Raw genomic sequence first — 72,089 nt, 5'->3', positions numbered from 1 at the left:
CTATAGCTCCATTTTCTGGCTCTAGTAATCTTGAATTAATTTCTTGAATTAAGTTCTTGGGCTTTATCTTTGTTGTGGAATTCCTATTTAATTTTGGTTTAAAACTTTGCATTTTCGATTATATCTTTGTAATGTATGTATCTGCCATTATAGTATTAATGTAGTAGTAGCAATGTATTGTTATTGGTGTCATCTCCTAAAGCAGTAAGGAAGGTTTTCCTATGGGAAATTTTATCAAACACATTATGCATTGTGTTTGTATATATTTTATCAAAAACTATATATTTAATTCTATCAGTATACATTGTGCACTGAAAAGTAATGACAAGCAAGAAGGCTACTTCAAAAAAGTTAAAAATATTTGCGGGGCGGAGCGGGTTCACGCGGGTGGAGTGTGGCATCATTGATACATTTGTGATACTTTAATTATGCAATTAGGCTTATGATTGACGTAGTTAGAGTTGAAATTAATGAGGCTTTACGCGATGTTTTCTAAGAAAGTCACAATATGTTACGACCCAAAATCCCGTCACATGCGTCGTGATGGCACCTAGTCTCTAATACTAGGTAAGACGATTTCAATTACATTTTTGAAGCGATCTTTTTTTATATAATTAAATAAATAATCAAAACTAACAACGGGACAAATAAGAATATACAACCTCCCAAGACTGGTAGTACTGAGTCACGAACTCTAGCTGAATATATGGAATGATCACGAGGACCAAATATACAATACTGTTTGATTAAAAATTAATAGTACAATGAAATGAATAGACTCCAAGGGACTGCGATAACCAAGCAGCTCTACCTTGAATCCTTGCGATCACACTCTAACTCTGTCCGAGTCTGATACCTCCAATACCTAACTCTTCACAAAAATGTGCAGAAGTGTAGTATGAGAACACCACGGTCAGTATCCAGTAAGTATCAAGACTAACCTCAGTGGAGTAGAGACGAGGTAAAGTCAAGACACTCACTAGTCTAATAACCAGTGCAATATAGTATACAAAATAATACTAGAAAATAATTAGCAATGGTAACAATAAAATCAACCAGTGATATAACAACAATGCAACAAGAACATCATAATTATTGCTCAGACGAATAAGGAACACAGGTATAACCAATTAATCAAGTCCTTCAAGTATAAATTCTTTCGCCTATATATTTTTTAAATAATAATTTTTAGGATATAATATTTTCCAATAAATATATTTTCAAGTAAAAGTCACCATGTGACACCTCATTTCACAATTATAAAAATTACGGGTCTCAACCCACTTTTATTTTTTTTTTTCACGGCACCTCGTACCCATAATTCTATCACCATCACACGGACCACTCACGTGTCAAAATATCAATGTATATAAGATCCGCATGATCAATTTATTTTCACTAAAGTAAGATTAAAATCTTTAAATCAAGTAAGAAATCAACAAAGGAATGAATTTATTTTAGAAACTATTTGGGTGAAGAAAATGACATTCCAATTAAAATGAAGCATCCGGTAACTACTAATTTGGATGTAAAATTTATTAAATTAAAATATAATAGCAATTCCTTTTATTCAAAATAACTCAATTCTCGAAAACCAGTAAAAACCATAAACACAAATCTGTAGAGTCTTGTACAAGGAGCCAAAGCCAATACAATACAACAAGGAATGCAAAACACATAATAAAATCAAATAATACATCACGGAAGAACACAAGAATTTACATATCACGGAAAAATAAAATAACCAAAGACAAGTGCATCCATAGAAAAATATCAACAAAGGGCACTCCCGAGATACCGCCTCGTAGTCCCAAAAGTAAGTATGCAAGACAGGGGGGATCTCTCGAGGTACCATCTCGTAGTCCTAAAAGTAAATATGCAAGATAGAAGGATCTCCCGAAATACCGTTCCGTAGTCCCAAAGTAAATATGCAGGGCAGGGGGATCTCCCGGAATACCGTTCCGTAGTTCCAAAGTAAATATGATTTCAACAACTGCACATCAAGTGCTCACACATCATAAATGGCTCATCAAGTGTTCAAATATTTCAACTTGCTACGGAAACCAACCATACATTATTTTCTACAATAAGGAGCCCATGGCTCGACCATAATGTGCACAATCTTAACAAAAATATCCGGGAGTGAACAACTCAACAAAATAATATTTCACATAAATTCAAGGTGGCAATCACACCAAATCATCATATAAAAATAATTTCAACAAACAGGGATCTAGGCATGACAAATAGAGGATTGAATAAGTACCAATAATTTCTAACTTAATACATAAGGGCGTCTAAAGATTTTAATCAATAAAATTTGCACATATAAACCAAGTACGTACTCGTCACCTCGCATACATGATTTTCAATTATACAATTTGCACATAATACTCAATGCCTAAGGGGTATTTTCCCCACTCGAGGTTAAGCAAGACACTTACCTTATTGAAGTTGTGTCGATATTCTAAAATTGCCTTCTTGTTTGAATTGACCTCCGGACAGCTCAAATCTATCCAAATTAATTGTATCACTTCATTAAAATTCACCGAAAATAATTTCGGATAATAAAACATCAACTTAAAATTTTATTCTAAAAAGTCAGCGCGGGGCCCGCCCCTCGAAACCCGGCAAAAGTTTTACGAAATTCGAACACCCATTCCGATACGAGTTCAACCATACCAAAATAATCAAATTCCAATAACGGATCGCCCTTCAAATCTTAAATTAAAGTCTAAAGGATTTCTACCATTTTTAACTCAACTCACTAATTTAATAATAAAAACAATAATAGATTCATGTAATTTAACCAAAATCAAGTTAGGAATTCTTACCCCCAATGTTTCCCCCCCCCCAACATTTCCCTTGAAAAACTCTCGAAAAATTGCCTTACCCAAGCTTCCTTGGTCCAAAAATGGAAGAATGAGACGAATTTGAACTTTATTCTGCTGCTCAGGGATTTGTTCTTCGCGTTCACGACCCTTCCCTCGCGTTCGCGATGAACAAATTCTCCAACAACCATTTTTAAACTCTTCTCAGATAGCCTCTAGTATAATGGTCATAACTGTTTGTACAAATATTCAAATGATAAATGGTTTAACTTTTTGGAAACTAGACTCAAAGGGCTATAACTTTCATTTGTTGCTCATCTCCCCATTCCTTATAGATTGCGAAATATAAGCTTTCAAAGTCAACTATATGTAACAGAGATTTCCAAATTCTTCACAGACAGCTTGTAGTGAATGCACCATAACTTTTGGTATACAACTCCATATGCCAAATTGTTTACCTTTCTGAAACTACTAATTTGGATGTAAAATTTATTGAATTAAAACATAATAGCAATTTCTTTTATTCGAAACAACTCAATTCTCGAAAACCAGTAAACACCATAAACATAAATCTGTAGAGTCTAGTACAAGGAGCCAAAGATAATACAATACAATAAGGAATACAAAACACACAATAAAATCAAATAATACATCACGAAAGAACACAAGAATTAATATATCACGAAAAAATAAAATAACCAAAGACAAGTGCATCCATAGAAAAATATCAACAAAGGGCACTCCCGAGATACCACCTCGTAGTCCCAAAAGTAAGTATGCAAGACAGGGGGGATCTCCCGAGGTACCGCCTCGTAATCCCAAAAGTAAATATGCAAGATAGGAGGATCTCCCGGAATACCATTCCGTAGTCCCAAAGCAAATATGCAGGGCAGGGGGATCTCCCGGAATACCGTTCCGTAGTCCCAAAGTAAATATGCAGGGCAAGGGGATCTCCCGGAATACCATTCTGTAGTCCCAAAGTAAATATGCAGGATAGGAGAATCTCCCAGAATGTCGTTCCGTAGTCCCAAAGTAAATATACAAGGCAGGGGGATCTCCCGAAATACCGTTCCGTAGTCCCAAAGTAAATATGCAGGGCAGGGGGATCTCCTGGAATACCGTTTCGTAGTCCCAAAGTAAATATGATTTCAACAACTGCACATCAAGTGCTCACATATCATAAATGGCCCATCAAGTGTTCAAATATTTCAACTTGCTACGGAAACCAACCATACATCATTTTCCACAATAAGGAGCCCATGGCTCGACCATAATGTGCACAATCTTAACAAAAATATCCGGGAGTGAACAACTCAACAAAATAATATTCCACATAAATTCAAGATGGCAATCATACCAAATCATCATATAAAAATAATTTCAACAAACAGGGATCTAGGCATGACAAATAGAGGATTGAATAAGTGCCAATAATTTCCAACTTAATACATAAGGGCGTCTAAAGATTTTAATCAACGAAATTTGCACATATAAACCAAGTACGTACTCGTTACCTCGCATACATGATTTTCAATTATACAATTTGCACATAATACTCAATGCCTAAGGGGTATTTCCCCCACTCGAGGTTAAGCAAGACACTTACCTTATTGAAGTTGTGTCGATATTCTAAAATTGCCTTCTTGTTTGAATTGACCTCCGGACAGCTCAAATCTATCCAAATTAATTGTATCACTTCATTAAAATTCACCGAAAATAATTTCGGATAATAAAATATCAACTTAAAATTTTATTCTAAAAAGTCAGCGCGGGGCCCGCCCCTCGGAACCCGGCAAAAATTTTACGAAATCCGAACACCCATTCCGATACGAGTTCAACCATACCAAAATTATCAAATATCAATAACGGATCGCCTTTCAAATCTTAAATTAAAGTCTAGAGGATTTATACCATTTTCAACCCAATTCACTAATTTAGTGATAAAAACAACAATAGATTCATGTAATTTAACCAAAAATCAAGTTAGAAATTCTTACCCCCAACGTTTCCCTTGAAAAACTCTCGAAAAATCCTCACCTGAGCTTCCTTGGTCCAAAAATGGAAGAATGAGACGAATTTGGACTTTATTCTGCTGCCCAGGGATTTGTTCTTCGCGTTTGCGACCCTTCCCTCACGTTCGCGATGAACAAATTCTCCAACAACCATTTTCAAACTCTTCTCAGATAGCCTCTAGTATAATGGTCATAACCCTTTGTACAAATCTCCAAATGATAAATGGTTTAACTTTCTGAAAACTAGACTCAAAGGGCTATAACTCTCATTTGTTGCTCATCTCCTTATTCCTTATAGATTGCATAATACAAGCTTCCAAAGTTAGCCCCGTGCAACAGAGATTTCCAAACTCTTTCCAGCTAGCTTGTAGTATATCCACCATAACTTTGGGTACACAACTTCAAATGCCAAATGGTTTACCTTTTTGAAAACTAGACACAAAGGGCTAAAACTTTCAATTTTGGATCATCTCCAAATTCCTTATAGATTGCGAGATATGAGCCTCTAAAATCTGACGATGAACAACAAAATTTCCTTCTTCGCAAACGCGAGAACCTCTTCGCGAACGCGAAGAACAAAGTCCCAACAGCAAAATCTTTCTTCGCGAACGCGAAGAACAACACCAGAACCAGCAACCAGCAGCATCAAAACACCCAAACTTGGTCCGAAACCACCCCGAATCAAACCCGAGGCCCTCGGGACCCCGTCAAATCGTACCAACTAGTCCCAATACATAACACGAACCTGCTCGAGGCCTCAAATCACATCAAACAACATCAAAGTCACGAATCATACCCCCAATTCAAGCCTAATGAACTTTAAAATTTTAAATTACATATCTTGTGCCGAAACACATCAAATCAATCTGGAATGACTTCAAATTTTGCACACAACTCATAATTGACATAACGAAGCTATTCCAATTTTCAGAATCGGATTCCGGCCCCGATATCAAAAAGTCAACCCCCAGTCAAACTTTTCAAAAACTCATCTTTCGTCATTTCAAGCCAAATTCCTATACAGACCTCCGAATAATTTTTCGGACACGCTTCTAAGCCCATAATCACCATACGGAGCTATTGACATCATCAAAATTCTATTCCGGAGTCGTCTTCATACAGTTCCGACTACGGTGAAAATTCTAAGACTTAAGCTTACGTTTTGGGGACCAAGTGTCCCAAATCACTTCGAATCATCCGGTAACTGAATTCAACAACGCACACAAGTCAATACACATAATAAGAAGCTGCTCAGGGCCTTATGCCGCCAGACGGGGCTTAAATTCTTAAAACGATAAGTCGGGTCGTTACACAATATATGTGAGAATCAAACATATAGATAAATAAAAATGGATCCTCAATAATAGTCATATTAAATAATAAATTTCAAGGAAGGATCACGAATATGTCGAGACTATTCTTTAAAGAAAAAATTACATAAAATTTGAAGTTATTTGTAAAAGAATAAATATGTTTATATATCGTTTTGTTTTTATTTTTCTTGTTCAATACAAAATCAAACCAAAATAAAATGCATGTCGATTTTTTAAGTTGGTTTGATTTGAAATTTTAGTTTTTTTAACACTCCAACCTCTCTTCTTTTATTTTTTTGTATAAACATTTTAACATATTTATTGTTAATTTTTAAAAAATATGGTAGGACTAATTTTCCTTGCTAATATGATTTTTGATTTTATTAATTTTGCGAACATCTTTTTGGAATAAAATCATTTAGAATGAAAATAACAACGGGTGAATAAAACAAAAAAGATAAATTGTTTGAAAATCCATTAATGTGCTGAGGTTTTTCAGCAACATTCAAATCAAAATTTCAGTCACGACTGTTGAAAATTTATTTATTGCGACAGAAAACATAGCTATGTCAAATTCACTCAATGCTTCAGTATAAATCAAAAGTCGAGAAAGAATCTTATAAACTTTTCTTGTTTTCCAAATGTTGAGACACAAATCTTCTACGACTATTGATCACGCCCAACTCTAGTCCTAAAAAGGATAAGTGGTCGTTGCAAATATAATCCGGTCTAAAAGTCTAGAGTCGAATCCTACAGAGAACTAAGTTTTCACTATAACTGTTCAATATCACTAAAAAGACAAGCTCGAACAATTTCAAAGCTATAAATATTAAGATTCTTATGTCTAATTAACTAACAAATTAAAGTAGTAAATTAACAACTAGAGATACTAAGGGTTGGAGACAAGATTAGAAAAGCCTAGAGTAATGATTTCCCTAATTGTCGGAATCCTTCCCGCTACGTCTCCTACAATTTCACCTAAGTTTTCTCTACTGATCATGAGCACTCGACTTATCGTAATTCTCTCTTGAGCAACTATAATAATGTACTAGTCATATTCTCTCGAATTACGCTAGCTCGCACTTTTTTATCGCTCATTATGATCACGTCAAAGTTTCGTTATCTCTAATCTCGCTTTTAAACCTGCCGTATTGATCTCTCATATACCTTGGGAGTGACGTTATTCAACAACAATCTAAATATGCACTCTTCCTCAAGCATTACATAATAAATAGGCACAGTCAATTGATGGTCATTCAATCAATAGCAATAAATACGTAGTTAAACAAATAGGGATATTCAGAGGCAAAATTATATTAAAACGTAACAAGAATTCATCCTCCAAAAGGTTCCATCAAACCCTAGATTAGAGAGTTTATCTACTCATAATTGTATAAACAATCATAGTAATATTCAAAAGCATTAAACTACAGATTAAAGAAGAACAGAGAGAAAAACTCTTGTGATTCGTGCTCCAAAGTATTCCGTAGTCTTTTGCTTCTCCAATAATGCCCCTCCTCTCTAAAAACTAAGTTTATGAGGTATTTATAAGGTAGGGTTGAGGTCTACACGTCCAAACATAATGAGAAAATAAAAGTGGCTCGGATAAGCATCGTCGGCACGGAGAATTGTCAGAGGCACCAACATTACTCCGCGAGGCACCATCAGAGGCTCCAGCATTTCTCCACGAGGCGCTATCAGAGGTGTCAATGACAAAGCCCAGGACAAAATCTTGCACTGTCTACGGCCGTGATTTTTCATTGCCTTGCACGTCTTCTTTTATTGCTTCATTTTGTAACTTTGAGGTACCATTTCGTGCAACTTTTTTTCGCTTCATGTTCCTACACATAAAATAAACTCTATTAAACTCAATTGTCACACAAATTAGCATCCAAACAACAAGAAAGTATGGTAAATAGCGTCAAAATATATGAAATTATAGCACGACATCAATACCCCACACTTAAATGTTGCTCGCCCTCGAGTCAACCAACTAAACACTTCATCTTCAAGGACCCAACAAGCCACACATTCACAACACACTACACCTATGACCATGCTTGATAGCAACAATTAAGCTTTAGCATATACAGTTAAAATACACTTTCCGTACTTAAGCCCAATTTCAAAATGTCCAACACATGAACAACATGATTATAACAACCCTAGTCTCGAAAACTAACTCAATGTCACAATGCACCCGAGGCATGAATACTTAATCTAATAGAGAAGTCTAATAATGTTACCTATCCTTTGTTAAATCATGTGCCCTCACAACAAAATAAAAGAGTAAGCAGTCCACACATCCAAATCACATGATCGAATATAATTCAAGGACTCACACATATGAGAAAAAAGCACTCACTCTCTAAAAGAAGTCACATGCACGCACATAGGCGGATCTAGGATTTGAAGATGGCGGGTGCCATAATTTTCTTTAATATACACCTTCTAATGATAAATATGGAGTTTGTTAGAAACGTGTATTCGGTTCGGTTCCACCTTTTAGAATTCATTCGGGTCAACTTAATAGGTATTTTTTAATTGCATATATGAAAATTACATCTCAAATATCAAGACAAGCATAATTAGCAGTTTATACCGAAATCATACATTTATTATTAACAACACGTGTAAAATCAACACTTTTGCTAGGAAAATTACTTCTTTTTTTTATTTGTATATTTAAAATATATTTTTGCAAGTAGAATAACATCTTCAATTAGAGTAAGAAAAATCAATAAAAAAAATTAATTGGTAAATTACACCCACATATGTAAATCTTGAATTAGATGAAATTTAAATTTCCAAAAATCACAATCATAAATCTCATGTTTTTTCTAAGCAATATTTACAAAATTTTATCACAATTTAATAGTAAAGAGATTTAAATTGAACTTAACAACCATAGAATAGTTACAAATTTTATATAATAAATAAAAAATTATGAAAAATTAAAACTAATCATAATCTAAAATTTTCATTGAGACCGAAGTCTTTTGATTTTGAAAGAAGGAAACTCGCAAATTTGAGATAAAGAGAAATGCTTATATTTATAAGATTTTAAAATTTTGGAGTCTTTTTTTTTTAGTGTTTTTGGTAGAAGCCACAGAAAAACTACTAAAATAAAGGAAAGAGAAATATAAAAAATAAGAAAAAGACAATTAGGAAATTGGAAGATAACCGAAAAGGAAAATGACCGAGACAAAGAAAATAAAAAGTACCAAAAAGGGAGCCAAATAAAATTTAACATAAATTTCAACTTGGGTCTTACATAGAAAAGTTTTCGGAAAGGTCTTGCAACTATGGCACCTTTGTTTAGTTTGCTATTGCGGGTGGCAAGATCATATATTAAAACTAGTTTAAGAAAATTTTAATATAGGTATATAATAATTTTATCAACCTAGCGGGTGCTATACCACCCCCACCCTAAAGGGTGAATCCGCCACTGTGCACGCAAAATGTACCATATACTTGCCCATTATGTAAGCATCTACTAATATATGCCCGCTCGGTCCGAAATCAATTAGGACTTTATTATGATTGTAATGTGGGTTAAGGGACGGGTAGGATATATTTAGGATATAGTGGCTAGCCCTCCTAAGTACTTTAACACATCATATATTCAACTTTAAGCACAAAATTCCTTCAATCCACTTCAATTATCACAAGATAGCTCACCCCAGAATATTTTTCCTTCATCTTTACGCACTGCTTCAGATCACATCTACTGGCAAAAATAAGAAAACCTTATTTATTCATTTATTCTTTTTCTTTTATTTGTATTTTTGCCTTGCAGCTAGTGAATTTTTATTTAAAGCACAAGTGTACCTTTGTCCCTTCTATTGGTTCCACCCAAAAGCTACCTCAAGTTTCCTTATTACTTCTTTCTAGTGCTCTCTTCATAATTCAAGTGCTTTAAGAGGTATAAGAATTAAATAATTCAATTAAGAATAAAAGGAGATAGGCTTGTAATGCGGGTGCCAAAAGAAAGGCTTATAAGCTCAAAGGGGTAACTAGGGATGATTTTATTTGTGATAAGCAACAAAACTCAAAAAGATCAAAGAAAGCCTAATATCACTTTTCAAACCGAGCAACACCTAGAATTTCGATTCAATTCACATTTCGGGCAAGTTCTAGACTCGAATGCAATAACATGGACTATGAAAATAACTCACTTCACACATAGCACATGACTCCCTAAGGACGGTCCCATTCGGACTCTCAATCAAACAAAGCCAAGAGATATATTAAGTACAACGTGAACACAAGTCAAGCAACCGAGACATAGGAGTCATACCACATGTTATTTATTTTTTATCAAGGTATCATCATATATTTAAGGCTACGGGAAGGTGAAATACATGCCAGAACCTAAGTATGCAACCATCAAACAAGTCAAAAGGTACGAATCACATCATTTCTTCTCCTTTATTTCCTAAGTACTACTCTAAAAGTAAAAATAAAAAGAAATTAAACTAGTACCTGGTTCAAGTTATATCCCATGAAAAAGAACCGAGGCACGAATAAAAACTACGGAGGATTATTACTACCTAAGAAAAATAAAAGACATGTATTTTTGTATTTTATATTTTCTATTTTTTTTGTATTTTTATTTAGACTTAAACCCCTCAAGAAAACTGTTTAGGAGATCCATCGTTGGGAAAAGTCCAAATTCTTTTTCCTAAAAAATCAGCAATAAAATTAATACAACTAAAATAGTATAAAAAATCATCCAGACAACCTCATCACCCCACACTTAAATTTGTGCATTGTCCCCAATGTACAACATAAATAATAAGAGGGTAAAAGAAACTCCCTCGTAGGCCAAAGGCCGAAGCACTAACAACTCACGGGGTATTTTTCTTTGTACGGACACCCCACACTTAGTTCTAACCATCTGTCTTGCTGTTGCATCTGTCCAATGGCTTTTCATTCCATGCTCCTACAAAATAAAAATGACACTACAGAAATAATATAGTAAAAAATAATTAAAAAATTAAAAATAAAAGAAAGAAGTAAAGTTGGCTTGCCTCCCAAAAAGCACCCGATTTAACGTTGCGGAACGACGTTACTACTTTCTGCCTCCACCTCGAGCTTATGAATTGAACCCCAAGTTTTGATTCAAGCTTATGATTATTCTCCTGTGGCGGTACAAATTCTTGTTAGCCAAAAAATAAGTAAACTCTCATGCACCTTTTGGCTCTCGACCGAGGGGTGTCACCTTGCCTAGACGACCTTGAAAATTTCAAAATATAAGGCTCATATACCTCTTCCCTTGACTCTTTTTTATGCTCATAAGGATCAATTCTCATTTCACCATCTGAACATAACGTAGAAAAGTGTTTAGAATGAGGTCTGACGCGCTCAAATACTTGAACCTCAAGATTTTTGGCCTCCTCAACACAAATTATGTTGTAGTGAACTAAATTTGTATTCTCAATGTCCTTACCTTACTCTAGTATCATTTCTTCAACATTGACATCATCAAATTCTAGCTGGTTAGAGTGTTGGTGTTCTACTCTGGACCCCTCTATTGGCACCTCTATTTCTGTCTCTAATGCGCACTGCTCATGGATATTATCCATAATATTAACTTGTTGAACATTAAAAGTTTCAACTAGTTGACTCACTTGAGCCTCCAAGTTGCGAATAGTTGCCTCTTATCTTTGTATCTGCAGTTGTATCTCATTATTATTTCCCACAAGGTACCTTAGCATATCCTTGATCTCTTTCAGATCATCATCCATGGGTTCTTTGTTCCTATTAACTTCACAAGAAAAATTAGAACTGTCACGACCCGCAATTTCTACCATCGGGACTGTGATGGCGCCTAACATTTCACCTGCTAGGCAAGCCAACGCTAGAATAATTTTTAGTCATTTTTAACAATTAAAATTAAATAATAACCAAGAGTCTGAATAAAACAAAATAGAGTGAGAAAAAACATAACAACAGTGATATCTAAATACAATCCCAGAACTAGTGTCACAAGTACACGAGCGACTAGAGTACTACAAATAAAAGTTTGAATAAAAGCATAACTGTTTGAAATACAACAAACATCTAGAGAGATATGAAAGGGGACTTCAGGGCTGCGGACATCATGCAACTGTACCTCAAGTCTCCATAAAGCAATCAATCCGAGCAATCTACTGACCGTTGCTAGGATCGACTCCAAAATCTACATAAAAAGTGCAAAGTGTAGTATGAGTACAACCGACCTCATGTACTCTATAAGTGTCGAGCCTAACCTCGACGAAGTAGTGACGAGGCTAAGGCGGCTCACTTATAATGACATGTACGCAATATAATTATACTAATAATAACAGGAAAGGAAACACAGGAAAGTAAGGCAGTTGACTTATGAAACAAACTCAATCCTCGAAATTAGTAAATCTAAAAACATCAGTCCTTAGTATCTCATATGAAAATACTGGAAGCTAACACAATATAGCAATGAATACAACACACACACAATCCGTTGTGGCATGCAACCTGATCCCGCCGTACAACACAATCCTCCTTTATTTCATCATCTCAATATTAAGAATAACATGTAAAATCCGTTGCGGCGCAACCCGATCCTACCATAACAATCAGAATCAGTATCATAATCCTCCCTTATTTCACCATATCAAAATCACATATAAAATTCGTTGCAGCGTGCAACCCGATCCCACCATATCAATATCAATCCTCCCTTATTTCACCTATTGCGGCGTGCAACCCGATCCATAAACAAAATCAATAAATGTAATCAATTCAACAACTCAATTCACAAGAATCTCTATGATTAAAGAATATGAAAGCAAAGCCATAAAGGAACCCAGTACCAAATCAAGGAATGTTACAATTAATACAAAATAATAAGACAAGCCAAATATATGACAGTTAAAGTGTACAAGTAAGACAAGTAAGGCAAGTAGCAATTAATCATGGAATCATAGAAGAAACAAGCATTTCAATACAAGAGTAAATAGATGACAAGTAACAAGTTACAACATAGAAAATAATTAAAGCATGTAACAATTAAGACATGGAATAAGATAATTAATGAAATACAGGAAAGCATGAAAACAACTATTTTGATGGCGATATACACTCGTCACCTCGCATATACGCCGTTACACATGTAAATCACATAGCATATAGTTCAAGGGTTCCTAATTCCCTCAAATCAAGGTTAGACTCAACACTTACCTCACTCCGCAAGTAAATCAAAGCTCAACCGGGGCCTTTCCTCTAAAATTCGCCTACAAACCAATCGAATCTAACCAAAATCAACTTAATATCAACAAATAATGCTAGGAAAATCAATTACAATACATAAAGTTAAGATCTTTACGCTTTTTTTAAAAAGTCAACAAAAGTCAACCCCGGCACCGCTTGGTCAAAACCCGAGATTCGGACCAAAACCCAATTACTTATTCATCCCGAGCCCGATTATGTGATTAATTTCGAAATCCGACCTCAATTTGAGGTCTAAATCTTAATTTTACAACAACAAAAAAAAAACCCAATTCTACCCAAATCCCTAATTTCCACCATGAAAATCCTAGATTTAATGTTGAAAACACTTGAAAAGTAATGGGTAATTAAAAATAAATAGATTAAAGTTGCTTACCAATATTTTTGGGAAGAAAATCCTCTTAGAAAATCGCCTCTAGGGTGTTTAGGGTTGAGAGTTTGTAAAAAATGCGCTAAATCCCGTCTTTTCAGCATTTTTGTCCAGGCCCTGCAAATGCGAGAAATCCATCGCAAATGCGAAGAAAGCCACATATCTGATGTCATCGCAATTGCGATGATTTATTCGCAAATGCAAACACTGGAACTTCGCAAAAGCGATCAATTAATCGCAATTACGATCTATGTTGTTCCCAAGCCCTATTCGCAAATGTGATCACGACAGACTTTTCCAGATGTCACAAATATGATCCCACACCTCGCAATTGCGAGGTCTGCAACCCACACCAGCAACAGAGGGCCATCGTCTATTCTTCTAAGTCCCAAATCATTCCGTAACCTAACCGAAACTCACTCGAGCCCCTCGGGCTCCAAACCAAACATGCACACAAGTGTAATAATATCATATGAACTTGCTCGCGTGATCAAAACATCAAAATAATACCTAGAACTATGAATTAGACATCAAAACGAATGATATTTTCAAAGTAACTCAAGAACATGAAATTTTTTAACCGGACGTCCAAATCACATCAAATCAACTCTGTTTTGTATTAAATTTTACAGACAAGTCATAAATACTGAAATGAACCTATACCAAGTTTCGGAACCGAAATCCAAACCCGGTACCAACAAGTCAACCTACAGTCAAACTTAGGAATTATTTAAACCTTTAAATTGCTAGTTTTCAAAAAATTACGTTAAATCTAGTTAGGGACTTCCGAATTCAATTCCGGACCTACGCCCAAGTCCAAAAATACGATACGGACCCACTGGGGCCATCAAAATACTGATCCAGGTCTGTTTACACAAAATATTGACTGTAGTCAACTCAAATGAGTTTGAAGGTAAAATTTCACATTTTCTTTAGTTTTTCACATAAAAAAATTCTGAAAAAAGACACGGACTGTGCACGCAAATCAAGAAAGACTAAACGGAGTTATTCAAGATCTCGAAACACATGAATGAAGGCTAAAACTAAAAATGACCTATCGGATCATCACAAGAACCATCATAGTAAGGAGTTGGGGGAGGATAAGAAATATAAGCACAACTCGCTTGACCACCGCACATATCACACACATTCCACACATAAGAATGAGTTGATGCACATAACTCGCTCTCAAAAATATTTTGATAATTTTTTCATGGGAGATTTCCTCCACAATATGCATAAGGAGGATCAAAAGTAGAATTACCAACACCAAAACTATAATAATTCCAAGATTCAATGTGTCTCAAAAATAAAATAAAAATAAAATAAAAGTTCAAATTTAACACCAAACAATATTTACAACTACAGCTACACCATTAGTTCCCCGGCAACGACGCCAAAATTTGATCACACCCAACTCTAGTACTAAAAAGGATAAACGGTCGTTGCAAATATAATCCAGTCTAAAAGTCCGGAGTCGAATCCCACATAGAACTAAGGGTTCACTATAACTGTTCAATATTACTAAAAAGACAAGCTCAAACAATTCCAAAGTTATAAATATTAATATTCTTATGTCTAACTAATTAACTAAAAAATTAAAGTAGTAAATTAACAACTAGGGATACTAAGGGTTGGAGACAAGATAAGAAAAGCCTAGAGTTATGATTTTCCCAATTTTCGGAATCCTTCCCGCTACATCTTTTACAATTTCGCCTAAGTTTTATCTACTGATCATGAGCACTCGATTTATCCTAATTCTCTATCGAGCAACTACAATAATGCACTAGTCATATTCTCTCGAATTACGCTAGCTTGCACTTTTTCATCGTTCACTATGATCACGTCAAAGCTTCGTTAATTTTAATCCTGCTTTTAAACTCGACATATTGATCTCTATATACCTTGGGAGTGACATTGTTCGACAACAACCTAAATATGCACTCTTCCTCAAGCATTACATAATAAATAGGCACAGTCAATTGATGGTCATTCAATCAATAGCAATAAATACGTAGTTAAACAAGTAGGGATATTCAGAGGCAAAATTATATTAAAACGTAACAAGAATTCATCCTCCAAAAGGTTTCATCAAACCCTATATTAGAGAGTTTAGCTACTCATAATTATATAAATAATCATAGTAATATTCAAAAGCATTAAACTACAGATTAAAGAAGAACGGAGAAAAAAACTCTTGTGAGTTGTGCTCCAGAGTGTTCCGTAGTCTTTTGCCTCTCCAATAATGCCCTTCCTCTCTAAAAACTAAGTTTATGAGGTATTTATAAGGTAGGGTTAAGGTCTACACGTCCAAACATAATGAGGAAATAAAAGTGGCTCAGATAAGCATCGTCGGCGCAAGGAATTGTCAGAGGCACCAACATTACTCCGTGATGTACCATCAGAGGCACCAACATTTCCCCGCGAGGCGCTATTAAAGGTGCTAATGACAATGCCCTTGGCAAAGCTTTGCACTGTCTACAACCGTGACTTTTCATTGCCTTGCACGCCTTCTTTTATTGCTCCATTTTGTGGCTTTGAGGTACCATTTCGTGTAACTTTTCTCCACTTTATGTCCAAGCATTCCTACACGTAAAATAAACTCTATTAGGCTTAATTGTCGCACAAATTAACATCCAAACAATAAGTAAGTAGTGTAAATAATGTCAAAATATATAGAATTATAGCACGACATCATCTATATTCCCTCGCAACTTAAAGGATTTGAAGTTTCTCTGTCACGACCCGGATTCCTAACCTCGGGTCGTAATGACGCTTAACGTCTACTTGTTAAGCAAGCTAACATTAGAGAACCAATTTAACCGTTTAAAGCAGCGATATAACAATTATTAACGATAAATAAAGATGTAATACATGAGATAAACCCATAACATAATACAGTCAATTCTAATACCAGAAATCTGGAGTCACCAGTACATGAGCAACTAGAACACTACAAGTATGGTCTGAACGAAATACAACTGTTCAAAATGAAATAAACAGTAAAGATAGAAATAGATGAGGACTTCAAGGACTGTGAATGCCAGCAGCTCTACCTTAATTCTACAATGTAGATATGATACAAGCAAAAGCACCACTAGACACCGTCGGGGATCAACATCGGTATCGGCACAGAAAGTGCAGAAGTGTAGCATGGGTAAAACCGACCCAATATATTATATAAGTGTCGAGCCTAACCCCGACGAGGTAGTGATGAGGCTATGATAAGACACCTACGTAAATCATGTACAGGTATATACATAAAGCAACAAAATAATAAGTAGGACAATTAAAATATTAACTGGGAAGGGACATGTAGAAAGGGGAGTACGATAAGAACGACAAGTACAAGTCACCAAATAGCTTTTTTCCAAAATCAACAACAATGCAACCAATTAAATCATCAATCCAGAAATCAAGTAAAATAATGAAATCAGCAATGGCACGGCATCACCCTTTCGTGCTTTTACTCTCGTCCTTACTATGTAATATCATAAATGAAATGGCAACGGCATCACCCTTCATGATTTTACTCCCAACCTCGCATGATGTGATAATGATAATAAGCAATCAAATGCACGGCATTACCCTTCGTGCTTTAATCCTAACAATCTCTCAAAGAAATGATATTGTATGCAAATAAGGCACCGCAACACCATTCGTGCTTTTAACTCTTCCTCACCAAGCAATAACATTAATTCAAAATAGCAAAATAAGGTGGGAGGAAATTTTACTTCAATCATAGTGTAATGACTATGGCATGGAAAGCAAAGCCATTGAAACAACATAATACAATAAAATTATTTCCACCCGCATGCTTTAACCCAATGACAATGCATATATACATGTCACCTTACATATACGTCGTCCCCACACATAGTTCATGTAGCAAATAGACCAATAAGTCCTAATTTTCTCAAGTCAAGATTAACCACGACACTTACCTCACTCTGCAACCAAGTCAATCAACCAACCACGACCTTGCCTTTTGAACAAGCCTCTAAACCAACCAAATCTAACTAATTATCGCAAATGCGACTCTAAGATCGCAAATCTGATCTCAGCTAGTTCGCAAATGTAAACTCTTTCCTCGCAACTGCAAGATTACCCAGCCCAGGACCTTGCTCGCAAATGCGATGACTTGATTTCAAAAGCGAGGCTAGCATTTGCGAGCCAGATATACGAGATCTACATACCAGCACCAGAAACAGCAGTGCACCAGCTAGTTTAAGTCATCCAAAACTCATATGATACACACACTCGAGCCCTTCGGGCTCCAAACTAAATATGCACACAAGTCTAAAAATATAATACGAACTCGCTCATGCGATCAAATACCAAAATAACATCTAAAACTACAAATCGACCATCAAAATGAATGAAATTTAAAAGAAAACTCAAGAACCTCTAAAATTGCAATCAAGCGTCAAAATCTTATCAAACCAACTCCGAATTGCACTGAATTTTACAAACAAGTTTCAAATAACAAAACAGACATATTTCAAGTTCCAAAACTAAAATTCGGACCCGATAACCACAAAGTCTACCTACGGTCAAACTTAGGAAATTTCTAAATTTTCAAGTTGCTAACCTTCGACAAAATAAGTCAAATCAATCTAGGGACCTCCGATTTCAGTTTCGGACATATTCCTAAGTCCAAAATCACAATACAAAACTACTAGAATCGTTAAAATACTTATCCATAGTCGTTTACCTAAAATATTGACCGTGGTAAACTTTAGCCTCATTTTTAGTCAAAATTTTCCTATAAAAGCTTTTCGAAAAGTGACACAGACCACACACACAAATCAAGAAATATCAAATAAAGATAGTACTCAAAACGACCTATCGGGTCGTAACATTTTCCCTTCATGATAGAATGGTCAAACTAATTGCATCATGCATATTTCACTTTTGTTCCAAAGAATTTGATGCAATGCACAAAGGTGGAGAACCCTAACCTTGATATTTGATCTTCTTGATGTATTCACACCTTACTAACTCTATCGACTCATATATGAAGCCCTATGATAGATTAAAAATTAAAATTACTAATAAAGAGAAATAAATATAAAAGAACCAATAAGACAAAAATCATCAAAAAGTAAAACAATATTTAACTATATGGAGCTTAGAATTATTGACAAAATCCTAAAAGAATTTTTCATAAAAGATATTTGTTGAATTAATAAATAAATAAGTATATCAAAAAGGGACAAATTAGTCATACCATATTTTTTTTCAAATTATCAATAAATACAACAACAATAATTATGCTTCAATCCTAAATAAGTTCATGTCAACGATATGAATCCTCATTTCTTTTTGTAAGCTCAATCCATGTCACGACCCAAATCGATGGGCCGCGACGGGCACCCGTTACCTTACTCAACCGAGTACCAACATAACGTATCTTTCTTATTACACCATCATATACACGTGACATACGGGCCTAATAGGCCAACATGATCATTTCTAAACTCAAAACATAGCCGACAAGGCCGTACAATCTTTCACGTACACAACATATGTCTACAAGCCTCTAAGCGTACATAAATGTCATAAAGGTCAGAACAGAGTCCCGCCATACTAAGCAATACACGTCTAAATCATACTAATCAAACAAGCAACTCTGAAGCAAATGGAGCGCACCAACATCTTCCGCTGAGCTGATAGCTTACTTGGAGGGTTCTCGACCTGTCTATCGGGACCTGCGGGCATGAAACGCAGCGTCCCCAGGCAAAAAGTACGTCAGTACAAATAATATACCGAGTATGTAAGGAATAAAAATCAGTAAATAATAGACATGATAGAAACATGGAGTAAAAGACTCGATATCTACGTTTGCATAGCTCTGTGAATCATTTCAATTTTATAATGTCATGCATATGCATATAAATATCATACCATGCATAGGTATATGCGTTCATAACATCATCAAGCCTCTGAGGGCATCCCATCATATCATTTTGGCCACTAAGGGCAAATCATCAACGTATACCGGCTGATCAGGTGGTGATGCGTATATAACGCCATAACCTTTTTTCGTATCCCATATACAGACACTTATATACGCGTATATAATGCCATATGGTCATGGGTCAATGTAAATGAATGCAATGCAAGAGAAGTACGTCAATAAAATCTTTCAAAGTGTCATAAGACCATTATGCCTTTGATTGATATCACGAAATAAACTTTATCAATTTACGTATTTTCTGAGACCCATGAACAGATGATATAATAATATGACATATGGGGAATCAAGAACATAAGCATCTCTAATATTTCTATGAATAGAGTCATGTATGAAAATTATAAATTTGCTCGTTTCGTTTATGTCGTATGGATCATGCCAAAAGAAATAAGGGATAGCCTTAATATACCTGAGTCGATTCTCTTGAAAATCCCTCTAACACACGTTAATTGCGATGAAACACGTAACATCGAGATCAAAATGGGGAACAATCCGTATGAAATGCTCAAAGCAATAACGTTGCTATTGCAAAATCATCTTTATCGGAACCCTTTCTCAAGAGATTTAGAATCAATGTTGTGTAACGGAAAGCTTGCTGAAACTCTTCTTAAGAGTTTAGGAATAATGTTACATGAAAATGAAAAGTTTGGTTGAGCTCCCTTGTAAAGAACGTTACTGTGTTCTTTTCTTAAGAGATTTGAAGATAAATGTTGAATTTGAAAAGTTATCCTTAATTATTAGGTGGATCCCACATGTCTAGCTTAGTGTCACTTAAGTTCTTTAAGTGTGACACCTTTCATTCCTAATATAGGAGTCACAACTCTTGGAACGGGGCTGCCACGTTTTTGGCTTGGTCTTTATCCAAAGACTTTAGTTAACCAACCACTAATTAATAATTAACTAGTTAATTCCCTCATTAACCAATTATTTATATAATTAAAAATTATCTCAAATTATTTAAAATACTACTCACTTTTAACACACCTTACTATTATGGTCATGTGGTATCTTTTATGGTACTAGTCCATAAATACTGGGTATTATAGCTCGGATCGTATTTTATCCCAAAATGTCAAACTTCAACGAAACTCATTTGCTTCGATTCGCTTACCCTCTCGCCTTCACGAATTTACTTATCCCTTGTTTGAAATAACATAATACTTATAATCTCAAAATAATCTCATTCCCGAGCTTACGTCGATTAACTTACGACGAAACTTTAACGTACAAAAAAATGCGGGATGTAACATCTGCTTTCTGAGCTTATATCAATTTACGTATGGCGTACTTCCACATACAAAAATATGGGGTGTAACATCATTCCCCACTTTGGAACATTCGTCCTCGAATGTTGACTGACACTCTTATCATTCTCATAACCCATAGCGCTTGCGAATAACTTAGTACTCTCCTTGCCATTTAGGCAACTGTTCTTTGAATATACTCAAAGGCTAGGGAATTCCCCCCTTTAGGCCTCTTTCTCACACCACGACTTGTGGTCGAAATCCTTTCAATCTTGTAACTGTTGCTACCTTCTATCATGCAGCCTGTACGATTCTAACCTTGTGAATGTGCCTTTGCGACTCTTCTCTCCTTTTTCCTCTAGCTTTTAGCCAATCTCTAGGCCTCACTTTGTAAACATATATAGAGCTTGATAAGATGTCTCTCCGGACATCTATAGGTATACTGAAGTTCTTTGCTCGATACTTTGTTGAACTTACGAATATTGCTATATCTTATTTCATAGACCCGGTTATCCATTCGTATGACTTTACTGCATCTAGGTAGGTCATACTATACCATAACTCTTACTTCGATTTATCGTTGCTGAGGCCTGCTACCAAATTCCAGCTTACTCTTGTTGCTTATCCCATATGTATAAATCTAAGTCCTTTAATGCTTCCTCATTACTGTTCATCGTAATAATGGCGACCTAATCTCATCTTATACTTTGTGACCTTTGTCCATCCATTATTGATTCGTCTCAATATTGATCTACAATATACCACTGATAACTTGAAACTTCTTACGTAATACCTTGCCACTAGGGCTTACATTGCATCGAGGAATATTTGAAGTGACTTTCCTGATCCACCTGGGGGCGATACGATACTATATTTCCATAATCGTATTTCATAGCATCCCAATGTGATTCTCCTTACGTGGGTATTTTAATCCTATACAATTTATCAAATCATTACTCAATCGAAGGTCCAAACGTCATCCTTTATTTATCGCGATTATACCCTCATTCTACTACCAGGGCAGCATTCTATCTCTCCTAAATTCTATTAGTCTTAGACTTCTTTGAGTTCGTTCAGGCTATACTGCACTTTCTTAACTTAGAGAAACCACTAGCTCTCTTGTTTTCATGGGCTTAATCCTCAGGACTCATCCATTTCTCGTCACCTTCTCACTCATCTTTTCTTATCCTTATTCCTGTCATAAAACCTTGTCGCTTTACTATACTTTAGCTTGCGACCTATACATATCCATTTATATTGCTCGCAACCTTCCTTCAACTTGCTTGCACGGTAGATTTCCTTATGTTATTCTGGAACATCAAGCGAGACATCACATCATCTCTAAATCTTCTTTGCTCTCTTAATTAGGCTTCTCGATACCTAGAAACTATAGGCTGGAACACATGCCATTGACGACACTGCTATCATTCCTGGATATTGAATCCCCGCACTTCTAGCCTTTTATCCGAAGTATGAACTGTTCACAACCTTCTGCATTTGAGTATCTCGTACGTTGTTTACCTTTGCCTTAAAATCTCGCATCATATCTTCTATATCTTTCATGACCTCCCTTCCACATAGGTACAATTCACATCCACAACTTGAAGCTCTATTATAATACTTGCACCTCTGGTGCATACACAATCCAGTGGAAGCTTCATACTGACTTCTTATGAGGTTAGTACTCTTCTAACTGGCTTTATCATAGAGTCGTTATAGAATATGGATCTTGTACTATCTCTCTTGTACCTCTTATATTAAGAGTGATTCTGCAATGTTCTCAATCATGATGTCTATAAATCAGACTCTTGATTTACTTGGTTGATATAACTCTTTAGTTTCCTCTTCCTTCTTATCAGCCTTTATGTAGGCTTAAGCTATCTTCCGATCTGCAGCTCAAGGAAATTTAGTTATTACTTTAGCCTTTCATGGATGCTATGGAAAACCATGATACAATCTTGTAATGATTCAATCCTTTGTCTATGACCTGGACCCAATTCCATCTTTTAACTCATACCGGAGTCTTTTACGGCTGATCATTAATCGAATAATCCCTTTCGTTCCATTTCAATTTTCTTCAAATGTAAGCAATTGCTTTTCCTGGTCTTTTTCCCCCTTGTTGCGTGCATACTTAGCTTATCTGAGTTCTCACGTGTGCCAAAATGTTTTTTTGTGCAACTCATCTGGTCTCGAATATTACTTTTGATTTTACTCCCCGCTCATTAGCCATGGTAGGTGCCACTTTCTTTTGGAGTGCATACAATTTTGTAGTGAGACTATTATTACACAATCATTTCCTCCTTAGGTTACTGAGCTTAGGTTGAAGCCTTTTTCCTTACTTCCTCAACTAGTCTTTCATTATAGTATTTAGGGACGATCCTCTGACTCTTGTAAAGCTGTGAGCTTATTACATTGTATACTTGACAGACCTTTTTGATGTCCTTCCTTACCTATAATTATCCGTAGTTACTTACTTCCACCCATAGGGTTGCTTCTGAACTTGATATTTCGACTGACTTCCCAGTGGCACTCTCTTTTATCTCCGTAACACTCATATGGTACCTTTAACTGCCCCAACTCCTATCTAAATATTTCCCAATGATCACGATATTATAACTGCGGGGCTGAATTCACTCACTATATTGGCTTTTACTATGTTTATCTTACATGATCTGCTGACTCATCTGTAACCTCTTGTTTAGCCATAACTAGGCTCTTCTTGATCAATTACTAACTACTCATTGGCCCATTCTCATCTCAATATTCAGCGTAATCTTTCTTGGGTTATTTCCTTTGCCTTAACTTACGTCTCGCATTGGCTCCTTATTTATTAATAACAGCTCGGGCAGGAACCCTTACTTCCTCTCCTTGACGTCGTGCTTGCACAATATTCTGGAATTGTATTATATCTATAGGATTTGGATATGTGCCATCTCATTCCTTTTTTTATCGCATTCTTCCTTTACCATTCCATAGTCACTAGAACCACTTAATTCTGACTTAATGCCACATAACTCCATATTCCCCCTTTAAATGAGTACTAAGAGCTGAAGCCACGAGGATCTACCTATAGATGTTTTACCTCTTCATCTTTGGCATCTTTCCACATCATCGATGATCCTTACTCGCCTCGCGATAATCTTTCTGTACCAAGGATAACAAATTTTCCTACTCGCGAGGGTGACACCTAGTATAACTGGTACATACAGTCCCTTAAGTTTAACTTTGCTCACCTTGCTTGCTTTAGGGAAACGTCTTCCTGAATGGCCTTTAAAGGGTATTCTTCTGTCGCCCATTCTATTATCGCCAGGATGCAATCTCTGAAATTCTCATGATGCCGACTATTACTCAGTCCCCAGTTCATGTTTAGTTTACCTTGTTCATCAGTCCATACTGATTTCTATTACTCTAGGGTCTAACTTTTCCTTCTGGTAGTCGCGTTGGAGTCACAAACTTATTTCTCAAAATGAGGATATGACTTTCTGGCCTATACTCTTTTGTTGTCTTAAGGCATGTCACCTCTCGTCTTTTCCTTCACTTTACTATAGACTCTGTAATACTGTCATATTTTGATCTACCGTTTTCATCCATGTATCATATCTTACTCATAATGCTTCATTAACTCTCTTCTTATTTTTCGCTAACATTTATGTCTATCACTTTATTCTGAAAACTCAAACAAGACATTCTTTTGTTCTTAGCTCCTCTTTGCTCCATCTACTGGCTCTTCGGGTTACCTAACATTCTTTCTCCACTAGGGACGGGAGCTACACTAAGGTAATATTTATCCCCAAGGCTTCCAGTGCCTATCTTTGTAGTATTCATATCTAGTTGTGCTATTTTAGAGTACACCCTCTGGGTGTCTCACAAGGAGATCTATTAGCACATTTGCAGTATCCTTTGAAAATGTCAGCTAACGCTAACAATCCATCCACTATTTTGGACTACCCTAACCCCAGCTAGATCATGATATCCTGCCTTCTGCTTATACTACTTATGTTAGCCCCCATAGGGCAAAAATGAGATAGGTGTGGCCAATTGTACATAACTTTGTTATTGTGGAAGGTAACTCAAAAGACTTATATTCCTCTGCGATAATCTTCATTAGCTGGGTAGCTCGTACCCTTTTTCATCTTGCTTCCTTTACTTGCTGAAACTTGTGTCTACCTTCCAATTCTCTTATTCCTTTTTACCGTAAAAGTGGATAGACATTCTTGCCTTAGGGAACCTTATCAAGAAGTTTACATATCTTAGTACACACATGATCTGCTGAATACCTCATATTTATCCATCATAAGCATGATGCAAAAATTGAGTTCCTCTGACTCAATTCTTCCACAACTATATCTCTTAAGAACCGTCTTTCTAGATGTAGGCATCGTCGTATTATGAATAAGATAGAGTTTAGGAAATTGAGTTCTTACAACTGAGCTCTAACATACGATCTAGAGTAAGAAGAAAGAGTGACAGTCCTAAATGCCATGTAGCCTCCTGCTTATAAGTGTGGTGCACAACACACCCATAAACAAGACTCTACTAGACACGGCTTGTAGACCCCTTAGGATAGAACTGCTCTGATACCACTTTTGTCACGACCTAAACCGATGGGCCGCGATGGTCACCCGTTATCTTACTCAACCGAGTACCAACATAACGCATATTTCTTATTACACCATCATATACACGTGACATACGGGCCTAATAGGCCAACATGATCATTTATAAACTCAAAACATAGCCGACAAGGCCGTACAATCTTTCATGTACATGACATGTGTCTACAAGCCTCTAAGAGTACATAAATATCATAAAGGTCGGAATAGAGTCCCGCCATACCAAACAATACACGTCTAAATAATACTAGCCAAACAAGCAACTCCGAAGCAAATGGAGCGCACCAACATCTACCGCTGAGCTGATAGCCTACTTGGAGGGCTCTCGACCTGTCTATCGGGACCTGCGGGCATGAAACGCAGCGTCCCCAAGCAAAAGGGACATCGGTACAAATAATGTACCGAGTATGTAAGGAATAAAAATTAATAAATAATAGACATGAGAGAAACATAGAGTAAAAGACTCGACATGTACATTTGCATAGCTCTATGAATCATTTCATTTTTATAATGTCATGCATATGCGTACAAATGTCATACCATGCATAGGTATATGTATTCATAACTTCATCAAGACTCTGAGGGGATCCCATCATATCATTTTGGCCACTGTGGGCAAATCATCAACGTATACCAGCTGATCAGGTGGTGATGCATATATAACGCCATAACCTTTTTTCATATCCCATATACATACACTTATATACGCGTATATAATGCCATATGGTCATGGGTCAATGTAAATGAATGCAATGCAAGAGAAGTACGTCAATAAAATCTTTCAAAGTGTCATAAGACCATTATGCCTTTGATTGATATCACGAAATAAACTTTATCAACTTACGTATTTTCTGAGATCCATGAACAGATGATAGAATAATATGACACATGGGGAATCAATAACATAAGCATCTCTAATATTTCTATGAATAAAGTTATGTATGGAAATTGTAAATTTGCTCGTTTCGTTTGTGTCGTATGGATCATGCCAAAAGAAATAAGGAATAGCCTTAATATACCTGAGTCGATTCTCTTGACAATCCCTCTAACACACGTTAATTGCGATGAAACACATAACATCGAGATCAAAATAGGGAACAATCCGTATGAAATGCTCAAAGCAATAACGTTGCTATTGCAAAATCATCTTTGTCGGAACCCTTTCTCAAGAGATTTAGAATCAATGTTGTGTAACAGAAAGCTTGCTGAAACTCTTCTTAAGAGTTTAGGAATAATGTTACATGAAAATGGAAAGCTTGGTTGAGCTCTCTTGTAAAGAACGTTAATGTGTTCTTTTCTTAAGAGATTTGAAGATAAATGTTGAATTTGAAAAGTTATCCTTAATTATTAGGTGGACCCCACATGTCTAGCTTAGTGTCACTTAAGTTCTTCAAGTATGACACCTTTCATTCCTAATATAGGAGTCACAACTCTTGGGACGGGGCTGCCACGTTTTTGGCTTGGTCTTTATTCAAAGACTTTAGTTAACCAACCACTAATTAATAATTAACTAGTTAATTCCCTCATTAACAAATAATTAACCAATTATTTACATAATTAAAAATTATCTCAAATTATTTAAAATACTACTCACTTTTAACACACCTTATACACCTTACTATTATGGTCATGTGGTATCTTTTATGGCACTAGTCCATAAATATCGGGTATTATAGCTCGGACCGTATTTTATCCCAAAATGTCAAACTTCGATGAAACTCATTTGATTCGATTCGCTTACCCTCTCGCCTTCAAAAATTTAGTTATCCCTTGTTTGAAATAACATAATACTTATAATCTCAAAATAATCTCATTCCCGAACTTACGTCGATTAACTTACGATGAAACTTTAACCTACAAAAAAAATGCGGGATGTAACATCTCATTTCTGAGCTTATATCAATTTACTTATGGCGTACTTCCACGTACGAAAACATGGGGTATAACAATTCATATTATCATTATTATTAAAATAATGTAAAAGTAAAAGTAAAATAAATAAATAAATAAATAATAATAGTAATAATGTTGAAAGTTCTCTACGTTTAAAATCTATTCCTAACTAGTAGGTATCAACTATACATATCCTTCTGTTCCATTGTGCCCTCTTTATCTAAGTCTGCATTGATTCCAAGGATTTGTTTGGTCTTTCAAGATAACTTCCTTCCCAATGTGAATTTAGGTCCATCACGTCCATTTCTATGACATTCCTTCATCATCATATCACCTTTATGGATCTGTGCATATGTAGGTCCTGACCAAATTATCTCAGGCGATCTTTTCTTATTTTGTCCTTAATGCGTGTTACTTGCACTTTATGGTGAATATAATTATTTAATCTTATCTAATCTTGTATGACAGTACAATCATCTTAGCATCCACATCTCTGCAATACGCATATTATGAGTATTGGACGTCAGCAACCCAATATTTATTACTATATAAATTACAGATCTCATAACTATTTTATAAAGCTTACCTTTTACTTTGGTAGACATCCTTTTATGACATATCCCAGTAGTACTTTTCCATTTCAACCAAATAATTCTAATCATATGAGTAACATCTTCATCTATTGTTATATCCTCTTGAAACAATGAGCCTATATATCTAAATTGTTTGTATTTTGGCACCACAAGCTCATTTAGTCTCACATCAACTTTGCTTTTCTCGACTAAACTTGTAATGCATGTACTCAATTTTACTTCTACTTATCCTAAAACTCTTGGGGTCGTTTGGTTGGTAGGATAAGGGATAATAATCCCGGGATTAGATGCGAAATTATTATATACGTGTTTGGTTGAATTTTAATCCAGAATTAACAATATCAGAATTAATTTATTTTATAATTATGAATTATTCAATTCCACATTGATGGTGGGATAATAGTTAGAGATTACTTAATTCGGGATAAAATACTACAATGACAAAGATGCCCTTTTCAAACGCTCTTCCCCCAAATTCCTTTAAAAAATCCAAGTTTAAAATTAGAAATAAAATTTTATCCCAACTTATCTAATATACACCAACCATATATTTTATCGAATCTTTAGTCCAATGAACCAAACATCTTCCAATAAAAAATATATCCACTAAATAATCTCGTTTCTATTTAATTTATATATTATAATCCCGTTATTATAATCCAGGATAACTTGTTCCTCAATCAAACGACCCTTATTCTCTAAAGTGCTTTTCCATAGCTCAAACTTTTGGATAACACTCTCGCTAGTTTCGTCAACTAGCATAATATTATCGGCGAATAACATACAAATTATCAATAGATAGATTAAAAAAATTATTATAATTTTTTTTTTAAGCGTAGTATCGTTTAATAAACAACAAAGATAATAGTGTTACGAAGCCAAATTTGAAGGAGGGTGTTTGAAATTATCATTTTTGGTATTTATCATTAATCAAGTTAGGCCCACACCGATTGAATTTTGGCGGTTCCCTCCATTTGTTTTCCACAAGTCTTCATTACAAATTTGAAAGCACCACTCACACACCACCTACTGCCTCTCTCTCCTGAAGCTTCTCCTTCCTCCCATCAATGGCCGGTACTTCCAACCCCAAAACCCTAAACAAAACCCTTCTTCTTTCACAATCCCAATCCTTACCCTCAGCTCTCGCGGACGATGACGATTTTCAAGATCCATCTCCTTCTCAGCTCCGATTGTCAAAACCCACCTCAACAATTCCCTCCCGTAAGCCTCTTGCACCTTATAATAATAACACTGCCAGTGCTTCTCGCTCTTCCAAGAAGCCAAAACAGCATCCACTACACGGCGGCAAGGAGAACTTAAGTGTTGTTGGAAAGTGTGCTAAGGGTTCGGATTCGGGTCATAAATTGGATAGTTATCGTCCTACAAAGAAGCCAAAACAACAGCCACTAATTTCCGAGAAATCGAAGTCCGGTTTTGAGGATTTGGATCTGTGTCATGGATTGGATAGCATAGAATCGACTATAGATTGTTGTTCTAGGACCCAAAGAACGGAGAATGAGGAAGAATTAAAGAAGGGTTACTTGTTTAAATCGATAGAGGCGAGGTTGCTCAATTCCAACGACGGACTCGAAGAGAGAAAGGAGGAATTGGAGGAGTGCTCTGAGCTTGATTTGCTGCTCAAATTATGCGGCGAGGAGGAGGATGAAGGAGATGGTGTAGAGTGTTTTGGCTTAGGTGACGAATATGGTCTCATTTGTTGTCCCCTTTGTGGAGCTGATATTTCAGATTTGAGTGGTGACATGCGAGAGGTTCACACTAATGAGTGCCTTGACAATGAGGAGACTCCAGCTCATGTAAGATGCCCTTTGTCCAATCCTCATTTCCTACTGTATGATCTTTGTTGCTTAAAGGTATACAATTTTCATAAAATTTGGGCCTAATTCAACACGTAAAAAAATAGATGTATTTCCATGTCATTGTTTCAGTTGCATTTCCCATTTTTTGTCTCTAGTTCAAGTGTCACTGCTGCCGTTATAGTTCATCAGTGACTTACCAGTGTTTCCTGATTTAGTTAAATTTCGTTTACCTAAAGTTGGATTTTGTTGATAATCTTGCAGGTGGTTACTGCCAATAATGATGTATCTGTTCAGTGTCCTGGGCAAGTGCTTAATGATTCCCCACGTCAATCTCCTAAAGAGGTTGTCCGCGTATTACCTGTTGTGGAATGGTTACAAAATCTTGGACTTGCTAAATATGAAGAAATCTTTGTTCGGGAGGAGATTGATTGGGACGCTTTAAAATCCCTGACAGAAGAGGTTTGCTTATTGTTCTTCATTACTAATATCCTTGTGCTCACTATAAAACTAATGATATCTCTAAAGTCACGGGAACACAGAAGGAAGTATAGGTTTTATGTTTTTGTTGGCTGTTACTGGTGGAGTTCTTTGCTTTGGAAAGTGTGCTTGTGCTCGTGAGGGTGATTACGTCCAGCTTTTTGTACCAAAAAAGAAAAAAAGATTACGTCCAGCTTTTATGCACAAATAAACCTGTTATCTTTAAGTGGCTATTATTCATGGTTGTCTTTAAAGACTGATGTATGCATAAAGTTTTAAACACGGAATTGGGCTGGTTAAAATGCTTTAGAGCATATTAAAACTTGAAACAATCTAATGTGATTATGTCCCTAGGTAATATGTGAAGGGCAATTATTTCTCTAATTGGCTATATGGAACCACAGGTGGGATATTCAGGGGCTGGCTGAGGTCATGGTCTCAAGGAGTCTCCTACGTATGTTTTCCCTTCTAGAATATGGTGCAGCCTTTGCCTCCTTTGAATGCACCCCCCTCAGACACATAGAAAAATGTATATCGTAACCATTAATCTCATTGTTTGTTTCTCATTACAAGTTTTGAACTACAACTTCTTATTTGGAGTTGGCCGTTGGAGGTTCAGAACAAGGTGGGAACAGTGAGAACTGAAAAGAAGAGTAGTCTTGAAGAATCATTTAAAAGATAACTGAAGTGATAATTCTTTGTTTATTATTGTTTGAGTACTGCCGGAGCTTCTCTGTAAATTCTTGTGCCCAAATAGAATTTGCTTTAGGTTCAAGCCAAAAAAGATCCTGGTAAAAGTAAGACTTGAATTTTCTTCCCTAGAGGGAAAAATACCTGGCAAATTCACATACTATGTAAATCAAGACTTGTTTCTCTGCCATGTATTCATGGAACATACTTCTCATGGTGATATCTGTGCAAAAGCAATTAGTCCATTTTACTTTCCTTCAAACTAAGTCCATTCCAAGTTGGACTTGTAAAGAGAGGCTTTGCTGAGGTGTGCTTGTTATTTCCACTGTTAACTTATTTATGTGATTTGGTGATCAAACTATTAAAGCTGTTTATTTCACTTGGTGCTCAAACTACTAAGCTTAAGTCGATACTCCTGTTGTTTGTATTTTTGCGCATCTAATTCCACTATTTCAAGTTACGTTGCAGGATTTATTTAGCATTGGTGTCACTGCTCTTGGTCCGAGGAAAAAGATTATTAACTCTATTTTGAAGCTAAGAAAGGAAACTGCCGAGGAAAAAGTAGCTTGGCGAGATGTGACAAAAGTTGTACCTGATGATGCCGGTACTAAACCAAGCAAGTTGATAACAGATTATTTTATTAGTTCTGTTTCGGAAAGAAAGAGAGTTTGTGGTACTGGTAGGGCTTGTTCAGATGCTTCCCGTAAGAGAATTCAGAAGAAAAATCCAGCCAAGAGTGCAAAATCTAAAGATATTCCCGTGTGGTGTTCTGTACCAGGAACACCATTCCGAGTGGTAAATACCCTAAATAAATAACCTACTTACATGGACTTTTGTATCATCTCAGTTCTTGGAAAAATTGCATAATTTACTATTCAACAGCATCCGTTTTACCAAATTTAAGTTGGATGCTGAAAATGCACATATGTTACTGGAAGCTCTCCAGGGTATGCACACATTTGTTTGGATTTCATATGATGGATAGTACAGTGCTGATTCAAAGCAATGCCAAATTGCCAATGCGTATTTTATACTGTATTAGTGGCTTAACTAGTTGTATGATTTCCTGCATCTTAATGCTTGTGCATTTGGTTATTGCTAATGAAAATTGTTGCAGTATGTCAATAAAGGACCAGGCTTTTTTTCAACTGCTAGGATGTAAACTTGTCTTTACCTCAATTGTGAAAATTGCTAAAAGTGTCTTGTTTACATATTTGCAGGATGCTTTCAAGTACTTGAGAAGAGATTGTTCTCATTGGTTCCTCAGCCACTTCCATTTAGATCGTAAGACCTATTCTGTTAACCATATTTTCAAATGTTCATAGCTGAACCAGCACAACTAGAAACAACGAAAATAGCATCAGCTCGCAGGCCAGTCTCTTTTAACTCTGCTTGTAGGGGCATTTCCAAAAGTGTGTTCACTTTCCTTTAAAGAATAAAAGAAGTTGTGGAACCTTCTTTTAATTCTCTATGATACAATTTCTCTGCAGTCCAAATACACAAAAGTCCATTGTTTTCTTCCTGCAACAAATGCTAAATAATTAACATTTTCGGCTCTTCTTTTTACCGTGTTAAGTCAAACTACAACGAAAATGAGATGGAGGCAATAATTGGTTTGACTTTGACCCTCTAATTAGATTTTAGAGCTTTCGCGTATTTGCTTGCAGAAGTTTTGAAGTACACTATCAGTCGATTACTCGATTGAGTAATTACATGTTTAACAATTACAAAAAAGCACATTTACTTTCACGTGCTTGTCAATAAAATGAAGTTGTCAAGGTTGCGTTATGTGTTTCCCAATGGTTACCACATATAAATTTATATTTCTTTAGAAAATTGGATTACCTTTTTTATTCTCCTTTTTGAATAGAATTTCCTCTTCTATCATGAAAGTCAATTGATAACTTTTTGTATCTTTTAGTTAGAAGAGTTATTTCAGGATGTTACATTTGTAATGAGGATATCACCATGTAGATATTAATCAGCGTTAAGTCCTTACTTGATTGATTGCTGGCATGGCATTCATTGAGAACTGTTAGAATGTATCCTTATGTGTATATGATATCTTGTTTGATGCTTATGTGATCAGCAATTAGCTTATCAGTCCAGCTTTGAATTTTGTTGTCCTATATCTCTGTAGATTATCAAGGCCTTACTAAGTCCTTCTGTCATGGAAAAATTTATTGTTCCTCAATTACGGCAAAGCTTGTTAATCTGAAGATTGGAATCCCATGGGACAAGATACAAGTTTTACCCATCAACCAGAAGATCAACATTGCAGGGGTTGATGTCATATGCTTTGATGCAAACCATTGCCCGGGTTCCCTGATAATCCTTTTTGAGCCACCCAATGGTAAGGTGTGGTACAAATTGGTTTGCCCTATGCTTTTTCTGAGTTCTAGTTTGATTGTTCTTGTGAGGATATCTTGTTTGTTTCATGCAATAGGCTGTCCTGCACACGGGGGATTTCCGATTTTGTGAAGAAATGACAAGGAATTCAATCTTGCAGACTTGTGGTGTCCACACTGTCATCCTAGATACAACATACTGTGACCCTCAGGTATTTTAGATTGATAATTCATTCATTGTCATGAAGTCAAACAACCTACCAATAATTATGTGCTTGCTTATGTGGTGACACTTCCTGTTTTGTAATGGTCCATAATGTTCCTCTCTTCTACAAATAGTAATATCGCATAAAACTTTCACATATTTCTAAAATTTATATTCATTATAAATTCAATTCTAGCAGGAATGTGATATTTTAACTATTTCATATGTTATTATGAATATAATACACAGGTCAAACCAAATTTGAACTTAAAGCCTAGTCGATCTTGGTTGTTTAAAATGGGACAAAATGGAGTAGCAATTATTAGTATTATGATGCTAAATATGACATAGTTAAAATGAATATATATTAGTTATAGAGAGTTACTACTAACTTGTAGAATATCAAGTATTTGAATGCCAAATATATCGATATCATGGTATTTTAATAGTTAATAGGTCTAAGTCTAACACATGTTGCTTTTTTGGGTGTGTTCTGGCTATCAGTTAAGGTACAAGTATTTAAGTGTACATGGTACAAGCTCTATTTTATCTGGACCAATGAACAGAAAACAGTCATATTAACAAATATCCCCTTGAATATTGGGTACTCTTTCTGTATGGCTTGAGGGGCAGATACTGCGAAACTCTTGTTTATACAGTTGTATACATTTCACTGTTTTATCAGCATGTTTCCTTAAATACTTCAAATGCTCTAAGAGTTTGCTTGCCTTGCAGTATGACTTTCCAAAACAGGAGGCTGTTATTCAATTTGTTATTGAATCAATACAAGCCGAAACTTTCAACTCGAAGACCTTGTTTCTCATTGGTAGCTATACTATAGGTAGACTTCATATCTGAGTCTTTACATTGCTTGGTAATATTATGACCAAAAGCTCAAAAGCCACCTAGTATCTTATGTCTAATGCTTTCATCTGAAGGCTTTTTCTCATGGTTTCTGCACTAATTGGTTCAGGAAAAGAGAGGTTGTTTGTTGAGGTTGCTCGTGCTCTACAGAAGAAAGTCTATATCACTGCATCAAAGTTACGCATTTTGGAGTGTCTGGGGTTTCCTCGAGAAGATATGCAGTTTTTCACACTAAATGAGCAGGAAAGCCAAATTCATGTTGTGCCTATGTGGACACTGGCTAGCATCAAAAGATTGAAGTATGTTTCTAATCAGTATGCGGTAAGTCTTTTGATGTTCAAGTGTTTTGTGATGATTCCAAATTCTGATGCAGCCGCAATCTGATGCTTTAAGTATCTCGGCGACGGGAAAAAGTTCGTTTTGATCTTTTCAAATAGTAATAGTGCTTATATTTAGGTGGAGTGAATATATGATATTAATAAAAATAGATAAATGACTTTGTATGATTATTATGCCAGCAAGCTGTGCGATTCCATCTTTGATCAGTTCAATAAATTGGCTAAATTTATTTGGATAATACTGAACTTTTGCAATCCCAATAGTGCCAGTCGAGCTACAATTGTTGGAGGGATAAAAGATAGTAGTACATAAACTCTCAATAAAAAAGAATTTGTATTCAATTGAATAATTCTCTGCTAACAATCAAACATACAATTTAAATTTAAATGATATAACACCTGCAAATCCACCCCCCCCCCCCCCCCCAAAAAAAAAAAGGGGGGGGGGAAAGAAAAACAATAAAGGAAGAATTATAAATTTTGCTATGGTGCCTTTAACTCACAAAATGAGATTCCTTAGAAATATGTTTTGTGGTGAAGGACCTTCTGGAAACATGAAAGATGAAAACTTAATAGTATGGAGGAGGTGGTGATGAGGAAGGAATTGAGGATGATTGATAATAATAAGGAGGTGGTGATGATGGTGAAGGAGGAGGGGGTGAATTATAGTAGTAAGGTGGTGGTGGAGAAGATGATGGTTTTTTGTAGTAGTCATTCTTTGGCAAAGATGGCACCTTGTATTCCTGTTTAGGCATTGAGGGTACCTTGTAGTAGTTATCTTTTGAAAGAGACGGCACCTTCTTGTAGTTATCTTTTGAAATTGATGGTTTCTTGTAGTAGTCATTCTTTGGCAAAGATGGCGCCTTGTATTCTTGTTTAGGCATTGAGGGTACCTTGTAGTAGTTATCTTTTGGAAGAGACGGCACCTTCTTGTAGTTATCTTTTGGAATTGATGATTTCTTGTAGTAGTCATTCTTTGGCAAAGATAGCGCCTTGTATTCCTGTTTAGGCATTGAGGGTACCTTGTAGTAGTTATCTTTTGGAAGAGACGGCACCTTCTTGTAGTTATCTTTTGGAATTGATGGTTTCTTGTAGTAATCATTCTTTGGCAAAGATGGCACCTCATATTCCTGTTTAGGCATTGAGGGTGCTTTATAGTAGTTATCTTTTGGAAGAGATGGCACCTTCTTGTAGTTATATTTTGGAACTGATGGTTTGTTGTAGTAATCATTCTTTGGCAAAGAAGGCGCCTTGTATTCCTGGTTAGGCATTGAGGGTGTCTTGTAGTAGTTATCGTTTGGAAGAGATGGCACCTTCTTGTAGTTATCTTTTGGAATTGATGGATTGTTGTAGTAGCCATTATTTGGCAAAGTTGGCACCTTGTATTCCTGCTTAGGCATTGAGGGTACCTTGTAGTGGTTCTTGGACACTTGAGGCACTTCATACTTGTCTTGTGACTGTGGCTGGATATGATAGTTGTCGCTTTTGGTTACTTTGCTTGGTACTTTGTTAGATGTTGAAACTGGTGATTTATAAGAATCAGATGAATATGCCATAGTGCAGGTTGCAATCAAGAAAAATGCCAATGCAGAAGCAACTTGAGACCATTGCTTCTTTATTTGGCTCCCCATTAAGAATTTTTAGATTCTAAGGCTGACTGGATTGATTTTTTTTTTTCCTGTGTATTTGAGAATGGAGTAACTAGGAGTTTATATAGCCTAAACTAAGAAGGTGACTTGATGATTTGGATGCTTAAAATAATCCAAATTCATATGAGATTTTGACATGTTTTGTTAATGCTGTTCCACTAAGGTCTTGAGATAATGGAGAGCCATGATCAAATCCCAACTTTGCTTGACTCTCTTACATTAAAAAAATTAAAAAATCCAGACATTTATTGACTTTCAAGAAAATGGTTGCATGTCTACATACATTTCTAAACTAGTGGCAATAAAGGAAAATAGAGAAGCTGCTTTGCTTTTCCATGTTCTCTAAGCTGATTCATTTCACTTTATTCAAGTTAAGACTTATGCACTTTACGCCTCTTTGGCGCTAATTTTTGTTAAAATTGAAAATCTTATACAAGCTCAGAAAATCTATCAAAGCTGGAATACCAATTCCTTATTACATTTTGGGTAAATATTTGCAAATGTTTGTTTGATTCACTTAACAAGTCCTAAAGGGACAAGCGATAACAAAAAACGTTTAAAGAGCAACTTAATTATCAGTTTTGAGGAAGTACAATACTGTATTACTTAAATCTTTCATTTGCTTTCACATACTCGTGTCTAATAGGTGTGACACGGATATAAGTATTTTATGTGAAATCTACAAATTATATGCTGAAAGTTGATAAAAACTACGTGTATCTATATCTGACAGTTATACACACACGAATTGAATATGTATCCACGCAGGCACGAAGCTCGAGCATTAGATACGGGTTCGGACGAACCCGTTAGCTTTTGCTTAGACCATGTATTTGTATTGGAAATTCATTAAATATGTATAAATATGCAATTGTGAACCCGGTAATTAAGACGAGCTATGGGTTCAATGACAAGTTCAGAATCCATAAACTTCAAATCCTGACTCCGTCTATGCTCATAAGTTGTCTTTTTCAGTTCAACGTACACTTTATACTAGACTACAAATATGCCAGGTTCGTTGACATCAATTAGGTGTATTCTCTGTTGTTGGGTTTTCACTGCAAGACCCAAGAGAGCTATCTAGTCAAATGTTTGCACAAAATTCTAGAGCTAAATTCTTTCACCAGTACACCTCTAAATTCTTTCACTGGTACACCTCTAATGGTTTTGGTTGCCCTCATTCAAACCCCTTAGCCATTCTCAGTTTTTCCAGTATTTGTGTTTAACTTCGTCTCCTCATTCCTATATGCCATCATCCTATTCACCTAAAAAAGGGCGGCCCGGTGCGCGAATCATTCCACATTCACACAGGGTCCGGGGAAAAGCCGGACCTCAAGGGGTATGATGTAAGCAGCCTATCCTAACGAAGCATCCCATGCACCTAAGAATACTATAGTTTTCTCTTTATAGTTGCTTTGTTTTAATTAATATGGCTCCATTTTGGGCCGTTTCAAAATGTTTGACAACATTCTATTAAATTATACACACTTCAACTTTGATGTGCTGTTTGCTCTCTTTTCAACCACTATGTTAATATTCTCTTTCCTCATCATTAACAAAATTGTGTAAGTCGATTAAAATTGCAGACATTGTGACATAAAATAAATCGGAGGAAGTGTAAGTTATTGCTTTAGCATTTCTCTTGGATGTCTTTCGTCTTTGTTTTACTTAGAACGCTAAGCAGCAGTAAGATGGACTACTTGGTAAACTTTTTGTGTACTTGTGTCATTTTTCTACCAAAACTGAAATTTTCCTGGCTGCTTCTTAAATTTACACTAGCTTTGTCATTGACCTCGGGAAATAAAGTGTTGACTACTAAAGCCTTTGGTACTTACGATGTGCCTTATCCATTACATTTTACTGGGAACTCTCCAACCAATAGGTTTCTGCACCACCATATACAGAAACTATGGCTCAATGATTTTAACTTGTCAAGTGTTTGATTTTATGTATTGAACCAAATTTGAGTGGTGATGTAACAGTTTGTTACTTCTCCAGGGACGGTACAGTCTTATTGTTGCTTTCTCTCCAACTGGTTGGTCATTTGGTAAAGGAAAGAAGAAGTCAACTGGAAGTAGGTGGCAGCAGGGTACTATCATCAGGTCATTGTCTACTTAACTTTGTTTATGTATGTAATTATAATTGAATCAAGGTTCTAGATCAGTGGATGGCATTTAACTCCTGAACCAACATGTGTTTGTTCTGATTAGCATGGGTTAAACACAATAGATTGATGAGCACATATTTGTTTTGCTCTCAGGTATGAAGTACCATACAGCGAACACAGCAGCTTTTCAGAACTCAAGGAGTTCGTTAAGTTTGTATCTCCTGTTAACATCATCCCTAGTGTAAATAATCATGGACCTGAATCCAGCAACGCAATGGTCTCGCGCCTCTTGGACTGATCTATTCAACACCAAATGGCAGTAATTTTCTGCATTTTGCCTGTTGTAGCAATTTGAGATGTCATTTGGTACTGTGCAATATAGTTTTCCAAGATGTTATACCATTTTCTGGCCGGTCCATTGTAGCTTGGACAAAGTAACTGCTGATGTTTTGTTCCAAAGCATGTGTATTCTTTACATGATGCAATAATAATTAGTGTATTCAGTTCAAAGGTGTAGGGAAACACAAAAGAAGACGAGAAGATAAAGCAAGAGCAATTACCTCCAACTCCTCTTTCAGGCCCTCAAGTTGAAATTTGGCATACACAAACCTCATATCAAGCACCTGTCTCTGGGAGTTATACCTTGAAGAGCACCTCAAAGTTACCTTATGTTGGAAATTCCTCAGCCATTCTGAAATAGCCATAGCTGGCTAAGTAGGAGAACATGTAACTAAACCCAACATAATTTTTTGATTTTGTCTCATTATTAATTTATCTCATTCTTCTTGTCCTTTATTCTTTTTCCATAATCTTAATAGTGTTTTTGTAGATAATTGGTTGCGTTTAGGTAATGGGCAAATGTGAATCCTTTATAATACTATGAACTGCATCTCGTGAATGAGTATTAAGATGATCCATCTCAGAACATAATAATACTATACAACGGCTCTTACTATTTTGTATCTATTTTGGGTAACTCTTCCAACTATATTCATTAAGTGAAGGCAGGTGGCAGGTCAACGGTACAGTGGTCGTCTCAACTTGCATTACATACGTCTCTTTGCTCAACCATATGACTATTGCTGATATATCCCTTTCCAAGTTGGATTTTCAACTGCATTCTGCAGTGAAATTATGATTTGCTCAAATTCAAAGTCAAAGGGCTTATGCTATATATACATCAACTAGTTTATTTTTTTATTCATTTTATCAATCAACTGCTCCGGCATGCATTTATAGTTCGAACAGAAAAATAAAAAGAGGGGCCAATATTCTAACCCCACTCTAATTTAAACTATATTAATATTAGGAAATTAGAGGTTGAAAAGACAGCAATATTGATTCTCAGCTACAACCTAAATGCCCTTATTTGTTCTTTTCCTTGCTTAGAGGTGCTAAAGCTAAAGGAGGCAACGTAACGGAGGTTTATACAATTCAGAGAAGATGGCAATGGAAGAGATTCACTTTTCACAACTTATTTTATAACCAAATGATGAAAAAAAAAACAGAAGTTTAGACAAGATAGGAAGAGATGCACCAGCTAGTGTACGATGCATAGGCTTTGCTCCTTAATTTGCTTTGATTTGTTCTTCTGATTGATTGGATAATGTCTATCTTTATAAAACAAGGTCATATTAATCACGCCCAAATTACTTTCTCATATTATTGTCTATCTGAATTAGTGCATTGCTTAGCTTGTTTGACTACCACACATGCATTTTGAGTCAACGTGCGAACATCTAACATGGGACTGATATTTATGTTTTCATTTTCATTAGGCGTCTTCTAGCTAGAATATCCAATTATCCTCGAGACAAGATGATAAACCAAGTCAATGCAATAAAAGTTTACGGAAAAAATAACAAGAGAGAAAATTAATTAGGTGGCCCTTGTTCGTAGTGTAAATCTATAGAATGAGGCCATGAGGGAAGGTATGTCATTAAATAAAATCTAAAAAATCAAAAAGCGTAGACGATTAAACAAACTGAGTTCATTTCGGGTAGTTGGGCTGCTATTAGCTACATAGTGAAGAATTAAATATCATTATGAATACTCTAGCGAGAAAAATTAAATGAATGTAGTTTCGTATTATTTGTTACAAGAAATAATAACACTTGTGGGTAAATCTTTTAAAATGACTATACTCCAAAACATAGCCACTGTAATCGAAAGTGAAGTTGGATAATTGAGGAAGTTATTCATCCCATAGAAGACGTTCTTAAATCTTAATTAATGTGTCGTTAATCGAAGTAAGCAAAGGTGTAATCAAAAGAGAGTTTAATTAGTATCTGGATAATCAATTATAACTGAAAAGAGTAATCGTGCATGAGAGCAAGACAATGTTACAATCAACTTGAAATGCTAGCAAAGAACCTTTCGATCATGTTTAATTTCCATATGCATCCCTTTTCAAACATAACAACAAGTGTTAGAACTAGTGCGATCGTGGATAATTTGACAGAATATTAATTTTAAAAAATTATGATCTAATATATCATATTATTTTAATAAATATTTTTGTTATTTCATTTTGAATGTAGTATGCAGAAATAAAAATATATATAAAATCAAAGGATACACATCATATAATAATTAAATAATTTTTTTATTTATTTATTAAATTAGCAAATACTTAGTACTGCACATATACCAATGTGACTTTTTATTAACTTGTCAATTGGCTTAATAGTTTGATACTACTTCTCTTTTAATATATATATATATATATATATATATATATATATATATTACTCTGGATTTTTTTTTATTTTTCTTAAATTTATATTATATTGTTCAAAATTCTTCAATTGTCTAAATTTATCAATTTTTTGAGTGTTATTTACTTATCTTTTATTTTTAATTAATTCAAAGTATAAATATCATAAAATTATCTTTATCCCCCTCTATTCTTTTCTACTATAACATTTGATTAGTTTTTTACTGAAAATATAAATAATGTAAAGTATAATTTTAAATTCATCAAAAGTATTTTTTTTTTTTTGTAAAAAATCTAACAATAATTTTTAATAATTATTATTTTGTGTTCTATATATAATATGCTTATCTTATGTATAAATATTCTAATAGTATCTTATATTTTTGTATTTTTATTATGAAATTATGAGTTCTATCTATTAAGTAAAATTTTCTATATGAGAAATTTAGTATATACATTTTTTACGCTATCGATTAAAATTCTCTTTATTATTATTATTTTTATTTATGACTATTTGTTTATTATGATTTTAGTTATGTGTATATCTATGAATTTGCTCATCATAATTCTAATTATAAGTCTTATATTTTTATATTTTCCCACAAATTTATATTTTATTTCTTTTTTTTGTTCCTTGATTATCTAATTATATTATCCCTTACTTAATATTATTAATTTTTTAATATGAATTGTTAGTAAATTACAATGAATATAGTTTTGTATTATTCTTGAAATTTATCTTGACTTTACCTTGTATGACTTTCACGTAATTATTTCGATATTTAAATTTATCAATATTAACATTTTCGAGTATTATTTATTTACTTAATTTTATCAAATAAATTTAAAGTGCGGATAGAATCATATTATATCTATTCTCCTCTTTATACATTAGTTTTTATTCTACACTATTTTAATTTTTTTCCATTTAGTGTTTATCTATAATACAAATGATATTATATTATTTTTCTAAATGGATGGTGTTAAATTAGTTCAAAGGTTAAATAGATAAGTTTTTTTTATTACATATCATAAATCTACTAATAATTATAATAATTATTACTTTTATATTATTTTCAATAATCAATTTAATTAAATTCTCCTTCCCGTTTGTATTTAATATGATTCTTTTTGTTAAAATTACTACATAAGAATTTAAATTATATCTTTATATTTTTAATTTATTTTTTTGAAATTATTGCTTATGTTTTTGTTTTTAGTTTTATCTATTATAATATTTTTAGTTACGTGATCTTATCCATATAACAAGGCCATATGAATTATTCTTCAAAAATATTCTCATCTCAAAAAATAAACTAGTCTTATCCTTTTATATATGTCACGACCCAAATCCACTAAAGGTCGTGATGGCGCCTAACACCGCCGTCACACAAGCCAATAGTGAATGATTAATCTAATTACTCATTTTAGTATTTTGAAATAAAAATTCTCATTTAATTAAATAGTTCGAAATAGAACTTACAAGGTAAATGATGAGATTTACACGAATTACAATGATGAACCACCCTTAGGAACCCCCAAAACTCGGTGTCACAAGTGCATGAGCATCAACTAGGAAATGTAATAAAATACAACATCTGTCTGAAATACAAATTTGACAGGATAATATAAATAACCTGATGGAGACTCTACAGGCTGCAGATCGTAACATGAAATGCAGCTCACGGTAAGTCCCCGCAAACATAATTCAACGCGTACCCAGTAAGTATCTAGCCTAACCCTAGAGAAGTAGTGACGAGGGGTCGACATCGACACTTACTAGTGGTCCAATAAGACAGTTATAATAAGAAGTAAACATATATGGGGCAGAGTAAACAAACGAAATAAATAAGTGTAAATACGTGATACAATCCTCCTCTCTATGATAGGCTCAAGCTCTCAATTAGAAATCACCTCCTCAACCGAAGCATAAATATATAATGGACCTCACCAGATAGGTCATCATAATTCAGATCGGGAAGACTCATATACACTGACTTCTTGTCAGTTATTACGCACGATTCCATGAGAGTATTTTACAGAAATGCCGATGCGTACGACCTGATCCCATCATAATCTGTGCACTGCCGAGGGTTGAACGATACAAACCATAGATGCATCTATTATACTGCCGAGGCGAATGACTCGCTCCTATGAGAGTGTGGTACATAATCCTGCCGAGGCGAACGACCCGATCCCATTAGAATAATAAGCTTTAATGGGTCATTGACCCCACTCAAGAATAGATGTGTGGGTTATAAAGTTTTAAGAAAAACCCTTCAATGAAAACATATAGCGCGGAGAAATTCGTATAAGGAGTACAATTATTCCACGGCTAGTCATGAAGCCCGTCAAATATCTACAAAAGCAAGTCTATCACTCTACGCAAATCCGGTCTCAAGTCGTAATACAAAATAAAGGAATTAAACGAGCAAAAATAACCCCTATAGTACAATTATAGCACGGTATGAACCTAAGTCTATCCGGACAATAGCATGAATTTAGCTACGTACGAACTCTCGTCACCTTGTGCGTACGTAGCCCCCGTAATAAGTAACACATAACAATTACATCACCCAGGGGTAGTTTTCCCCTCACTGAGTTAGACAGGAGACTTACCTGGCTCCGAAGTTCCATAACCAGCTCCAAAGCCTCTCTAACACCTCAAACCGATGCCCGTCGATCTAAAATTAGTCAAACAAGGTGAAAACCAACAAAAGTATACTCTAATACCCATAATCAATCAATTTAAATAAATTTCCAACTCCGCTCGAAAAGTCAATAAAGTCATCGGGTCCACGTGCCCAAATTCCAAAAGGTTTTGAAGATAAACTTTAGTCATAACACCACGAACTCAAATATATAATTTATTCCAAATTACATGTCCAATTTCGTGGTCAAGTTCCAAAAATACCAATTTATAGGATTTTCTTCAAAATCCCAAATTTCTACTAATTTCCATGTTTAAATCCATATATAAACCAAGTATATAACTCGTAATAGGTGGGAATCAATTACCTTGTGATGGGTGACGAAGAAGCTCCTCCAAATTTCCCCCTAGCTCGGCTCCCATGGAAGATTGAGATAAAATGAGCCAAAACCCATTTTGGCAAACTTATACTTCGCGTTGGCGTGAAACGCCTCGTATTCGCGAAGGCCAAATGCCACTGCCCCAAAATTCCTCTTCGCATTCTGTCACAACCCAAACTCACTCTGTATAACGTCGTGACGGCACCTAGTCTCTACAACTAGGTAAGCCTAACAAATTGCGGAAATAATAATACGAAAGTAAAACTTGGCAACTAACAGCAGTGGATAACTGGATAACTAGTAACAATGCCGCTCGGCATGTACAATAACCAATACTCTATAATACACAGTCTTCCCAAAACCTGGAACATCTTAAGTCACAAGCTACAGAAGGAAACTAGTATCTCTATACACCAGAGTCTAATAAAAGAAGTACAGAAGGTAAATGACATAGGAGAGAATAGAGGGGGACTCCGAGGTCTGCGGACGCGACATATGTACCTTGAAGTCTTCGTATATAAGCAAGCACTCTCAGCTAATAGCGGGGCTGATAAGAAGCACCTGGATCTACACACAAAACATGTGCAGAAGAGTAGCATGAGTACCCCACAACGGTACCCAGTAAGTGTACCTCAGTAGAGTAGTGACGAGATCAGGTCCAGGCCCTACTGGGATATAATAATAAGACAGACGATATACTAAAAATGAAGTAAAAACGGAGAATTTAACAACAAGAATTCACAGAGAAACAACAATACAAGAACAATGTGATAACAACAGGGGCGCTCCCGAGATACCGTCCCGTAGTCCCAAAAGTAAATGTGCAGGGAGATCTCCCGAGGAACCGCCTCGTAGTCTCAAAAGTAAATGTACAGGAAAAACTCCCGAGAAACCGCCTCGTAGTCTCAAAAGTAAATATGCAGGGAGAACTCTTGAGGAACCTCCTCGTAGTCTCAAAAGTAAATATGCAGGAAGAACTACCGAGGAACCGCCTCCTAGTCTCAAAAGTAAATACACATCTCAAACCGATAAATACAACAGTTAACAACAAGATTTCTACAGTTATACTGATAAAGAACAATAAAAAGCGGGAAATCAACTAGGCATGCTTCACAAAGTTCAAATAAGCAGTTAAAGCACGTACACATGCGATATTAGACTAAACAGGATAGCCACATATATTGGAATAGCTCAATTAAGAATGACAACAGACAAATACTTATTTAAACGGTATAACTCAAATTAAAGGAAGAACAGATTACTACTCAGTAAAATAAATCGAGTTTTACAACAAATAGCCCGTGTACGTACTCGTCACCTCATGTACACTATGCTCACATATCACAACCGTACCAAATCCTAAGGGGATTTCCCCCACACAAGGTTAGGCAAGCCACTTACCTCGAACCTAGCTCAATCAATCGGTAGCAATACCTTTCCCATGAATATCTGACTCCGAATGACCCAAATCTAGACAAAATCAATTACATACCATAAATATATCTATAAGAAACTAATTTAATTAATGAAATCTAAGATAAAGCAAGAAATTAGGAAATCGACCCAAAAATCCTCCCCGGGCCAACGTCTCGGAATTGGGTAAAAGTCAAAAAATATGAACACCCATTCACTCACGAGTTCAACAACAACAACAACAATAACCCAGTAAAATCTCACTAATGGGGTATATGGAGGGTAGTGTGTACGCAGACCTTACCCCTACCCCGAAGGAGTAGAGAGGCTGTTTCTGAAAGACCCTCGGCTCAAGAAAATAAAAAGACAAAAGGACAAAAAGAGACAATATTAGTATCACCACAACAATCATAGGAAAAATAGGAACCCCATGAAATCCAGAAGAAAGATGAAAAGCAAAAGCGATAGCTAGTAAATAGGTCTTGCACTGAAAAGTGAAATAGTAAGACACAACAATCCCACTATCTATCTTAGACAAAAACCCTACCTGGCTAGTCCCACAGTGGTACGAAGTAAGGCAAGACTCAACTACCTCCTAACCTACAACCCTAATACTCAACCTCCACATCTTCCTATCAAGTGTCATGTCCTCCAAAATCTGGAGCCTCTCCATATCCTGCATGATCACCTCTCCCCAATACTTCTTAGGCCGCCCTCTACCTCTTCTCGTGCCCTCCACAACCAGCCGCTCACACCTCCGTACCGGAGTATCTGGGCTTCTCCTCTGAACATGTCCGAACCATCTAAGCCCCGCTTCCCGCAACTTTTCATCAATGGGAGCCACGTGCACCTTCTCCCGAATATCATCATTCCTAATCTTATCTATCCTAGTGTGCCCACACATCCACCTTAACATCCTCATTTATGCTACTTTCATCTTCTGGATATATGAGTTCTTAACGGGCCAACACTCAGTCCCATACATCATGGCCAGTCTAACCACCGCTTTATAGAATTTACCTTTGAGTATCGGTGGCACTCTCTTGTCACACATGACTCCAGATGCTAACCTCTACTTCATCCATCCTACTCCAATACGATGTGTGATATCCTTGTCGATCTCCCCTCCCCCCTGTATAGCCAAACCAAGGTACTTGAAGCTGCCTCTACTCGGGAAGACCTGTGATTTAAGCCTCACATCCACGCCCACTTCCCCCGGCTCAGCTCTGAACTTACACTTCAAGTATTCTATCTTCGTCCTGCTCAGCTTGAAACCCTTAGACTCAAGAGCCTGTCTCCAAACCTCCAGCCTCTCATTAACACCGGCTCGTGTCTCATCAATCATAAACTATGTCATCGACGAATAGCATGCACCATGTCACCTCTCCTTGAATATGGTGTATTAACGCGTCCATCACCTCCTACTGTCCTAACCCGAGTCTTAGCCCCATCATACATGTCCTTAATCGCCATAATGTAGGGAACCGACACACCTTTTGCCTCCAGACATCTCCAGAGAACTTCTCTAGGAACCTTGTCATACGCTTTCTCTAGGTCAATAAACACCATGTGCAGATCCTTCTTCCTCTCTCTTTACAGTTCCACCAACCTCCTAACAAGGTGTATAACTTTTGTAGTCGAATGACCCGACATGAACTCGAACTGGTTGTCGTATATAAACACTGTCATCCTCACCCTCGCTTAAACCACCCTCTCCCACACTTTCATGGTATGACCTAGTAATTTGATACCCCTATAATTGTCACAACTCTGGATATCACCTTTGTTCTTATACAATGGAACCACTGTACTCCACCTCCACTCATCCGGCATCCTCTTCGCCTTAAAAATAACATTAAACAACCTAGTTAACCACTCCAAACCTGTTCTCCCCACACCCTTCCAAAATTCCATCGGAGTCTCTTCTAACCGGTCACTTTGCCCCTACTCATCTTACACATAGTTCCTACGACCTCCTCAACCTCGATACGCCTGCAGTACCCAAAGTCACAGTGACTCTCAGAATGCTCCAATTCACCTAGCACAATATCCCGATCCCCTTCTTCATCCAGAAGTTTATGAAAGTAAGTCTGCCATATCCTCTTAATCTGGGTATCTTCCATCAATACTCTACCATCTTCTTCCTTGATGCATCTCATTTGGTCCAAATATCGAGCCTTCCTCTCTCTCAACTTGGACAACCGGAATAACTTCTTCTCCCCACCTTTTTTCCTAGTTCCTTGTACATACGACCATAAGACGCAGTATTAGCCTCCGTGATCTCCAACTTAACCTCTTTCCTAGCTACCTTATACCTCTCCATGCACGCTCGCCTCTCCTCCACACCTATGCTCCCCACTAACTTCGGGTACGCTACCTTCTTCACTCCCACTTTACCTTGGACCACTTCATTCCACCACCAGTCTCCTTTGTGCCCACCATAGATGCCCGTCGAGACCCCTAACACCTCTCTCGCAGCCTCCTAATACAGTGTGCTATCGCTGACCACATAGTGATCGCGTCACCATTGCTCCTCCCAGCTCCCATAGCCGACAACCGCCCCTCCAACTCTTGGGCTTTATCCTTAGTTAAGGCTCCCCACTTGATTCTCGATCTTCCTCAAGCAGACCTTTTCCTCCTATTTAACATAATACCAATGTCCATCACCAAGAGCCTATGCTGTGTCGCGAGTATCTCATCGGGAATCACCTTGCAATCCTTGCACAACCCTCTATCACACCTCCTGAGGAGGAGATAGTCAATCTGAGTCTTCGTCACCGCATTTTGAAAAGTAACCAAATGCCCCTCCCCCTTCGGAAAGCTAGAGTTCGCAATCACCAACCCAAAAGCCTTAGCAAAGTCCAACAGCGATGTACCTCCTCCGTTCCTCTACCCAAAACCGAAGCCTCCATGCACCTCGCCATAACCACTTGCGGTCAACCCAATATGCCCATTCAAATCCTCTCATACGAAGAGCTTCTCAGCAGGTGGAACCTGGCGCACAATCTCATCTAACCCCTCCCAGAAGCGCCGTTTAACCTCCTCATCTAGGCCCACATGCGGCACATAGGCGCTAACGTCATTTAGGGTGCACTCTCCAACCATCAATTTAATAAACATCAATCTGTCATTCACTCATCTAACCTCAACCACAGATTCTCTAAGTTCCCTATCCACTAAGATGCCTACTCCATTCTTACCTTTCTAGACTCCTGAGTACCAAAGTTTATACCCGTCTGCGTCATTCGCCCTCGACCCTACCCACCTTGTCTCCTAGACATACGCTATATTTACCCTCCACTTCTGGAGGATCTTCGCCAACTCTATAGACTTACCCATCAATGTACCTACGTTCCATGACCCAATTCTCAACCTACAGACACCCTTATTCCCTTTACCTCCCTTGCCTCCCGCCCCACCCCCTAACCCTTGCCCTACCTCCTGCCCCACCCACGTTCCCCCTGAGGACATGACCTCACTCGACCATCCCAGACCACAGCCACTATACCTACGGCAGAGTAAGTGGAATCACTATCACATACAAGGCAACAGACCAAACCAGAAGAAGACAAGTTGCAACTACATGCACACTAATACGATGAATAAACTAATACGAACTAAGATGGAAGCAATTTAACTAACACAACAAAGGGAAACTGGAAAATGGGAGGTACCAACTCTCACGAGTAGAACCTTGGAATTGTCTTGGTATATACGACGGTGTTGTGGCTAGCACGTTCGCGTCTAACTCCCGCCGCCCCTTGCTGACACTCGCCCGGGTTGTTCTTCAATATTTGCACACGCACATACCTTTCGCCGCTAATAGCCACATGCCCTGACCTGAAATACACATAAAACACCACGAAGCCGAACAAAAGGGGGGATGGGTTGTCACCGCTACCACTGGTGAGGCCCCACCCGTAGTAATTGAGCGCAAAAAGGGATGAAATATAACCTTAAGTTGATTTAAAAAACAGTCAATTCAAAAATAATCACAAGAAAAATGACTAACCCGAAAGATAAAAAGAAAAACCCATTAGAAAAAAGTTCATACAATTTCAGTTATTAAGAAAATATAAAACGAATAAGCCCAGAAGATGTACAGTGAATGAACCCTGATATTCTAATTTGTGTGAAATTAATGTTAAGCCCTATGCTAGATCTATAATTACTCTTTGTATGTTAAAAAACAATTAAAATTAAAAAGAGGGGTCGGGGGACCTCTTTTTATCCAATTAAAATTAAAATTCACTCGTACCAAAATTATCCAAATCCGATATAAAAATCTCAATCAAAACCCAAAACCTTAATTGGAGAACTTCCCATTTTCCCAAATTCTCCACCAAAATCCTAAATTAAAAGATGAAATTAGTGATAGATTAGTGCAATGTAACCATAAATGAGTGAAGAATCGTTACCCAAAAGCTTCCTTTGAAAATCTCCCAAATTATCGCCCAAATCCGAGCTCTCAAAGTTCCAAAATTGAAAATGGGATAAAACCCTCGAACTTGGCCTTTTCTGCCCAACGATTTCGCATATGCGGGGCTATAATCGCACCTGCGTTGCCGCACCTGTGGAAATTCCATTGCAGGTACGGACTTAACTTAAGTCCCCTGGGTCCGCATCTGCGAGAGAAGCGATGCACCTACGGATACGCTTCTGCGACCAAGGAACCGCACCTGCAACCCTCACCGCTCCTACGCACAGACCAACCGCAGAAGCGAGGCCGCTTCTGCGCAATTACCTCCGCACCTGCGAACCCAGCTTGGGCTGCCAAATCCTGTATCTGCGCTCCTTCATCCGTACGTGCGAGTCCGCACCTGCGGTCTCCCCACCGCAGGTGCGAAAACACCAAAAACCAGAAACTTCAGCAAATACACAAGTCTAATTTTCTATCCGTTAAGCATCCGAACTACACCCGAGGGCCCCGGGACCTCAACCAAATATACCAACAAGTCATAAAATACCATACGAACTTAGTCGAGCCCTCAAAACACGCCAAACAACAACAAAAACACGAATCACCCTCCAATCCAAACTTAATGAATTTGAAACTTCAAAATTTCTACAACCGATGCCGAAACCTATCAAACAACGTTCGATTGACCTCAAATTTTGTACACAAGTCATATTCAACATTAAAAACGTACTCCAACTCTCAATATCAAAAAGTCCACTTCCCGTCAAAATCTTTAAAAATTTTACTTTCATCATATCAAAGCTAAATCAGCTATAGACCTCAAATTCACAGTCCGGACACGCTCCTAAGTCCAAAATCACCCACTAAAAGAACTGACAGAACTCCATGCCGGAGTCGTCTTCACACAGTTTCAACTACAGTCAGAAATCCTAAGACTTAAGCTTCTATTTTAGGGACTAAGTGTCCCAAATCTCTCTGAACCCAAAACAAAAGACCTCCCGGCAAGTCACATAAGCAGAAACAAATACGGGGAAAGCAGAAAATAGGGGATCGGGGCTATTACTCTCAAAATGACCGGCCGAGTCGTTACATCCTCCCCCTCTTAAAATAATCGTTTGTCCTCGAACAAGCATAAAGACATACTTGAAGTGGTGAAAAGATGAGGATAACGGCTTCACATATCATGCTCGGTCTCCCAAGTCGCCTCCTCGACTGGCTGACCCCTCCACTGAACCTTTACGGAAGCAATGTTCTTTGACCTCAGCTTTCGAACCTGCATGTTAAAAATAGCCACTGGCTCTTCAACATAAGATAGATCCTTGTCCAACTGGACTGAGCTAAAATCCAACACAAAAGCCGGATCGCCGTGATACTTTCGGAGCATAAAAACATAGAATATTGGATGGACTCCTGTTAGACTGGGAGGCAAGGCAATCTCATAAGAAACCTCCCCAACATGCCGCAACACCTCAAATGGGCCGATAAACCTTGGGCTCAACTTGCCATTCTTTTCGAACCTCATAACACCCTTTATGGGTGACACCCGGAGCATGACCCGCTCCCCAACCATGAATGCAACATCGCGAACCTTCCGATTCGCATAACTCTTCTGTCTGGACTGGGCTATGCGAAGTCGATCCTGAATCACCTTAACCTTTTCCAAAGCATCCTGAACCAAGTCTGTACCCAATAGCCTAGCCTCACCTGGCTCAAACCAACCCACTGGAGACCAGCACCGCCTCCCATATAAGGCCTCATATGGTGCCATCTGAATGCTCGATTGATAATTATTATTGTAAGCAAACTCCGCAAGTGGCAAGAACTGGTCCTAAGCACCCCCCAACATCTATCACATACGCACGGAGCATATCCTCCAGTATCTGAATAGTGCGCTCGGACTATCCGTTCGTCTGAGGGTGAAATGCTGTGTTGAACTCAACCCGAGTACCCAACTCCTATTGTACAACCCTTTAGAACCATGATGTAAACTGCGTACCCCGGTCAGAGATGATAGATACCGGTACTCCATGAAGCCTGATAATCTCGCGGATATAAATTTGAGCCAACTGCTCGGAAGAATAGGTAGTCATCACAGGAATGAAATGAGCTGACTTGGTCAGCCTATCCACAATCACCCAAACTGCATCAAACTTCCGCTGAGTCCGTGGGAGCCTAACAACAAAATCCATAGTGATCCGCTCCTAGCACCCTGTAACTGATCAAATAGGTCATCAATACGAGGCAATGGATACCTGTTCTTCACTGTAACTTTGTTCAACTAGCGGTAATCAATACATATCCGCATAGAACCATCCTTCTTCTTCACAAATAAGACAGGAGCACCCCAAGGTGACACACTGGGCCTAATGAAGCCCTTATCAAGCAACTCCTGTAACTTCTCCTTCAACTCAGGAGGAGCTATACGATGCAGAGGAATAGAGATGTGCTGAGTGCCCGATAACAAATCAATGCCAAAATCAATATCTCTGTCGGGCGGCATACCCGGAAGATCAGCTGGAAACACACCTGGAAAGTCCTTCACTACTGGAACTGACTCAACTGTAGGGGTATCAACACTAACATCTCTCACATAAGCTAGATACGCGTCACACCCCTTCTCAACCATTCGTTGAGCTTTAAGAAATGAAATAACTCGGCTGGGAGTATACTCTAAGGTACCTCTGGCGACTGGAAGAGTCGAATGAACGGGGTGACTCATATAACCCATACCATATCGAATTGCAGCTGGGGCACGAGTACCGCTGTAAGTGCCAGACTCTCGAGACCTCTTGGCCTCCCTCTCTTATCTATCCCGGGAAAGCATGCCCTCCAATCTCCTGGCAATACTCACAACCTGGTGATAAGAAATATCCATCTCCAACTCCCTGGCCATACTAATCCGGATACTGGGGTGGAGTACCTCAATAAACTATCGAACCCTCTCTCGAACTATAGCAACCAAGGCTGGTGCATGTCGGGCCAAATCACTGAAGCGGACTGCATACTCTGACACAATCATAGCACCCTGGCGCTGCTGCTCAAACTCCGCGCGCCATGAGTCCCTGATGCTCTGAGGGACATACTCTCTCAAAAACATGTCCGAGAACTGAGTCCATGTAAGTGAAGCTGCCTCATCCGGACTACTCAGCTCATAAGCACGCCACCACTGATAGGCTGCTCCTCTGAGCAGGAAGGTGGTAAAAGAAACCCCACTCGTCTCCGCTACACCCACAGTACGGAGAATACGATGACACTCCTCCAGAAAACCCTGAGCATCATCTATAGCCAATCCACTGAAGGTAGGTAGGTGGTACTTCTTGTACCTCTCAAGTCTGAGCTGCTCTACCTCAGAAGCGGCTGTCCTAGTCTTGTGCTGAACCGGAGCTAACGACTGCATAGGGATGAACTCTGGGACCTGGTCAACCTGGACCCTCTGCGCAAATGTACGGGCTGCGGGATTCTGTGCCCCTCCCCTAGCCTGAGATGTGGCAGGAGCAAGTGGAATCAATCCAGCCTGAGCTAAGGTGCCGAACATGCTCAAACACTAGGCTAAAGTCTCTTGGAGAGCTGGTGCAGCAATAGACACCTCAGGTGCCTGCCCTCCAGCTGGAGATACTGGGGGCTCTACTGTCGCAGCGCGCGCGGGTGCTCTGGCTGCACCGCGTGGTCGTCCTCGGCCTCTACCCCGGCCCCGACCTCTCGCGGCTCTAACAGGGGGCACGACTGCCTGGTTATCAGATCCGCCTGTACGTGTCCTCACCATATGTGAGAGAATAGAATACAAAAGTTTAGAATTTCGTAGTCAACAATTTCGCACGACAAGGAATCAAAGAAGTGTAACTTTTCCTAATAGTTCCATAGCTTCCCGAAGATAAGTACAGACGTCCCTGTACCGATTCGCGAGACTCTACTAAACTTAATTGTGACTCACGACACCTATGAACCTAGAGCTCTAATACCAACTTGTCACGACCCAAACTCCCTCTATATAAGGTCGTGACGGCACCTAGTCTCTACGACTAGGTAAGCCTAACAAATTGCGGAAATAACAATACGAAAGTAAAACTTGGCAACTAACAGCAATGTATAACTGAATAACTAGTAAGAATGCTGCTCGGCATGTAAAATAACCAATACTCTATAATACACAGTCTTCCCAAAACCCGGAACATCGTAAGTCACAAGCTACAGAAGGAAACTAGTATCTCTATACACCAGAGTCCAATAAAAGAAGTACAGAAGGTAAATGACATAAGAGAGAATAGAGGGGGACTCCGAGGTCTGCGGATGCGGCAGATGTACCTTGAAGTCTCCGTACGGCAGCAAGCACTCTCAGCTAATAGCGGGGCTGATAAGAAGCACTTGGATCTGCATACAAAACATGTGCAGAAGAGTAGCATAAGTACACCACAACGGTACCCAGTAAGTGCCGAGCTTAACCTCAGTAGAGTAGTGACGAGGTCAGGTCCGGGCCCTACTGGGATATAATAATAAGACAGACGATATACTAAAAATTAAGTAAAAATGGAGAATTTAACAGCAAGAATTCACAGAGAAACAACAACACAAGAACAATGTGATAACAACTGGGGCGCTCCCAAGATACCGTCTCGTAGTCCCAAAAGTAAATGTGCAGGGAGATCTCCCGAGGAACCACCTCGTAGTCTCAAAAGTAAATGTACAGGGAGAACTCCCGAGGTACCACCTCGTAGTCTCAAAAGTAAATGTGCAGGGAGAACTCCCGAGGAACCGCCTCGTAGTCTCAAAAGTAAATATGCAGGGAGAACTCCCGAGGAACCGCCTCGTAGTCTCAAAAGTAAATATGCAAGGAGAACTTCCGAGGAACCACCTCATAGTCTCAAAAGTAAAAACACAGTTCAAACCGATAAATACAAGAGTTAACAACAAGATTTCTACAGTTATACTGATAAAGAACTAGGAAAAGCAGGAAATCAACTAGGCATGCTTCACAAAGTTCAAATAAATAGTTAAAGCACGTAGACATGCGATATTAGACTAAATAGGATAGCCACACATATTGGAATAGCTCAATTAAGAATGACAACGGACAAATACTCATTTAAACGGTATAAATCAAATTAAAGGAAGAACATATTACTACTCAGTAAAATAAATCAGGTTTTACAACAAATAGCCCGTGTACGTACTCGTCACCTAACGTACAAGGCGCTCACATATCACAACAGTACCAAATCCTAAGGGGATTTCCCCCACACAAGGTTAGGCAAGATACTTACTTCGAACTAAGCTCAATCAATCGGTAGCAATGCCTTTCCCATGAATATCCGACTCCGAATGGCCCAAATCTAGCCAAAATTAATTACATACCATAAGTATATCTATAAGAAACTAATCTAATTAATGAAATCTAAGCTAAAGCAAGAAATTAGTAAATCGGCCCAAAAGCCTCCCCGGACCCACGTCTCAGAATCGGGTAAAAGTCACAAAATATGAACACCCATTCACTCACGAGTTCACTCATGCCAAAATTATCCAAATCCGATATCAAAATCTCAATCAAAACCCAAAACCTTAGTTGAAGAACTTCTTCCCATTTTTCCCAAATTCTCCACCCAAATCCGAAATTAAAAGATAAAGTTAGTGATAGATTAGTGGAATGTAACCATAAATGGGTTAAGAATCGTTACCCAAAAGCTTCCTCTGAAAATCTCCCAAATTATCGCCCAAATCCGAGCTCTCAAAGTCCCGAAATTGAAAATGGGATAAAACCCTCGAACTTGGCCTTTTCTGCCCAGCGATTTCGCATCTACGGGCCTATAATCGCACCTGCGTTGCCGCACATGCAGAAATTCCATCGTAGGTGCAGACTTAACTTAAGTCCCCTGGGTACGCATCTATGAGAGAAGCGTTTACCTAGGGATGCGCTCCTGCGGCCAAGGAACCGCACTTGCGACCCACATCGCTCTGTGAACCCAGCTTGGGCTGCCAAATCCCGCATCTGTGCTCCTTCATCTGCACGTGCGACCGCAGGTGCGAAAATACCAGAAACCAGAAACTTCAACAAATACACAAGTCCAATTTTCGATCCATTAAGCATATGAACAACACCCGAGGGCCTTGGGACCTCAACCAAACATACTAACAAGTCCTAAAACACCAGACGAACTTAGTCAAGCCCTCAAAACACGTCAAACAACAACAAAAACACGAATCACCGTCGAATCCAAACTTAATGAACTTGAAACTTCAAATTTCTACAACCGATGCCGAAACTTATCAAACCACGTCCGATTGACCTCAAATTTTGCACACAAGGCATATTCAACATTACAGACCTACTCCAACTTCTGAAATCGGAATTCGACCCCGATATCAAAAAGTCCACTTCCGGTCAAAATCTCCAAAAAATCGACTTTTGCCATTTCAAGCCTAATTTAGCTACAGACCTCAAATTCACAGTTCGGACACGCTCCTAAGTCCAAAATCACCCAATGGAGCTAACGGAACCGACTAAACTCCATTCCGGAGTCGTCTTCATACAATTTCAACTACAGTAAAAAATCCTAAGACTTTAGCTTCCGTTTTAGGGACTAAGTGTCCCAAATCACTCCGAAACCAAAAAACAAGACCTCCCGGCAAGTCACATAAGCAGAAACAGATATGGGGAAAGCAGAAAATAGGGGATCGGGGCTATTACTCTCAAAATGACCGGCTGGGTCATTACACGTTCGCGTCTCCTACACCGCGTTCGCGAGGCCTCAAACCCCTATCCCTTCGCGTTCGCGGTCTAAGAGCCATGTTCGCGAAGGCCAACTTGCTCCAGGCCGAGCTCCCCTTTCCTTCTATGGATTCGCGATCGCCCCTTCCCGTAGGTTCCTCAGGCCCTTCTCCGCGTTCGCGACCCCTGTGTCACGTTCACGATGAACAAAAATCAACTGCCCAAAAATCATTCTTCGCGAACGCGGGCCTCTCTTCGCATTCGCGAAGGACAAAACTAGAACTAGCAAGAGTAGCAACCAAAACAGCCAAAATTGGTTCGAAACCACTCTGAATCATACCCGAGGCCCCCGGATCCCGTCCAATCACACCAACAAGTCCCAAAACATAAAACGAACCTGGTCAAGTCTTCAAATCATACCAAATTGCGCATATCAAATCATACGAATTGTGCATCGATTCAAGACTAATGAACTATTGAACTTCTAACTTCCACAACTGATGCCGGAACCTATCAAATCACGCCTGATTGATCTCAAATTTTGTATACAAGTCACATTTGACATTACAGACCTACTCCAACTTCCGGAATCGGAATACAAACTCGATATCAAAAAGTTCACTCCCGGTCAAACTTCCCAAAACCTCCAAATTCTAATATTTCGTCAAATGACCCCAAAATGACCTACAGACCCCCAAATCCACATCCAGACGTGCTTCTAAGACCAGAATCACCATACAGAGCTATTTTCAGGCACGAAATACCAAACAGACATCGATAACATCAAAATACACTTCAACCCAAATTTATGAAATTCTTCCAATATGCTAATGTTCCATAATAAGCACTGAAATGGTCCCGGATCACCCAAAACTCGATACAGACATACGCCCAAGTTCGAAATCATCATACAAACCTATTGAAACTTTCAAATACCGATTTCAAGGTCGTTTACTCAAAAGTCAAACCTTAGTCAACTCTTCCAACTTAAAGCTTCCGAAATGAGAATTTTCTTTCCAAATCAATTCCGAACTTCTCGAAATTCAATTTCGACCACACGTACAAGTCATAATACCTGAAGTGAAGCTACTCAAGGCTTCAAACCATTGAATGACATGCTAGAGCTCAAAATAACCGGTCGGGTCGTTACAATATATCTCTAAACTGAAGTTATTTATTTATATAGTTTTTTTTTCCTTTTTTATAAAAATATATAGATATTTAATTATTTTTAATTCAAATTAAAAAAGAATAATCCTTGTTCTCTTTAGTTGTCTGATTTATCGTGATTGAGGCATGCTTTGTTAACATGTGCATAATGCCTGATTATTATGATCCTCACAAGTGGTATCAAAGCGAGGTTGAAGATTGGTCCAAGGCAGGTTCAGTCTTAGCCGCAACCTATTTGATGATAATGAAGACTTTAGTTTGAGAAATTTAATAGTTTGGAGATAAAGGATTTGTGGTAGAGATTTGAAGGTTATGTGAAGAAGGTGGATCGCGTTTATTTTGTCAGAAAATTTAGGCAAAAAGGGAGATTATTAGAAGTCCGAAACCTTTTCCTCCAAGAAAAAAAAGACTAGCCAAATATGAGAGCTTTATAATTTTCTTTAAAAAAGATAAAAATCAATTATGGTAAATATGTTGCCCTTATATTATGATATATATTCACCACATGGATTTTCAACCTCGGGGCCGTGATGCCGCCTAACGTCTACTTACTAGGCAAGCCAACATTAGATAACCAATTTAATATTTTAACAGTTTAAAACAGAATAATAGCAATTATTAACGATAAATAACCTATAATACATTAATGATATCCCATAACATAACACGATATATTCTAATCCCAGAAATCTAGAGTCACCAGTACATGAGCAACGAGAAGTCAACAAGTATGGTTTGAAATAAATACAACTGTTCGCAATGAGATAAACAGTAAAGATAGAAATGGATGGGGACTTCAGGGACTGCGAACGCCAACAACTCTACCTCAAGTCTCCAATATATATATATATATGATTCGAGCAGAAACACCATTAGACACCATTGGGACTAACACCAGTATCTGCACAAGAAGTGCAGAAGTGTAGCATGAGTACAACTGACCCAATGTACTCCGTAAGCGTTGAGCCTAACCCCGACGAGGTAGTGACGAGGCTATGACAAGACACCTACGTAAATCCTGTACAAGTATATACATAAAGCAACAAAATAACAAGTATGACAATTAAAATATTAACTGGGAGGGGACACGTAGAAAGGGGAGTAGAATAAGAATGGAAAGTACAAAATCACCCAATAGCCTTTTTTCGAAAACAACAACAATACAACCAATTAAATCGTCAATCCGGAAATCAAATAAAGAAATGAAATCAACAATGACACGGCATACCCTTCATGCTTTTACTCTCGTCCTCATCATATAATGTTATAAATAAAATGGCATAACATCACTCTTCATGCTTTTACTATCAGCCTCACATGATGTGATAAATGATAATAAGTAATCAAATGCACGACATCACCCTTCGTGCTTTAATCCTCACAATCTCTTAAATAAATGATATTGTATGCAAATAAGGCACGACAACACCCTTCGTGCTTCTCACTCTTGCTCACCAAGCAACAACATCAATTCAAATAGCAAGACAAGGTGGGAAGAATTTTCAATTCAATCATAGTGTAATGATAACTCAACTCAACTTTCAAAATTCTAACAACTTCAAAATAAATAATAGATATGAGTGTGAACAATTAAAGGAGTAATTATCTAACTACGACATGAAAAGCATAGTCATTGAAACAACATAATACAAATGAACAACTTCCACCCGCATACTTTAACCCAATGACAACGCATATATACTCGTCACCTTACATATACGCCGTCTCCACACATAATTCACGTAGCAAATAGACCATCCGGTCCTAATTCCCTTAAGTCAAGGTTAACCACGACACTTACCTCACTCCGCAACCAAGTCAATCAACCAACCACGACCTTGCCTTTTGAAATAGCCTCCAAACCAACCAAATATAACCAATTATCAATCAAACAATTCAAAATAAGCTTCAGAAATTACTCACGAGTGAAAAAGATTCAATCTTTAATGAATTTGGAAAAAGTCAACCCATGCCGCTTGGTCAAAATTCAAGATTCGAACCAAAACCCAATTATCCATTCACTCCCGAGATCGATTATGTGATTTGTTTCGAAATCCGACCTCAATTTGAGTTCTAAATCTCAATTTTACAAAATCTTCAATTTTTACCAATATCCTTAGTTTTTACCATAAAATCTTAGATTTGATTTTGAAAACACATGAAAAGTATTGGGTAATTGAAATAAAATAGATTAAAGTTGCTAACCAATGAATTTGGAAAGAACAATCTCTGAAAAAATCGCCTCTAGAGTGTTAAAGGTTGAGAAATAGTGTAAAATAAGCTAAGTCCCGATTTTCATCTCTTTTACCCAGCTGCGGATGTCGCAATTGCGAACTCTTGTTCGCAATTGCGACCATCGCAAATGCGAAACAAAGGTCGCAAATACGAACCTTGTATCAGAATCCCAAATGTCGCAAAAATGACAAAATGTTCGCAAATACGAACATCCCCCCTTCGCAAATGCGCCAAAAGCTTCGCAAATACAAAGCTGACTCAAGTCGCTTGTGATCACAAATGCGACCACTATCTTCGCAAAAGCGACCAATGGCAGTTTGCAAAAGCAAACCCATTCCTCGCAAATGCGAGGTCACCTATCCAAGGCCCTGCTCGCAAATACGAACTTTTGTTCGCAAAAGCGAGGCTCGCAATTGCAAGCGAGACCTCGCAATTGCGGGATCTGCATCAGACACCAGAAGCAAACACTACACCAACAGTCCTCAAACTCATCCGAAACTCGTTCAAAACTCACCCGAGCCCCTCGGGCTCCAATCCAAACATGCACACAAGTCTAAAAACATCATACGAATTGTAAAATTGCAACCAAGCGTCTGAATCTTATCGAGCCAACTCCAAATTGCATTTTGCAGGCAAGTTTCAAATAGTAAAACAAACTTATACCAAGTCCCAAAATCAAAATCCAAACCCAATAGATACAAATTCAACCTACGGTCAAACCTAGGAAGTTTCCAAACTTTCAAATTAGCTAACTTTCGGCAAAACAAGCCAAATCAACCTAGGGACTTCTGCCTAAGTTCGAAATCACAATATGAACCTACTGGAATCGTCAAAATACTGATCCGGGGTCGTTTACATAAAATGTTTACCGTAGTCAACACAAGTTATATTTAAAGCCAAAATCATATTTTCTTCAAATGTTTACGTAAAAAAAATCGAAAAAAGATACAGGTTGTGCATGCAAATCAAGAAATATCAAATGAAGCTAATAGAGGTCTCGGAACACGGAATAAGGGTTAGTACTCAAAATGACCTATCGGGTCGTCACCTTCTCCAACTCTAAAAGAATCGTTCATCCTCGATTGGACATAGAAAAGTACTTGGACTGGTAAAAAGGTGTGGGTACATACTCTGCATGTCGGACTCCGACTCCCACATAGCTACCTCGATCGATTTGACCCATCCATTGCACTTTTACAGAAAGAAAACTCTTAGACCTCAACTTCTGAACTTGCCGGGCTAGAATAGCCACCGACTCCTCCCTATAGGCTAAATGCTCTTCAAGCTGAACCGTGCTGAAGTCCAAAACATGCGAGCTGTCCTTATGGTACTTCCGAAGTATGGAAACAAGGAATACCGTATGTACTCCGGATAGGCTAGGTGCTAATGCAAGTCTGTAAGCTATCTCACCAACTCTCTTAAGGATCTCAAAAGGACCAATATACCTAGGGCTCAACTTGACCTTCTTCCCGAACCTCATCACACCATTCATGGGTGAAAATCTAAGCAAAACCCTCTTTCTCACCATATAAGCTACATCCCAAACCTTCCGTTCCGCATAACGTTTCTGCCTAAACTGAGTTGTATGAAGTCGTTCCTGAATCACCTTAACCTTCTCCATAGCATCATTGACCAAATCAGTGCCCAACAACCTACCCTCTCCGGACTCAAACCAACCAATTGGCGAACGACATCGCCTCCCTATAAGGACTCATACGACACCATCTGAATACTCAACTGGTAACTATTATTGTAGGCGAACTCTACAAGAAGTAAGAACTGGTCCCATGAACCTCCAAAATCCATAACACATGCGCATAACATGTCCTCCAAGATTTGAATGGTGCGCTCAGACTGACCGTCCATCTGAGAATGAAACGTTGTGCTCATCTCAACCCACGTGCCCAACTCACGCTGCACGGCTTTCCAAAAATGCGATGTAAATTGCATGCCTCGATCCGAAATGATGGAAATGGGAATGCCGTGCAAGCGGATAATCTCCTAAATGCAAACCCAAGCCAACCGCTCTGAAGAATAGGAAGTCGCCACCGGAGTAAAGTGGGCGGACTTAGTCAACCGGTCCACAATAACCCAGACTGTATCATACTTTTTCAAGGTCCGTGTCAAGCCTACCACAAAATTCATAGTGATGCGCTCCCACTTCCACTCTGGTATCTCCAATCTCTGAGTCAATCCACCTAGTTTCTGATGTTCATACTTCACCTGTTGACAATTCAAACACCACGATATATAAGTAACGATGTCTTTCTTTATTCTTTTCCACCAATAGTGTTGTTTCAAATCATGATACATCTTCTGGACACCTGGGTGAATAGAATAGCGCAAACTGTGTGCCCCCTCAAGGATCATATCTCTCAACCCATCAACATTTGGAATACAAATCCGGCTCTGAAGCCACATAACACCATCATAACCAATCACAAACTTCTTAGCACCTCCCAACTGCATTATATCCCTTAACAGTAACAAGTGAGGATCATCAAACTGGAGAGCCTTGATACGCTCTAACAACAAAGACTGGGCCATAACACAAGCAAGAACCCCACTGGGCTCCGAAATATCTAATCTCACAAACCAGTTGGATAAAGCATGAACATTCATGGCTAGGGGCTTCTCTGCTACCGGTAGATATTCCAAACTACCCATACTCTCCGCCTTCCTACTCAATGCATCAACCAATATATTTCCCTTTCCCGAATGATATAATATGGTGATATCATAGTCTTTCAATAACTCTAACTATCTGTGCTACTGCAAATTAAGGTCTTTCTGCTTGAACAAGTGTTGGGGACTCCAATGGTCGGTACATAACTCACAATGAACACCGTACATATAGTGCCTCCAAATCTTCAGCGCGTGAACAATGGCTACTAACACTAAGTCATGAACAGAGTAATTCTTCTCATAAACCTTCAACTACCGAGACGTGTAGGCAATCACCCTACCATCCTGCATCAATACCGCGCCAAGACCAATACGTGATGCATCACAATACACGGTATAAGATACCAAACCTGTAGGAAATACCAACACTGGGACTATAGTCACTTGAACTTCTGAATCTTAACTCACACTCGTCAGACCATCTGAATAAAGCACCCTTATGGGTCAACTTGGTCAATGAGGCTGAGATAGATGAAAACCACTCTACAAACCAGCGATAATAACCTGCCAAACACAGAGAGCTCTGAATACCTGTAGCTGAAGTAGGTCTAGGCCATCTTTAAACTACCTCAATCTTCTTAGGATCCACTTTATTGCCCTTGGATGATAACACATGGCCCAAAAAGGCAACCGAGTCCAACCAGAACTCACATTTTAAAAACTTGGCATAAAACTGACTATCCCTCAAGGTCTGAAGTATGACCCAAAGATGTTGCTCATTCTCCTCTCGACTTCGGGAGTAAACAAAAATATCATCAATGAAGACGATCACAAAAGAATCCAAATAGGGTTTGAACATCTGATTCATCAAATCCATAAATGTTGTTGGGGCATTAGTCAAAACAAATGACATCACTAAGAACTCATAGTGACTATACCAAGTCCCAAAAGCTATCTTAGGAATATCCGATGCCCTAATTTTCAACTAATGGTAGCCAGATATCAAGTCAATCTTCGAAAATACTTTGGTACTCTGAAGATGATCAAATAAGTCATCAATCCTCGACTAAGGATACTTGTTATTGATAATGATTTTGTTCAACTACCGATAATCTATACACATCCTCATTGTTCCATCCTTCTCTTTCACAAACAACACCGGTGCACCCAAGGCGAGACGCTCGGTCTAATGAATCCCTTATCAAGCATATCCTGCAACTGCTCCTTCAATTCCTTCAACTCAACTGGGGACACATGATATGGTGGAATTGAAATGGGCTGAGTACTTAGAGCCAAGTCAATACAAAAGTCGATATTCCTATCGGGTGGCATCCCTGGCAAATCTGTAGGGAACACCTCTAGAAACTCATGCACAACTGGTACTGAATCCATGAAATGAGCCTTCGCACTAGGATCACTGATATATAGGCCGAATATGCCAGACACCCCTTATCGACCATACACCGATCCTTCACATAAAATATAACCATGCTAGTAGAATGTCTAGGAGTCCCCCTCCCTAATCGGGGCAACCCCGGCATGGCTAAGGTCACCGTCTTGGTGTGATAGTCCAAAATGGCATGATAAGGTGACATCCAATCCATGTCCAAGATAACTTCAAAGTCCACCATATCAAAAAGTAGAAGATCTACCCTAATCTTAAATCTCCCAATAGAAACCACACACGAGCGATAAATACAATCTACTACAATAGAATCTTCCATAGGCATGGACACATAAACAAGAGCACTTAAAGAATTACGAGGCATAACCAGATATGAAGCAAAATAGGATGACATGTATGAATAAGTAGAGTCGGGATCAAATAAAACTGAGGCATCTCTATGGAAAACCGGAACAATACCTATGATGACGGCATCAGATGACTCTGCCTCAGGTCTAGCTGGGAATGAATAAAAAGTAGGGCTGGGCCCCACCACTCTGACCTCCGCCTCTTGGACGACCTCTAGCTAGCTGGACTCCACCTCTAATAACCTAACCTCTAATTTTAGCAGCATGACCCCTGCCTCTAGCTGTTTGAGCGGGCAATCGGTGTCGGAACCATGGCACAAGAACTCTGTTGTGGCATGCTGCCCTGTGACCTAGGGCAAAACCTCGCGACGTGCCTCGGATCTCCACCAGTGTAACAAGTTCTCGACTGTTGTAACTACTGACCCTGTTGACCTAAATAAACCCCCTCATAACTCTAGAATGGAGGGGTGCTGATAGGAGCTGAAGGTGCACTGTAGGCTAGCTGCTCTGAACGATACCCATATGAACCATGACTACCCGAAGCACCGTGGGATGCCTGAAGCGCTGACTGAATCAACCTGGGAGGATGGACTCTACCAAATGAACCCCTGCCTCTAGACGATGCACTATTGAAACCACCAAAGTGACGAGGCCTTTTCTTAGATACTGCCTCCCTACCTTGACCATGAATCATCTTGATCTGTCTAGCAATCTCTACTGCCCTCTAAAAAGAAATATTATCCCATGTCTCCTATTCCATATGTAGCCTAATACCAAAAGCAAGACTATCAATGATCTTCTCACTCTCTCTCTCAGTAGGAAGCAAGACAACTGCATGGTGAGCTAAATCCACAAATTTGGTCTTATACTGGAAAACAGTCATACTACCCTGCTGAAAGCGCTCAAACTACATGCAATACTCATCTCTCAGAGTAAAAGGAAAGAACTTCTCCAAAAATAGCTGCAAAACTGATCCCAAGTGAGTGGTTGTGAACCTGCTGGTCTGCTCCGCTCATAATCCTGCCACCACCTCTTTGTAGAACCGGTCATCCAAAATACTGTAAAGCCAACTCCATTTTACTTTACAATACCCATGTTGTGCAATATCTCGTGGCAACGGTCAATGGAATCATGTGGGTCCTCAGAAGGTGTGCCACCAAAGTGAATAGGAAATAACTTTGTGAACTTGTCCAATCTTATCAATCCCTCAGAAGACATCGCAGGCCTCTCCTTGGTTTATGTAACAATAATAGGTTGAGACACTCCAACTGGCAGAACTGTCGGAGTCTGATATCTGTGAGCCATCTGGTCTGGCATGTGAGTAGCTGATCCATGTCCAATCCGCACTCAATAGTGAGTGGAAATGGTCGTTGGAAGAATAGTACCTAACAAGAGCCGGGGTCAATTTTCACAGGGAGTTACTAGGGGTGTTAGAGTATACACTTGACGAAAGTGAAAGGAATAGCTAAATTGCACTTCCACAACATGTTTTGATTTCTAATTCTAATTGTATTGTAGCAATTATAAGCTAAGAAAAGAAACTAGAAGCAAATCAATGTTTTTAGTGTTTTTCCAAATAATTAAAAGGTCTAGGGATATGACCATAATCTAGGTGTTTGTCTAATGGGATAAAGACGTTAACACTTGTTTTGTTGATTGGGGTGTATTATAGCTCTCAACTCCACGTTACCCATGTAATACCTCTCGCTCAGAGAGTGATTTTGCCCAATTTGGCTTTCTCAAGTTCAAATGGGTCTCAACCAAAACAGTTGATAAGAGCTCAAGTCAGGTTCTTACTATCTCTAGTTTGAACCCTTTAATTAGGTTAATCAATCTCTCAATTAACCCAATTCCTTATTAGTCGAGTTATCCTAGACTAGGTCTCTCTTTCTCAAGTAGAGACTAAGTCAAATAGGCATGAATCAATGCTTGCAACCATTAATTCTAGAATTGAAGCGTGAACTAATCTAAATAATCAACACCAATCATAAACAAGCATTAAATTAATCACCCATAAGGTTTACACACTAGGGTTGGGTAAAACTTCCTAAAGTAGTAAAAAGAAACGGCTACAACAACTTTTAATGTTCAGACATGACCTAATTTTGTGAAACTCGTTTATTTATACAGGGCAAAAAATCACGGACAAAAATCCCCCTCGAGAGGTTCTGCGACCGCACAATTCCATGTGCAGTCTGCAAATTTCTTCAGCGGGCTGGAAGGAGGTTTCTGTGGCCGCATTTCTGGATTGTGGCCGCGAGGCAAACTTCTGTGGTCGCACAATTCTTGTGCGATCCACACTTCACACTTGGTCTTCTTGCATATTCTCTGAACTTTGCATCTTTGTCAGTAAAAGCCTGGTTCTACGGCCACATAATTCATGTGCGGTCCGCACATTGCTGAAAGTTCTGTTGCATTTTGCTTCTTGGTTTGTGGCTGCAGATGGAATTCTGCGACCGCAGAATTCCTTTTGCGGACCGCACATTTATTGCCTTGTGCTTGGGAACACTCCTTTTTGAGTCGAATTTCATCTTGATAGACCAAACTTTCAGCATTCTTGCAATTTGCACAAATTCATTAGTTTCGAGAACTCAATTCAATACTTTCGGATTAAAATAAAAGCTAAATAGGTGCTAATAAGTTGTCAAAATCCCCACTTATCAACTCCCCCAAACTTAAGTCTTTGCTTGTCCTCAAGCAAATAAATTAGTTCCCAATTCCAAATGCTATGGGTCATTTCAGCGAGTCAAATTTAAGCCATCCACATATCAGTTGGGACCAACAATTACCCATACTACTCATGTATTATCAACAAGGAGAAAAGTTAAACATTCATGCACATATAGTTCTAATGTGATATTGAGCTTCAAGCATTGACTTTATTCATCAAGGACTCTTACTCTATCATGTAGGTCATGGTGGACTTCAAACTCTTTCTCCTATACTTTCCATTTGCCTAGCTCACTTAAGAAATTTAGCACTCAATCCAAAAATTTATGAAAGGTTCACTCATCTCTCTCAAGAGAATGTCACAAGTACGGCTTCAAGTACCATAGGCTTTCCCCTCTTGTAGATCTCCACTAATGTAAGCTCACTCGATTTAAAATCAAGTAGGACTTCTTTCAAAAATGTAATGAAGGCTTTTGGGTTAGGGTAGGATACCGTATGGGTAAGTGGTTACACCTTTCCTTAAGCACTCCATCTTTCGTTTCTCGGCTCACACTTTGCTAATTCTTAGAGGCACTTTCTTTTCCTTGGGGACTAGAGAGACTTAGCATCACTCTTTCTTGACCATTTCATTCCTCCCCCCCCCCCCTTTTATTTCTCCATGTTTAGGATCATTACCTCTTTTTGAATCCATACAACCCTTCCACTTATTCACTTTTTGCATTTTTCTTTTTGTTCTTTTCTTCTCATGGAGATCATTTCTTTTCACTTTTTGTTCCTTTATACCTTTTTCAAGTTCCACATATCTCCCCCCAAACTTACGTTTTAAGCCATTTATTTCACAAGAGTGTTAAGAAAATCTCGGGTGCCAAAAGAGGGTCACGACAAAACGGGTAAAGACTTGTAACATGGTTATCAAATGAGAAAGGCTAGAGTCTCAAAGGGGTTGACTAAGGATAATGACATTGGTTGGCAATAGAAAACTCAAATGTGCCAAGGAGAGCCTATAATCACTTCTCAAACCAAGCAAAACTTAAGATTTCGCCTTGAAACACATCCGGGGCAAGTTCTAGACTCTTCGTATGGATACTTGGACTAGCAACAATTCATCTCACCCCTCACGCAATCGGATTGTAAAGGAGGACAGAGTCAAGGGCCCACAATGACCACATTTAAGTTTAAAGATCACTATGGTCCAATTAAACCACTTGATGATTGCCAAAGTCACTAACTAGAGCTATTTCTTTCAAAAACCTTATTTCTAACCATAAGCACGTAGTTAAGTGTATTGTTGCCAATTGAAGCATGGTTGACTCTTAGAGCATGACTTAATTAGGTCTTTTTATTTATTACTACTACTATTATTACCTAAACACAAAACGAACTCATTCCCTTAAGAAGGTTGTCACACCATCCATCGTTGGGACAAGTCACCCGGTTCACACTAAAACTACCTTTGGAAAGAATCGTGGAATTAAGAAAATCAAAGGCTTATTATCTACTAAAACATAAAAAGAAGTTAATAAGAAAAACAAAAGCTAATACACTACTAAAATATAAAAAGAAGCTAATAAGTAAAAACAAAGATAATGAAGCTAATGAACAAAACTACTAAGGATAAAATGAATCTGCATAGTAAGAGAGAGAGAGAGAGAGAGAGAGAGAGAGAGAGAGAGAGAGAGAGAGGATATATACATACAAATAAGAATAAAGAGAATATCATTAGATTATTATAGGCCAAATGTATAAAAGTACCAAATGTATCAAATAAACTCCACCCCCAAATAAAAGTAAGCATTGTCCCTAATGCTTAGCAAAATAAGAGTAAAAGAGGGAATAGTGAAGAAAACTCCCTATGGCTCCTTGTACATCTCTGTGTCCCCAGCAGTGTCATCGCCCTCAGGATCAGCCAACTGAATCTCATCATCCTCAACTCTAAGTGTGGATGGGTTGGTGAACATCTGACGCACGACCTCAGCAGTATCGGCAGCAAGGTCTGGCTCTTCAGACTGGCCAGCTGGTTCCATCGGTGCAGATGGTGCTATTTGATATGGGACTGAATGGCGTGGGTCAGGAAGCATGTCAAAGGGGAGATCTCCGGCTGTAAAAAGCCTGGTCACCTGTCTTTGGAGCTTTTCCACTGACTTCTTACTGGCATGGTATTTTCTCATCTTCTTGACTTCCTTTCCAAGCTCTTGAATCACCAACCCATGCTATACCAAGGTGTCCATAATAGTCTTCTGGTTGTCCAAAATTTTCTTCAATATCTCCTCAAGGTCAGAAGGAACCTGTGATGCCTGTGAGTTAGACTGCACTGCAACAATATTGGACAAGTCATACAACTTAACAGTGGCTATATGCATCTAGTTTTTGAGACTCACCAATGTCTGGGAGACTCGCAGTGCAGATGGTGGATGAGGAAGAACATGTATTGGCTTCAAAGCCGAGGTGGGAGCTGTGGTAGGAGCTGTAGTAGGGGTTGGTGATGGGTTTAAGGTGCACTGCAACAATATTGGACAAGTCATACAACTTTACAGTGGCTATATGCATTTAGTTTTTGAGACTCACCAATGTCTGGGAGACTCGCAGTGCAGATAGTGGATGAGGAGGAACATGTATTGGCTTCAAAGCCGAGCTAGGAGCTGTGGTAGGAGCTGTAGTAGGGTGATGGGTTGGCGAACATCTGATGCATGACCTCAGCAGTGTCGGCAACAAGGTCTGGCTCTTCAGACTGGCCAGCTGGTTCCATCGGTGCAGATGGTGCTATTTGATATGGGACTGAATGGTGTGGGTCAAGAAGCATGTCAAAGGGGAGATCTCCGGCTGTAAATAGCCTGGTCACCTATCTTTGGAGCTTTTCCACTGACTTCTTGCTGGCATGGTATTTTCTCATCTTCTTGACTTCCTTTCCTAGCTCTTGAATCACCAACCCATGCTATACCAAGGTGTCCATAATAGTCTTCTGGTTGTCCAAAATTTTCTTCAATATCTCCTCAAGGTCAGAAGGAACCTGTGATGCCTGTGAGTTAGACTGCACTGTAACAATATTGGACAAGTCATACAACTTAACAGTGGCTATATGCATCTAGTTTTTGAGACTCACCAATGTCTGGGAGACTCGCAGTGCAGATAGTGGATGAGGAAGAACATGTATTGGCTTCAAAGCCGAGGTGGGAGCTGTGGTAGGAGCTGTAGTAGGGGTTGGTGATGGGTTTAGGGTGCGCTGCAACAATATTGGACAAGTCATACAACTTTACAGTGGCTATATGCATTTAGTTTTTGAGACTCACCAATGTCTGGGAGACTCGCAGTGCAGATAGTGGATGAGGAGGAACATGTATTGGCTTCAAAGCCGAGCTGGGAGCTGTGGTAGGAGCTGTAGTAGGGTGATGGGTTGGCGAACATCTGACGCATGACCTCAGCAGTGTCGGCAACAAGGTCTGGCTCTTCAGACTGGCCAGCTGGTTCCATCGGTGCAGATGGTGCTATTTGATATGGGACTGAATGGTGTGGGTCAAGAAGCATGTCAAAGGGGAGATCTCCGGCTGTAAAAAGCCTGGTCACCTGTCTTTGGAGCTTTTCCACTGACTTCTTGCTGGCATGGTATTTTCTCATCTTCTTGACTTCCTTTCCAAGATCTTGAATCACCAACCCATGCTATACCAAGGTGTCCATAATAGTCTTCTGGTTGTCCAAAATTTTCTTCAATATCTCCTCAAGGTCAGAAGGAACCTATGATGCCTGTGAGTTAGACTGCACTGCAACAATATTGGACAAGTCATACAACTTAACAGTGGCTATATGCATCTAGTTTTTGAGACTCACCAATGTCTGGGAGACTCGCAGTGCAGATAGTGGATGAGGAAGAACATGTATTGGCTTCAAAGCCGAGGTGAGAGCTGTGGTAGGAGCTGTAGTAGGGGTTGGTGATGGGTTTAGGGTGCGCTGCAACAATATTGGACAAGTCATACAACTTTACAGTGGCTATATGCATTTAGTTTTTGAGACTCACCAATGTCTGGGAGACTCGCAGTGCAGATAGTGGATGAGGAGGAACATGTATTGGCTTCAAAGCCGAGCTGGGAGCTGTGGTAGGAGCTGTAGTAGGGTGATGGGTTGGCGAACATCTGACGCATGACCTCAGCAGTGTCGGCAACAAGGTCTGGCTCTTCAGACTGGCCAGCTGGTTCCATCGGTGCAGATGGTGCTATTTGATATGGGACTGAATGGTGTGGGTCAAGAAGCATGTCAAAGGGGAGATCTCCGGCTGTAAATAGCCTGGTCACCTATCTTTGGAGCTTTTCCACTGACTTCTTGCTGGCATGGTATTTTCTCATCTTCTTGACTTCCTTTCCTAGCTCTTGAATCACCAACCCATGCTATACCAAGGTGTCCATAATAGTCTTCTGGTTGTCCAAAATTTTCTTCAATATCTCCTCAAGGTCAGAAGGAACCTGTGATGCCTGTGAGTTAGACTGCACTGCAACAATATTGGACAAGTCATACAACTTAACAGTGGCTATATGCATCTAGTTTTTGAGACTCACCAATGTCTGGGAGACTCGCAGTGCAGATAGTGGATGAGGAAGAACATGTATTGGCTTCAAAGCCGAGGTGGGAGCTGTGGTAGGAGCTGTAGTAGGGGTTGGTGATGGGTTTAGGGTGCGCTGCAACAATATTGGACAAGTCATACAACTTTACAGTGGCTATATGCATTTAGTTTTTGAGACTCACCAATGTCTGGGAGACTCGCAGTGTAGATAGTGGAT

General features: G+C 38.3%; 2 protein-coding genes across 3 annotated transcripts; one reads left to right on the top strand and one right to left on the bottom strand.

The window, feature by feature from the left end:
- The first annotated feature begins 29,052 nt into the window (after positions 1-29,052).
- LOC104086333 (uncharacterized) lies at positions 29,053-39,387 on the top strand. 2 transcript variants are annotated; one of them, XM_009590579.4, is made up of 10 exons: positions 29,055-29,911; positions 30,176-30,373; positions 31,550-31,876; positions 32,302-32,365; positions 33,222-33,439; positions 33,528-33,641; positions 34,370-34,475; positions 34,608-34,819; positions 38,484-38,587; positions 38,746-39,387. In XM_009590579.4, the coding sequence occupies exons 1-10, from the start codon at positions 29,165-29,167 to the stop codon at positions 38,888-38,890; spliced, it is 2,235 nt and encodes a 744-aa protein (XP_009588874.1). In that variant the 5' UTR covers positions 29,055-29,164; the 3' UTR covers positions 38,891-39,387. The 2 variants fall into 2 exon arrangements, 1 of the variants encoding a protein (XP_009588874.1); XR_004504330.2 differs by lacking the exons at positions 34,370-34,475; positions 38,746-39,387 and having other exon boundaries at positions 29,053-29,911.
- LOC104086324 (protein PELPK1-like) lies at positions 34,830-38,198 on the bottom strand. The gene has a single exon (XM_009590571.4). It carries the CDS (start codon positions 36,465-36,467, stop codon positions 35,406-35,408), a length of 1,062 nt encoding a protein of 353 aa, XP_009588866.1. The 5' UTR covers positions 36,468-38,198; the 3' UTR covers positions 34,830-35,405.
- Positions 39,388-72,089: the final 32,702 nt, after the last annotated feature.

This window comes from Nicotiana tomentosiformis, chromosome 8, assembly GCF_000390325.3.
Source record: "Nicotiana tomentosiformis chromosome 8, ASM39032v3, whole genome shotgun sequence".
NCBI lineage: Eukaryota > Viridiplantae > Streptophyta > Magnoliopsida > Solanales > Solanaceae > Nicotiana > Nicotiana tomentosiformis.
This window is presented reverse-complemented; position numbering and strand designations above follow the sequence as displayed.

Excerpts from the sequence above, each read along its gene's own strand:
- LOC104086333 (XM_009590579.4), top strand. The coding sequence starts at position 29,165 with ATGGCCGGTACTTCCAACCCCAAAACCCTAAACAAAACCCTTCTTCTT. Across the intron at positions 29,912-30,175 it reads ATGAGGAGACTCCAGCTCAT|GTGGTTACTGCCAATAATGA; the intron begins GTAAGATGCCCT and ends ATAATCTTGCAG. Across the intron at positions 38,588-38,745 it reads CAGCAGGGTACTATCATCAG|GTATGAAGTACCATACAGCG; the intron begins GTCATTGTCTAC and ends TTTTGCTCTCAG.
- LOC104086324 (XM_009590571.4), bottom strand. The coding sequence starts at position 36,467 with ATGGGGAGCCAAATAAAGAAGCAATGGTCTCAAGTTGCTTCTGCATTG.